This window comes from Myodes glareolus, chromosome 2, assembly GCF_982192425.1.
Source record: "Myodes glareolus chromosome 2, mMyoGla1.1, whole genome shotgun sequence".
In the NCBI taxonomy this organism is placed as follows: Eukaryota; Metazoa; Chordata; class Mammalia; order Rodentia; family Cricetidae; genus Myodes; species Myodes glareolus.
Genome location: NC_142027.1, coordinates 95,767,131 through 95,839,219, shown reverse-complemented (window position 1 = coordinate 95,839,219; position 72,089 = coordinate 95,767,131). Strand labels below are relative to the sequence as shown.

At 39.7% G+C, this 72,089-nt stretch overlaps 2 protein-coding genes and 2 pseudogenes across 2 annotated transcripts; 2 read left to right on the top strand and 2 right to left on the bottom strand.

The window, feature by feature from the left end:
* Positions 1-4,483: 4,483 nt before the first annotated feature.
* Positions 4,484-11,252, bottom strand: LOC125411937 (U3 small nucleolar RNA-associated protein 18 homolog pseudogene; annotated as a pseudogene).
* A 14,170-nt stretch (positions 11,253-25,422) lies between these two features.
* LOC125411960 (olfactory receptor 4P4-like) lies at positions 25,423-33,147 on the top strand (annotated as a pseudogene).
* A 12,074-nt stretch (positions 33,148-45,221) lies between these two features.
* LOC125411938 (olfactory receptor 7A40) lies at positions 45,222-46,264 on the top strand. The gene has a single exon (XM_048452426.3). It carries the CDS (start codon positions 45,335-45,337, stop codon positions 46,262-46,264), a length of 930 nt encoding a protein of 309 aa, XP_048308383.3. The 5' UTR covers positions 45,222-45,334.
* A 10,689-nt stretch (positions 46,265-56,953) lies between these two features.
* LOC148123069 (olfactory receptor 7A40-like) lies at positions 56,954-57,883 on the bottom strand. The gene has a single exon (XM_087897461.1). The coding sequence runs from the start codon at positions 57,881-57,883 to the stop codon at positions 56,954-56,956; it is 930 nt and encodes a 309-aa protein (XP_087753587.1).
* Between the last annotated feature and the right edge of the window lie 14,206 nt (positions 57,884-72,089).

Sequence of the window (72,089 nt, the reverse complement as noted above, 5' to 3'; positions counted from 1 at the left end):
TTACCACTTTGAAAGCAGCCTCTATCTTGTTCACATGGTTTTCATGTGCTTCGCAGGTCTACGAGTTACATTTTCTGTGCCTCAGGGGACTGAGCTCTGTCTTCTGGGGGACACTGGCCACAGGGATTTTGTGTCTGCCATGTTCTTTCATCTCACTTTTTGCAAGGCCTTGTCTAAGCTCTCTCCCTTCCCAGGGATTTGAAATGTCTGAGCATATTCTATGTACTGTCATTTCATGAATATTCTCCCTTTCTTAGGAGCCAGGCACTCTTCTACTTGCTGGAGATACAGCTATGAACATGGTAGAATGTAGGACAGGCTATAAACATGTATAAGAAAGGATGTTCTAGAGTAATAGACATTAGAGTAAAAATGAAATCAGCTACGGCAAGTATATCTCAGGGAAGAGAAGGACGGTGTTAGAGAGGTCAGGATAGGTCTTTCTGGAAAGTGGACATCTGAATGGTTAAGGCAGGGCAGTCATGCAAAGAACATTTTAATCATGGAAAAGAGCAGAACAAATGTGACATGTGAATGAGTTTGATGTGTTTGCAGAGCAGAAAGAGGCTCTGGGTTTTTATAGTAGAGTTTTTTAGAAAGGGACAATACAAGAGGTTGGAGGATAAGTAAGTCAGAACATGAGCGCCCCAGTAGGTCATGTTAAGGCATTGAGATGTGGAATAGAAACTACACTCTCTATATTTAGTGTATTTTGTTTATCAGAAAGACTGTCAGCTTGTGGGAGGTACTAGTGTCAGTGTTAAGCAGTTTTCTCTTCCAGGGCATTGTACCCTATGTTAGAGGTAAGACCTGGATTCTCATCCCAGCCATCCATACAGCTGTGTACCCCCCATCATGTCATTGTTCCTCATTTGGTTGTTGAGCTTGCACAGCTCCTTTTCATTGCCCAGCTTTATGTCTGAACATCTGCTAAAGAACACTGAGAGCATTGGAAGTGCAATTGTGCATTTACATATTCACAACTCACATAGTAGGGTTGTGGATAAACTAACACAGTGGAGTTCCAAATTATGTTCCACTTCACATGTCTTTGCATTGATGGCCTTTCAAACCTTTCAAACCCCTTTGTGTATTTCTTTCCTCTTCATGTTTTGTGCATCTCAAGTAGCCTCGGTACAATGCAACTACTTCGGTGGTTTTTTTTTTCAACTACTCCACATGTATTATCTAAAGAAACACTTTTTGACTTTCAGAAAAGCTGTCCTCTCAAATTACTCTTCTGGAGACTTGGAATAGAGCAGGGGAGGCCTACAGCGCAGCCGGCGAGGTGAGTGATCACTGGTAGAGTCACATTGGGACCTTGATTAGGAGGTGACAACTCCAACAGTTACTCATGCTGACAGAAACTGTGTCACCAATGGAGGGAAATAACATCTAAGAGATTCACAAAGATTAGACTTCTACATTTATTCATGTCCTAATGTTTGGAATTCTTTGTCCTAAACCAACACAAGTTTAGGAGTGCTTGGGTATTAGTTACTTTTCTGCTGCTGTAACAAAACACCTGACCAAGACAACTTAAAGAAGAAACAGTTTATTTGGGCTACAGTCTCAGAGGGTAAGAGTTCATCACGGGACATGGAAAGCAGGAAGCAGGCAGGACAGCAGGAACAGGAAAGAGCACAATCACATCCTTCATCATAAGCTTGAAGCAGTGAGAGTGAACTAGAAATGGCTCCAGTCTTCAAACTCTCAAGGCCCGCCTCCAGTGACATACTTCCTCCAGCAAGGCCACACCTCCTAAACCTCTCCAAATAGCGTCACCAACTGGGGACCTAGTATTGGAATACTTGAGCCTGTGGAGGGCAGTCTCACTCAAACCACCACAGCCTGTTTCTTGGTAGAGATTAAACAAAAATCTCCTGAATTTAGCAATATTTACTCAGAATTATATTTCAAAGGAGCCTTTACAAAATTGCAGCTTTTGTAACCTGCAATTTATTTATTCAACTTTTTTATGGGTGGGGGGAGATGAGACAGGGTTTACCCATGTAATGTTTATTCACCTTTTTAATTCTAATTTTTCTTTATCTTTGAATTCAAACATGTATATACATATATGATATATGACCATATCCACACCAGTTTCCCTCCTCTAGCTCTCCCCATATCTTCAACACATATCTTATCCCCCCATATCAAATTTCATGTCTTTTTATTTTTTTGATAACCCACTAAGTCAATTAGTATTACTGACACGTGCATGGGTGTAGGGCCACCCATCGCAGCACAGGAAACCTACCAGTGGGAACACCTTCAAAAAAGAATGATTCTCCCTCCCCACACAGCCATCAAGTGCCAGCAGCTCCTTATTAAGGGGTGGGGCCTGGAGAGCTCCCGTCCATCGATGCTGGAATTCTCCCAGGCTTGCTCCTGTGCAGGGTGGGAACACACTTCACTACACAGCACTCCTGCATCCTTCAGGTCTTACGCCCTTCCTGTCTCTCCTGTGACATCTCGGCAGGGATGGAGGGTGGTATGGTGAAGTTGGGGTGTATACAGTTAGCCTTGCTCTCAACCGGTAATCATAAATGGTCATTGTGAGCAGTGTAGCTTCTTAACAGAAGTGTTGTTATTATATGTTCATCTGTGTCTCCAGGTCCAGGGGATGGGTGCCGTATGTAGACCCAAAGAGGTATAGTTTTAGAAATGGGAAAATGCAGAATCTTCTAGTTGAGCCAGGGGCCGTCTGGCAGAGAAATATTAAAACTTGAGTCCAGAGAGCATCTGCTAGTAGAATAAGTTACTTCCTGCCAAGGCCTCAAGTGATGGAAAAGATTAGGAGGGATGGTCTGCCTTATTTAGAGTCTCCTGATGACTGGGGGTGGTTCAGTTGGTAAAGCACTTGCTGGGCCATGCCAGACCCTGAGTTTGAGCCCCAGAGCTCTAGAAGCCTGGACATGCTGACTCAGGCTTGTAATCTCGGCCCTGGAGAGACAGAGGTAGGTCCCTGAGGCTTGATGGCCAGCCAGCTAGCCTTCCTGGGGAGCGCCAAGCCTTCCTCAGAAAATGATATAGGTAACTTGTTTGGAACAATGCTTAACATTGACCTCTGGCTTCTACATGCAGGTGTACATATGTGGACCCACCATGTGCACACATGCATGCACATACATACATACACAAGTCTCCTGCTTTAAATGTTAATGTTGACTAAAATACCTTCATAGGAACACCTAAAATAACATTTGGCCAAAGATCTGGGTAACATGATCCAGCCAAGTTACCACACAAAATTAATCATCAAACTTACATTCAATACCTTTTCATGGAGCCATTGAGGCCTTGTTCACAAAGTTGTCAAAGAAGACTTAATTTAGAAAATTGCAATATTATTTAGTTAAAAATGATAAGACTTGTACAAAAAATGGATCTTATTTGTTCAAGAGACTACTTAAAATTGTTCCCTTAAAGGTCTGACAATGATTTCTAGTGGAAACAAGCTAATGTTGCTTTAAAAAATATATCAGCACAGATAAAAAAAAAAAAAGATGGGCTTCTAGTAAGAAAATTAAAAACAGCTGGGCAGTGGTAGCACGTGTCTTTAATCCCAGCACTTGGGAGGCAGAGGTAGGTGGATCTCTGTGAGTTTGAGGTCAGCCTGGTCTACAAGAGCTAGGTCCAGGACAGCTACGGCTGTTACACAGAGAAACCCTGTCTCAAAAAAAAAAAACAAACAAAAATCAAACAAAAAAGGAAAGAAAATAAAAACCAAAGAAGCAGAAAATAAGTAGCAAACAGTATTGAAGAAAAGGAATTTTAAAACATAGAAATTGCATAGAAGAGCCAACTGGTAATGTCCCTCGAAATCACAGAGATTAACTAGGAAAGAATCAGAGAAGAAGGAAGTCAGTGAAGAGGGAGAAAGAGGAATGGGAATGGCCAGAGAGAGCAAAGCTCCCGTTCTCTGTCCTCCTGGGGTGGATGACTTTATTCTTTAGTCAGAAAGTGGACTGAACTCCAGCTATTGTAGGGCGTGAGGGAAGGGAATTGAAGGATGATATGAAAGGAAGTTACGAAAGAGGAAATAAAAGTCCTTAGGGGATGGAACAAAAAGCAGTTGGTTACACTAAACCTTGCCAGGGATGATTTTACTGTAGACCCTCCTGTCTGTAGCAATGGAAACATGGGAATGTAACATGAAAAAGCTACAGAGTGGGTTCCCCTGTGTCCAGTACTGAGGCTAGTTTTGAGCTCTATGAATTATGACCTCAATCATGCAGAGAGCAAAAAAAAAAAATAGAAATTATCAAGAAAGTACTTAAGAAGAATGATGCGATTATAGACAGGTACTACCATGCCTGGCATCTGCATAGGTGCTGGGGATCTAAGCTCAGGTCCTCATGCTTCCTCAGCAAGAACTGTTTCCAGTGAGCCACCTCCACATCCCCCAAACCCCCACGTTTGTGTGCATCTGTATACGATGTGTGTGTGTGTGTGTGTGTGTGTGTGTGTGTGTGTGTGTGTGTGTATACGCGTATGCGTGCCTGTACCCTTGCCTGTGTGTGTGAAATCACTGTCAGGTTTCTTCCTCAGTTTCTCTCCATTGCATTTTTTAAGGTAGGGTTTCTTACTGAACCTAAACTAATTAATTACTTCATGAGATCCACGAGTTTTCTTCCCTAAGCAAACATCCATGGAGATGGCATGGACTGAGTAGCCTAGCCCAGTATCTGTAATGTCTGGTCTCATTGCCACACCAGCCCATCATGTCATGCCCAGGCACCAGAAGAGCTCCTTTGGGGCTTTTTGATCCTGGCAGCTCATCGACATCTGCTTGTTTGGTAGTCTACTTGTCAGTGTTAATGCCTGTTCTGTTTACTTGTACAACTTTCTTGTTTCGGTAAATTGATTAGGAAGAGAAATCTCTTAACTTACTCCTTGGTATAGGGTGGGGTGTTTAATTCATTGCCTGCTTTTTGAAAACCAGTTTTTAGAAGAAATAACTAGGCGTTTTAACCTAGAAGAAGAATGTTTATTTTAATGGGAAATATCTAGAGAATTGATTCCAAGCTTCCTTGGACCTTTTGACTAGAAAGAGACCTCAGAGTAGAGCTGACTAAATCCTACATGTTCTGTGTGGGAGATGCAGAGTTTTTTACAAATTTTAGTAGTTTTGTGGTATAAAAGAAGTTTGAACCAGAAGGTTGTAAGTTTTAGAAGTACTAGTTTGTAGTGGCGATTTTTAATGCTTTCTGAAATATTTGGTTACGGTCTTCCTTGGTGTTTCTTTAGTCTCTGGTTTAATAAGTCAGCACAGCTGACGTTACTCAGTTCAACAAGATCAATTATGCCGAAGAAAGTGGACCAGATGTCCCAGAGAACATATTTTCTCAGAAGCATAAAGAGCTATCAGTTTTATTAGTGGAAATGAAAGAAGCTCAGGAGGAAATTGCATTTCTCAAGTCACAGCTTCAGGGCAAAGGACCTGACGGGGTCTCTGAGGTCCTGGACCAGAGAGAAGTGAAGCTGATGGAGAGTGAAGGAGCCCTTTCGGTGACAGTGGGGGATGATCCCTTGGTGCTCAGTGAGGAGATCAGCGTCCCAGGGCCTGAAATAGAGGAGCAGGCAAACACTGAAGATCAGCCTCCAACACCTGAGGCAGGGTCTCCGAATGACGCTGCAGTAGAATTGAGCTCCACAAAGCTGGATGGTATGGACACGTCCCTCTCCATACCAGATCTTTGCCAGTGTCACCAGGATGAACTGGGAAATCTGAGAACTCAAATTTTGGAGTTTGAGACAAGACTTCATGAGGCAAAAGGGATGTATAGAAAAAAATGTAGATGAGGAAGCTAAGGAATTTAGCATCCTACATGAAGAATTTGAGAAGGATGCAGAGGATGCCCAGCGCTTGCCCACTACTTTGTCTGAGGAAAAGGACCAGCTTCTTTCTCGAGTGGAAGAGCTTGATGTCTTACCTGAACTGAGGGCTTGGGTCCGAGAACTGGAAAGCAGCCTTGCAGAAACAGAAAAGCAAAGAGGCCTGGACTACGAAAGCCAGAAGACTCAGCACAACCTGCTCACAGGACAGATCCACAGCCTCAGCATAGAAGGCAAATCTAAGGATGTGAACATTGAATCTTCACAGAAAGAACTGGATAACATGCAACTACCTCAACAGGGCACACAGATAAAACCCTGCAAAGCCAGCTGCAGAGCAAGGAAAGTGAGGTGTTAGAGGGGGCAGAACACGTGAAGGATATCGCAAGTAAGATGGAAGGCCTTTCACAGGCTCTTTCGCAGAAGGAACTGGGAATAACCAAAATGGACCAACTCTTGCAAGAGAAAAAGAAAGATGTGGAGACACTCCAGCAAACCATCCAGGAGAAGGATCAGCAAATGACTGAATGCATCTTCAGTATGACAGAGAAAATGGTTCAGCCTATTGAAATTGAAACTCTGACGGAGCAGCTCAATTCAGCTTCCAGAGCTGAAGAAGTAAAAAAGGAGCAGGCAGGAGAAACTCGTGGAGTCATTTCTAATCACAGTTAGGATGAGGCAAGCCCAGCGGGGCTGATGAGGAAAGCGGGGCTTCAGCAGGAACAGGAGCTTCTGAATAAAGACAGGGGGCAGAAGAGGAGGAAGACCCAGGCAGCACTTGTCCACTGGAAGGAGCTCCTACAAAAAGTCAATAAACTGGAGGAGGAGTTAGCCAAGGTGAGACAGGAGTCTAAGGAAGAGATGGCTCTCGGAGCGACTGGGAGGAGAAAGCTGGAGAAAAAGAGAGAGAACAAGGATGACCCAGAAAAATGGGGAACTTCTAACGGGCAATGGGCTCTAGTTCATTGATTGTTAGTCGTGCTTCCATGGGTAAGACACTAACCAGCTTCCCAGCCGGAAGCACCCAAACCAGCATCCTAAATAGGCAGTTCCTTTACTACTGTGTGGCCTGGCCTATGGGAGAAATCTTTGCTGCCAGTCCCCTAGGCCACCTTCCTAGGCTGACTGGGAAGATTCTCATGCAGGAGACCTGTGTTGTATCTTTGTCTCAACACAGGCTGGAGCAGAGTGAATGGGATTCAGCCCGGACTCCTACCATTGGTGCCTGTGGCTCTCAGGAGACATCAGCTGCTGAAGGGTAAGAGGGGAAGGACGTAGGGAGAGCTCAGCTGTGGGAATGAGCTGCAGGTACGGAGATTGGCAGCGTTATTGGTGTCCAGCCACTGAGGACACTTTCTCCCGGGATGCCCCTCCACTGTGAGGATGGGATCATTTGGCTGAGATGCAGAATTACTGGTGAAGAGAAAGAGCCTTCAGGTGGAGCTGGTTTCCTCATTTTGTTGCTGTTGTTGTTTTGTTTGTTTCCGATCTGAAGTGGTGCTGGATGGAAGCGCGTTCTGCGTTCACTCTGCCATTCCCGGACCCAAGTGCCAATGTTTGCAACCATCTCTTCCTGATGGTTCACGTTCTCCTCATCCTGTGTTTCACAGGTCATCTATAAACCCATCACTCAATGGTTCACGTCCTCCTCATCCTGTGTTTCTCAGGTCATCTATAAACCCGTCACTTGACCGCAGCTCTCAGAACGTGTAATTCCTTCATCTCTAATGTCAGAATTGTAGTTTTTAGGACAGCCTTCCCACTTCCAACCCATCCGCATCTCCTTGGAAAGTTCCCATAACAACAGAGGTGGCTATGAGGACAGGTTACAATGCAAGGCCTGGTGCATCCTGTTTTCTGGATGTCCCTCCAGAGGGGTCCTGAAGTCACTTGGGAGCCACAGCATCACAACTTCTAGCCTCAAGAACCCCTGAGTTAGGGCACGTGGGTGTGAGTTATTCTGTCTTCAACGCCATTGTCACCTACCTCTGTGAACAGGGCTCAGGCAATGGGAAGAGAAGACGAAACACCTGACCCAGACCTGAGAGCAGTAGTCACGAGTGACACCACTGTGCCTGTGCCCCCCTTGCTAACCTCCAGCTTTCTCATTACGGACATGATGTCTTCCCTTATGTGCTCATCACCTGAAGAAGAGAAGACGGATGGGCTCACTGATCAACTCTATGTTCTATGGTGATTACATTTTAGTCACAACATCCCAAGGACTTTCCTGAACTATTGTAAAATAATAAAGTGTTACTTAATGAATTTTGTGTGAGGCTGTCTGTTGACACAGCTGTTACATACCTGTGTTTGCACTCTGGAGAGTAGAGGGTAGAAGGATGGTTCCCGGAGTACTAAAGTCCTGAAAATCCTCCCTTCTCACCAACCAACCACAGAGAGCTGTGAGCATCCTTCTAGCCTCAGCTACTGGAGTCAAAGGAGACAAGGTGGGGGAAGAAATCCATCCAGAGACTGAGTTAAGGGAGCAAAGTTGCCGGGGTGAAGTCCCGAAGCCTTGTGTATAGTTCTGAGAGAATACTGGAAATTTTTAAGCACTTGCCTGTAACTCAGGCACTCAAAAGGCTGATAAAGGAGATCATAAGTTTGGGGGTCAGTCTTGTCCATATAATAAGTTCAAGATAGCCTGTGCTACATAGCGAGACTCTGTCTCAGGAGATAACAGCAAATCAGTCTCCTAGGACACGCAGTGCAGGAGTTTCGTAGCTCATGCGGGTCGGGTGGGTGTAATTAAGCTTTTGTATGAAGGTGCTGCTTGGGAAAAGCTGGCCGGCTATCTCAATGTACAAGTGGATTTCACACCCGATCTCTTTGGTTTCAAAGCAATTCCTACATGTTACACTCCGCTCCTCAAGGGACGAACGTGGGATATCTGTAAAGGGGAAATGAGTTTTCTCGGTCTCATCTCTAAAGTCCTACGGTTTCTCTAGAGAACTGCATTGCCATATGATATGTTAGAATGCCTGCTCTGATACTTCTAATTCTGACACTGGATTAGAATTCCAAGCTAGCTAGAAGATTTTCCCTTTCTACATTTTTCTCTACTTTAAAACAGCTTTAACAGAACAAATAAAATGTCCCAAGTCTAGTGTCCATTCGGACGTGACCTTAGAAGCTTTCTGTTCTCCTGCAGGAATGCTCTGTTCTACTGTTGAAATGCTCTCTTGGTCCAAGACTGGAGAAACCAGGCTGGAATCCTTTCTGGGTTCATTATCTCTAAGCCAATCAGGCCACAATTCCACAGCCCACCAAGATCAGAAGAGCCTGGGTCAGATTCAATAACAAATTCTTAGGATTATCTTGGGATTCTTTGCATTGTCTTTGTCACCGAAGACCCCAGTCTTCCAGAGGAGTCCCCCTGGGGGATTGATTATAAAGCAGCCAGTAAAGGCCTCCAAACTCTCAGTAGTCTTCACCTCAGAAAGGGTCTGTTTCATTGGTCCAAACAAGTCACCTGAGCATGTCTGACTTGAGGATAGAAAGGAAGGGCCACGGATTATTTTTTTTTCCTTTCAAACAAAGTTATCATACATTTATTAAGACATTGCTGCTCATTTTTAGCATGGATTCCACAAATCATCTTCCATATATCATCACACACTGGGAAATTTCTGGGAAGGTGGACTGAGAAGAGTTCAACTGGATTTCAGAAAAACATCTTTAGAAATCTGAGTAATGGTGCAACCTATGCAGCAGGGCCTTGCCTTGCTCATTCCCCAAGGCAAAGGATCCACCTCTGGGAGAAAAATCCATGGCTTGAACACGAGAAATAGCACTCTTTTTAAAAATCAGAAAGTTAGAAAATGCTGTATAGGAAGGAAGATGAACTAATCTGACAGATTCTTCATTTTTTTCTTGAAGCCACTGCCAAGATTTCTGTAGTGGGATTGAAGGTCAAGGAAGTGACATCAGTGACCGGGTACACTATGGCTTTAATTGGCTTTGGGCTGGTTTGTTGAAGGCAAGAATCTTGACTGTCTGTGTTTTCCACTCCACTCTTAGAGCCACAAGCCACATGCTGACCACTCTGATGCAGCAATGCTTACTCCATATAAACTGCCTTCGTCAAGGAATCTGTTAACGCACTTCCTCGAATTCACATCCCACACATAAACTCTCCATTCCCAGAAGCAGTACATACCCTCTTACTATCAGAAGAGAATGTGGATGCTGGCATTCTCCCATTGATCTTCATGCTACCAATCAATTCTTTCGTCTTCATTGACAGTAAATGAGAAAACCCAGCGGTGCCGCTTCTGAGCAGGAAGGATCCCTCCGGAGAGACTTCAGATCGCTTCACTATTCTCTCTTTCAAACCTCTCACTTGATGTACAAGAACTAACTTTCCAGCTAGCTTATCGGAGACATAAAGCACCTTGCTGTGCACACTTGTAGCTCATAGCTCTTCTCCATCAGCAGTGTAACAAGCCTTAAAGACTGGAAACTTTCCCAAATGGGTGCTCTGGATTTTCGGGTTTGTTTTGCCATCTCCCTGAAACAGCGAGATAGCCTTAGTTAGCCCAGAGAGCACCACCACCTGTGCGCCAGGGTGGACCTGCACTGGTGAGATCCGAGCGGTGGTAGGCCTTTCAGCACTGGCAGGACGGCAGTCCTTCATCTTCAGAATTCCTCTCGGAAGAGAAGTGGATGCGGATATGAAATTCCCAGTCCTTTGCAACAAATCACCTTCATCCTCTTCATTTCATCTGAAGATTTTCTTCGCTTGTGCCCAGGCTCTGCCCAATCAGGTCCTCCTCCCATGGCATGCCGGAATTCCTCTGTAAGTCGCTTTTGAAGCTTATCTTTTGAGAGTTTACTTTCGCTGGCATTTTTCATTATATCTTTCCAAAACCGATTGTTCATCATGTCAACTAATTCCTCATCTTCATCATCTTCATCCACCCAAACTGGCTTCTTCTGAGGAGGAAGATTATCTTTTGTTTCATCTTCCACTTCAGAACCGTCTGAGCTTCCTTGTCGTTGACACCGCGAGCTCGGCAGCCGCCACAACAGCGCGTCCTTGTCGTCCTCGTTGTCCTCGTCGTCCTCGTCGTCCTCGATGTCGCCAGCTGCTCCAGACATCGCTCAGCTGCCAGTTGTCCTCGAGCACCAGACGGTTGTGCTGCTGAAGCCGCTCTCCTCCTCCTCCTCCACCACCGCGGCCGCTGGCAGTGACCGCGCTAGGGGTCGCCCTCTGCCCTGCCTGCGATGCCCGTTGGGATGAACCGTTGGATGGCCTTTCGGGGCGTGCCACCGCTCCTGGGTCTGGCTTGCCTCCCCTGCATAGTGCCGGCTCTCCGCTCTGGTTTTGTCTGTCTCTGTTGCTCAGGCGGCATTCCCAGGTCTGAGGAGAAACGCAGACGTTCATGTGGAGCACCACTACGCATGTCAGGGCCACAGAGCTCTTAACAGCATGGAATGTGTCAGAGCTCACAGTTCCTCCTTCTTTGAGAAATTCATCTGGAGTCAGACTTCTGTCAGTGAGCTCAGACTCCATACAGTTTCCCAACAAGCTAGGGAACTTTCTCCCTCCTTTCTCAAGAGTTATCCTTTTGAAATCAGTTCTGTGTGAGCCTCATTGTGAGTGCTATAGGGAATGATGAGGTTTTTTAAGGCTTGCCCTTCAAGATTCCCATACAGATCAATCTCCCAGTAACCCTCTCTTGATTGCTCCAGCCCACATCAAGTGTTGTTTTTGTTTTCCTCTCTCAGACTAACTAACATTGTTGTAGCCCAGGCTACACCTGAGTTCTGGGATCACAGATGTTTGATACCACACACTGGCCTGCTCTGAATGCTTTTACTATCTTAGATGCAACTGTCCTACGTAGGACACACAGAGTGGTCCTACAGCATTCTTGAATGTGTCTTCCCGTTAGGGATGTGGCTCAGCGGTCATTGATCTGAAAAAACTTTTCAAAATACTAGACACAGAAATGCTTCACCCTTTTAAGTACATAAAGCCAAAGGAACTGACTCAAACTGCAGAAAGCAGCTGTGAGGATCGTGTGGCAGGAAATCACAGAAAACCTGAGAACAGAACTGAAGCCGCTGCTCAGTTTCTTGCCCTGAAGTGACAGCAGCAGGTGGGGGTGCCGGGTGTGGATTTGAAGAGCCGGAGCTGGGAGCTCGAACAAATAGTAGTGAAGGTGGGTACTCATTGCTCTGGGAGACTTGGGGAGCACAGAGAAGTGTGGAAGAGAAATCTACGTAGCACTTACTTTGCTAATTGGTGCTGAACTTGTGATGGCCACAAGGTCTGCGTGCAGTGATTGACAATGGGCATGGGAAGACAGGAACAGGGAAATGGCCTGCACTCAGGGACGTGATTGATCAGCCATCTGGGACCGCGGGTCCAGCCAAGTATGCTCTGTCTTCTATTGAGGATCTACACATCCCACTCGAAGGGCTGGCTGGCCCTGGGCACTAAGCTAAAAGAGTCCCACAGAAGGTGAAGACTTTTGTACGGTCTATCAGGGACACAAAATGCACATGGGAGATGTAAGGGAACGGGAATTAACCCAAGTGAACACTGGTACTGAGCCAAGTGCTTTTAGGGGCCAAATGCAGGCATGATTATTCAGCTGGGGTAACTCTCTGTGTTTGTGGACAAAGTGTTGGACACAGGCAGCTATGCTAAACTCTTCATTATTTAACATTGGGGAACAAAATCACAGTAATCAGGGAGTTGTCAAAGTATGTAAGTTAATATTTGTGAAGTGCTTAGTCTAGTATCTGGCTAAGAGGTACATTCTCTGTGTTGCGTGACTGGCTGTGGTCCCACAGGGGCTGTCATATTACTGAGGTGTCTATGAACTATTGCTGTCATAAGTCAACACTGGCCTCAGGCACTGGATGTGTCTGGCATTCACTGTCCTTCACCGGGTTATTCTCCAGCCTTCAAGTTGGCAACCTTATTGATTAGTCATCAATAGTACAAGCATATTAAGTTATGTTGATCTTAAAATGTTGTGTGTGAGATTGATGGGAGAGATGGCAGAGGCCTGGGAGCAGGAGATAGAAGGACAGAAGATGAGACCATCGGACCTCACTGCTTCCTTATTGCCCATGAACACAGTTGGCTTCTCCTTTCCAGTTTCACTCTGTTGCAGAACAGCGCAAGAGCCAGGTCATGTCAAAGAGAGGCCATAAGGATGTGGCTCACAGGTCATCCTTACCTGTGCTAACCCCTATCAGTAGCTATTGTCAAGTAAGGAAGGCATTGTTCTCAGCAGCTCACCATGACTCTTGGTCTGGTTAGCTCACCACTTCCCTAGCTGCCCCTTAGCACATCTTTAATGCCTCTCCTCAGATTTCCCCAGGGATGATCTTCTGGGGGTTGTTAGGAAGTAGAGGCAAGGATGGAGGTTTCCAGGTGCATCTCGGTGGAGACTTGGGGCCTAAATGGACAGAGTCCTGCGATAGGTATTGAGATATGTCCTCTGTAAAAGAGTGATGAACACCAGAACAGCTTCCCAGCGGTGGAAGTCCCTGAGAAAGAAGGGTGAGCAGGGACTTGCCAGCCAGTGGGTAAGAGCGGAGCCAGGAAATCCCAAAGGCTCCCAGAGCAGATGGGCACTGCCCCTTGTTACCTTGCCACACCTCTGTTCAGCCCACAGTGTGACTAGGCAGTTCCTCCTCACGCTCCCTCGGCAAGGCTCAGTAAAACACGGGTATCCAGTGGAGGAATGATTGATCCCCTGCCAAACTAGTTTTCTCCAAAGACCTCTGCAGTGTTTACTTGGTTGGTAAACTCCACATGTGCTCCAAAAAGGGGATCTGTTACATGCTGCATTTGAATATGTGTATCTTTAAATACAGTTGAGCACTGTTTTTAACTGAGTGATAAGATGTAAAGCCTCAGTGTTTTCTCCCTAAGGAAACTGAGATTCCTGTCAATGTTTCCCCATGCAGTATCTAGTGTGGGTCTTTCAGCCAACTTCCCGACAGCTCTTCTGTGTGTCTTAGAGTGAATGTAAGACCTTATCCCACAGACAGGTGAAAATAATTTCAATGTAGCTAAGCAGATTACAGACAGGAGGGATCCTGGACTCATTTATGTCCTGACAACTAAAAAGGAAACCATGGAGAACTCTGAGGGAAATGCCACCCCAATCCTGCAGAAGGTGTTGTCAAATACTACAAGCTGTGGACGCGGACGCTGTGAACGGTCCGAGCACGCTGACAGAGGTTGCTCAGTGTTGCCTACATCTACACTGACTTCCCTCCAGATGTGGGTGGACTCAACCACTCTGGTTTATCTTTAAAAACACCCACTCCTTTCTCTTCTAACTGAGAAGTCTCCCTAGAACTTCTATCTGCTTTGTTTCAGCTCTTGTTTTCTTCTAAGAACGCTGAGAAACATTCGATTGCTTGTGTAGTTGGCGTCAGCATTCTTATCGTCCTTCCTCTCGATTCCTCTCTCCGTCCTAATTATTCCCATCATCTGCTGCCCTCAGATGTGGAAGTCTGTAGTGGGGCATGACGCTCAACCACAACAGTACCAGGTGAGCACTTATCCTCCACAAATGTATACTACCCAAACATCTCAACCTGCTAATTACAGTGCCCCTGATTCTCAGCCTGGAATGGCTCCAAGCTAACCTGGTGCTTACTAACCCAGACCAGGTTTTACGCCATCTCCTGCAGGTACCATGACCCCTCATTCCAGTGGGCATAACCCTTATGCACTTAAACGTCCTCCTTTTGGTCAGGGCCATCCCCAACCTGGACCTGATTATTGATAAGGAGGTTCAGCTACACTATTGATGGCTAATTGCCTCCCCAAAGACTACAATACTATTTTGTTTCAATTTGTACCATATTGAAGCTGAAAAATTTAAAAAGCAGAGTAATTTTTATGATATTGTTGTTGCTGTTAATTGAAAATATAATTTGCTGGAGTACAAACACAAAAACACCAATATGAACATGTTTCCTCCCCTGCTTAAAATAGTAGCAGCTTCCTAGTTATTTTTGGAACACGATTACATGTAAAATGATTGGCTTTCTAGTTCCCAGAGGATATTAAAAAGCTAGGCTAAGGTTTAGCCATAACACTTAGTTATTTACTATTAACATGATGGACTAAAAATAGAGCCCTTTGAGAAGACGACTAGACACTATGTATAAATGTAACACTGATAGGCTAATAAAGGTGATTGAATCCAATAATGGTGTTTTATTTAATTATTTCAGATATAAGGAAATTAGACATCTTATTGGTATATGGTCTTCAAGTAAAATTTATTAAATTGACTTCCATTCAGGGAAAAATATATAACATATTTGATTGACTTAGAATGTAAACACAATAGGGGTTTGGTAGCTCTTAATTTTCTGATTTTCCTTATGCAGATAACGTCATATTTACATATTGGTGAACTATTCAGAACATTTTAAAAATCACTTTTTAAAAACCTACATCTTTTTATTGCAGAGTTTATACTAGTTTGAAAAGTACAAAATGTAGCATTGATAAAACTGAAACATATTGAAAGATACACATAGAGAAAAGTCTCTTCAGGACAAGCAATAATATTCTTGCTCCCTCCTCCCAAAAATGTACCCCCCCTTTCACAAAATAAGTCAGTTTTGTTACAGCTTGAGTAAACAGTATCACAAAGCAACCTCTGATACATTCATTCATGGCCTTAATGTATAAATATATAATATATCCTCTAAGACAATAGCATCTCACATGCATTGTCTTTTCATGCTGACTTTACACTCAGTCTCTACATACAGCTTGCATAGGACCACAGAGCCATTCAAAAGAATGTTAAAAGGAAAAGTTTGAGAAAGTATTTTTAGATGTAATATTATAGGTACAGAATAAAAAAAATATCAAAATTTACCATTTGACATGTCAGATTATCAGCTGTTTGGTTGAGATAAAATTATACAGATTATTCTTTTCAGTAATTTGCTGGTAGGTTATAGAAAAGTTAGCATGAATACATAACTATTTAAGCTCAAAAATCTATTCATCTGGGCTGGACTGATGGCTCAGAGGTTAAGAGCACTGGCTGCTCTTCCAGAGGTCCTGAGTTCAATTCCCAGCAACCACATGATGGCCCACAACCATCTGTAATGAGATCTGGTGCCCTCTTCTAGCGGGCAGGGATACATGCAGAAAGGACACTGTATATATCACTAATAAATAAATCTTTTAAAAAATCTGTTCATCTGATACTAACAAATTGAAGTTTACATAATTTTAAATATTAGAACCACTTTCCCTCACAGGTACATGCTGAAGATTATTTGATTCAATAAGTTAAACCAAGTAGAGATTTATGGAATTAACTCACCAACAACACATACACATTAATAAAGTAAATATTTTTATAAAACATATTAAAGATTTTTGACATTAATTTTGTTATAAAAGTATCTGAAAACATTACAACAGTGTGATAAATACTATAGAAATGTTCTCTTAAAATATCATGAGTCCACTTCCCTAAAAATGTTATTCTATTAATGTTTATATCTTGCTTTCTTAAAATGACTTTGTAAAACCTGATTAATAGTCTCAGGAAGCTTTTCTAACAATGAACATCTAGTGCTGCTCTCAGTTAGTCTGCAGACTTTTATACACAGCAAACAAAATAGCTTGGAGTGGGGGTGACAAACACCATAGGATTTTCAATGGATTCTTTTGTTTCTTTTTGTGATAATGAACTGGAAGTACTTTGGAAATAATTTTTGCTGAAGCTACCATTTTCCAGGAATTGTGGTCCCACATTCATACCACTGGACATAATTGATTTGGGTATGACTGCCTATCTCTCCAAACTGAACAGGTTCCTGACGAACGACTCTGAAGTAGCCTAAGGAGAAAAAGAGTTTATTTAGTTTACTAGACCTTCCATGTCTTTGCCCACACTATTCACAGATATAAGGCTGTTCATGGTAAAGATGACTCCAAGTGAAGCAAAGCAATTGAGAAAACTAATAATTATAGAGGATCTGATACTTATCTAGAAACACAATGACCCTAGGACTTAAAACTTGGCATTTGTCTTAGCAAGTCAGTATCATAAGAGTAGTTTCAGCAGCCTCTTAATGTCCAACGTGTCTTGTACAGGCATCTTTTAGGAGATTTGGTATTTTTGTGTTCATGGACAAAATGTGTTACTGAAAACCTCAAATAATTAGGTATTTCCTGAGTGATCTGGACAATGTACCCCATTCTGCTCTGCTGAGGCAAGAGTTAAGTTTTCAGTCCTCCCTACACAGCCTGCTCCCCAATTTCAGGCATAGCCTGACTACCTGACAAGTCAGGGTAGCTTTTTCTCCAGAGCTGTCCTTTCACAGCCTCAGGTACAGCCTGACTTCCCTATAAATCAGGATATCTTTCCCTCCGGTGTTTTAACACACACTACTTGGTGCCAAAACCCAGGATAGACTACCTTGGGAACTGTACTCTCCCCTGTGGTCTGACCCACACTGGAACCCTCTCCATTATTTCCAGTCCATCTGCAACAGACTCACAGACTCACTGTCCAACTCACTGATTGCTCAGCCTTCCAGTGACTACCAACAGTGGCAGTTAGGTGAGTTCTCCCTTTGGTCAGTAAAAACATTTCCCTGGGTCTGGGGAAATGACCGTTGAGTTTCTGGCACCCCTCTAATACTCTTAGAAACAGAGGTACCCCCAACTATGGTCTTTAAGGCAAAACTGCCCTTCTTCACCCTTTCTCCCTTCTCAGTGACAGGACATTCAGGTCAACTCTCATTGGTACCCACTTTCAGCCCACTGCCATAGAACCTCCCGTAGCTCCCTGATCTAAATCATCCCCAGCTTGTCCTTTGCAAGGGTTTCTGAGCTAATGGCTTAGTTGGGGTTAATGTCCCCTTCTCATTATCTGAACTATGCCAAGTAGAAAAAATATTAGGGTTCTATACTGCCAATTCTTCCACTTTTATTAAAGAATTCCAGTACATTACCCAATCCTATGATCTTATCTTTCATGATGTTTATGTGATGTTTGCCAACAACTCCTTCCACAAGATTGTGGCAAGTCTGGAATCAGAGGAGGGTCCACGCAAACTCCATGGTGTTATCTGTTTGATGAACTCCATCAAACAGATAGCACCTACCCAGTGGGAGCTAGGGCAGTCCTCGATCAGGACCCTGAATGAGATTATGACATCCCAGAGGACATCCTAGCCATGAATCAGTTTATAACTTGCCTCTTAGTTGGTCTCCACAGGGCTACCCTTAAGGCAGTAAATTAGGAAAATATCCAAGAGATCATCTAGAAAAGACATGAAAACCTGTCTCAATTCCTCAACTGCCTTACAAAAGTCCTCTTACAATATACCACCCTGAATCTCAAGACCTCCGATATAAAGCAACTTCTTTTGACCTACTTTTTCTCCAGAGATTCCTGGATATTAAGGCTAAACTTAAACATCTAGAGAGAAGATCCCTTACTCTAGCAGAAGCCTTAGCAGTAGCCTTTAAGGTGAACCATGGAAAAGATGAAAAAGCCCATAAACAAAATACCTGATGATTGATAAAGCTTCTCAGCTAGCCAAAGCAGAAGCCCAGACTTCTTGGCCTCCAAAACCCCAGGAACCTTCATGTCCTTGTTATAAAAGTGCTCAGGAGGGTCAGTGGGTCTGGGCCCATCCGAACGCTTGTAAACTACCCGGACCATGTCTGAGGTGCCATTGAGAAGAACATTGAAGTATTTACTGTCCCCATGCTGTAAGAAATATGGATATCAAGCCTGGACCACCCTTCAACCAAACTCTTTGGTCTGGAAATAGAAGATGGATGTGACCTGATCTCCCTTGGCCAGATCATTGGCATTTCTGACAGGAAGCCTCAAGTAGTCATCATAGTATCAGGGAGATCCATCTTCTTCCTCCTAGATGATGGGGCCACTTTTTCAGTCCTTACAAAATTGGGGATCCATATTACTCTCTCATTCCTCTATTGTCAGAGTAGAGAGACAACCTTACCAAGTTTACTAAACCCCACTCCTTACTGAATCTTTAGGGGTATTACCCTCACCCATTCTTTCCTAGTGGTACCAACCTGTCCTCTTCCCCTGCTGAAAAGGGACTTCCTAATCAAAATGGGAGCCTCTATTTCTTTTGCTCCTTCCATCTGCTTAATCTCAGTCTCACCAGCCGTTCCTCTCTTCTTCCAAACCACATATTCTTATATCAAGATCTGGTGAGGCACTAGGCTCAATTTGATTTAGGCACCAATCTTTCAGTGTTTGGCAAGAGAACATTCTGTCATTTTGTCCTATTGACATCATCCTTTGGTAATATCTTGTTTATACAAATAAAGTTTGATTGGATATCAGAAGGCAGAGCTAGCTACTAGCAAACCATAGAGGTCTGGATGTCTGTACATACAGAAAGGAAGTGATATGTCTGGGCAGAGAGAGGAAGTAATAAGACAAGAGGAGACAGGAGTTAAATCTCTTTTCAGCTAAGAAGTTGAGTAGGTAAGATGGCTGTGGTTTTGCTCTTTCATCTCTCTGATCTCCCAGCATTTTCCCCTATATCTGACTCTGGGCTTCTATTATTAAGACCTATTAGAACTCATGCTACATATTGGCATCATTGATATCTATTCAGGTTTTCAATGGGCAGCTGTTTTGAATTCAGAAATGACTGATTTGGTAACCACACATTTGTTAGAAGTTATGACTATCATGGGTATACCAGTACAAATAAAGACAGACAAATAAATACAAAAGTACCAATAAAGTGATTCAGAATATGTCTCTAAGAAAATAGAATAATCTTTTGCTTATTGTAATATAAATCATATTACAGGTATATCACACAATCCCACAGGGCAGGCAGTTATATAACAATCAAGTCAAATTCTAAAGGATATGTTAAATAAACATAAAAAATCCCCAGAAATAGATTGCATAATGCTTTATTAACTTTGAATTTTCTAAATGCTAATGAGAAAGGAATAAGAGATATGGAGAGACATGGGATAATAGAAAAAAACTACATAATTAAATCAGCAAATACACTTCAAGATGTGTTGACATTAGAATGGAAACCAGGACATGTGTTATGTTGGGGAAGGAGTTTTCCTTTTGTTTCTACAGGAGAAGAAAAGCTATGGATACCATCAAAATAGATAAATAATAGATTTTAACAAGAGGTACCCCTTGATTAGAAGAGGAAATATTTAATCAAAAAACAGAGCCATTTAATCTAAACTAACAAATTCTTTTCATTTGTTCATATATAACTTGCCATAAAGCAATTTCCCCAAAATTAGGGTTGAAGAAAGGTTTTGTTTTTGTCTTTTCAGGAGAGTGAAGACATACAGCTAAGGAATATGAAGACCACTGGACAAATGAGACATCTGAAGAAAAAGGACAAATCATGCAGAAAAATGTCCCAAGAAAAAGAGCAATTTGGCCTATTAGTATATCACATCTCCAACAGGGTAAAATTTCATAAATCTTCCCAAATGTTTATTTCTGCTTTTCTCTATAGACATATAAGGGAAATGGTCTTTTTGCAGTCCCAGGCCAAATAAAGAGTAAAGCTGACTTTGGAGTTGGAGTGTGATTCTCTCCTTCTCTAAACTCAAGCATGCTTGAGGTGGCTAGCTGAGATGATCCAGCCTTACAGACGACTCTAGCCAGAACTTGAGACAAGCCCTGAACTTTCCCATTATGTAGAGACTGGACAGGACAACAGATGATACAGTTATCTCTCCCAGGACTTGATAATTAACCCAAAATTTTTTTCCAGGATCCCCTGTCATCACCCCCAGACAGAAGGAAGTAAATTTAAGAATATGAAGCCCACATGCCCAAGAGGCGGGGTGGGTGATTTTTGGTTGTTCAGTGGGTTATAGATAGTTGTCATTGGTGAGGGGAGTTGGTTGCAAGTTGTTATTGGTTATGGTCAGGAAGAAGGTTGAAAGAAAGGAGATTAGATTTGGAGTTCTTGTTTTGAAAATGAGGGGAGATATAGATATGTTATGGTATAAGGATAGACTATGAATCTACTCTGAAAAGAAATAAGGGGGGAATATAGAAATAGAATTAAAAGGTAGATTTTTAAATCTACTCTTAAATCAAAAAAGTAACTACTACTTTTAAATATTTTACATTCACTTGGATTTTTATATATTGATACAAAGTTTAAATTATTTTTTGTTAGAACACATTGTACATACATTTCTAATCTTATTCAAGGTATGGTACCTATGAAACTCATTTAATAATGAAGTGCAAATTTCTAGCCCTTATAAGTTATAATTACCAACTATTTAGAATAATAAGGAAATGCAGTTTAGCAATTAGTTACCTATTACAATTGAACTTGTAGTCATATTAGGTATGTTTTCAAGGTCAAACAAAGATGTATTTTAGATAGACAGGTCATCTTCAAATACTTCAGAGATCTACAGAATATGACCTTTAAGATGTCTTATTAACATAGGCCCTTTTATTTTTTTATGACAATGAAGCATGCCTGCTCCTAGCAGTACCAATCTAGTTTAGAGAAGATGATGGGCATTGAAGAAACTCCACAGGGAGCTCGCATTATTTGTGGCAAAGTGTTGTAGAATATATAAAGTGTGTTAGAGTCTAGAAACAGGTACTGTCAGAGGTCCTGATTGTGCATAGTCAATGAGGGGTGACCATGTGATATCAATGGATTGAAATGCTGGGGTGCTGGAAGGGTATATAAGTTTTTCCCTGTTGTTAAATAAATGAGCCTGCTATATGCCTTCTATCTGACTCCTGCTGTCTGAATCATTGATGCCTTGCCATCTCACCACCCATCCCCCAGGAAGATGTTAGGGTCCAGCAACAGCAAAGATCAGAAAGGTTAGGCACTGGGCAAAAAAGTGCTCTTGCCTCAATTGCTGACAGTATGCTGTCCAAATTGGAGAAGCAGGACACAAGCTTTATTCTTAAGTCCATTTAATTGGAAAAGCATTTTTCAACCTTTTTCTCTGAGATAATATCTTTCTTTGATATTGAGGTATGTTTGTTGTATGCAATAGAAGGATGGAGCCTGTTTTTGTATCCATTCTGGTAGCTTGTGTCTTTTTTTATTGGTGAATTGAGTCCATTGATATTGAGAGTTATTAATGTCCAGTGATTGCTAGTTCTTGTTAATTTGTTGATGGTGGTGTTGGTAGTAGTATGTCTCTGTGTGTGTTTGTGTTTCCCTTCTTTGGGTTTTGCTGATGTGAGATTATTTATTGCTGATTTTTTCCATGGTTATAGTTAATTTCCTTGGGTAAATTTATAAAATGGAGTATTATTCAGCTGTTAAAAACAATAACATCATTCAAATGGATGGAACTAGAAAAAATAATCCTGAGTGAGGTAACCCAGACCCAGAAAGACAAACATAATTTGTAACTGTTAATTAAATGATAACCATGATACAATCCACAGACTCAGAGAGGCTAGGTAACAAAGAAGCCTCAAGGGAGATGTTCAGATCTCCCTAGAAAGAGGAAATAGAATATAGTTTGTAGGTGGTCTGGGGGTATGTGGGGATGGGATCATGAGGGATCAGGTCAAGGGAGTATGGAGGGAGGAAGTACTGAAAGATATGACTGGAAAGAGGTTAATGGGGGGCTAGGTAGAAACCTGGTACAAGGGAAATTCTCAGGAATCTACAAGGATTTCTGACCTGAGACTCCTAGCAATAGCAGTTATGTAGCCTGAAATGGCCACCTCCTCTGACCAGGCAAGACTTGCAGTGGAGGGATTGGTACAGCAACCCAGTCACATAACCTTCGACCTGTACTTTGTCCTGCTTATGGAGTATCCTGAGGTAAGGGTGGCACAGAGATAGTAAGCGTGGCCAACCAATGACTCATTCAGCCTCATGCCACAAAAGTGAACCCATCCTTGACAATGCCTCGACTTCCAGGATCCAGAGGCTGGATGACTCAGAGACCAAGGAAAGAACCAAATAAAACTGGAGGGAAAAAAAGTCAATGTAATGATGTCTAACGATATTTTGCTATACTCATAGATTAGTAGTGCCTACACTAATTGCCATCAGAGAGGCTTCATCCAGTCACCAATGGAAACAGAGGCAGAGGCCCACAGCAAACATTAGGGCAAACTGAGGGAATTCTGCTGAAGAGATGGAGGAAGAATGTAGGAACCAGGGGGATCAAAGACACACTAAAAACACCCACAGACCAATTAGCCTAGGCTCACAGGAGCTCAGAGTCTGAACTGACAACCAGGGAGCCAGCATGGCACTAACGTGGGCCCTCTGCATATATGTGGCATTTGTGTAGCCTGATCTTCTTGTGGGACTGATAACAGTGGGAGCTGACGCTATCGCTCGCTCACTCTTTTGCTGCCTTTTCAGAACCTATTCCTCATACTTGGCTGCCTTGACCAGCCTTAGTACAAGGTGGCGGTGGTGTTTAGTCTTGTTGTAGCTTTATATACTATGTTTTGTTGGTATCCATGGGAAGCCTGCCCTTTTCTCAACAGAAAAGAAAGTAGAGTAGATTGGTAGGGGCAGAAGGGCGGGAGGTGGCAGGAAAAGGAATAGGAAGAGAGAAAGGATGGAAAACTGTAGTCCAGATAGGAAATAAATAAATAAATTGAATTAAAAACAAATAATCATCTAAAGGAAAATAAAATAAAATAAAATAAAACAAAAGCTAATATATTGAACTATGACCAAGGAAACAAGCAGAAGAAAAAGTGTCCAAAGAAGGCACATGAATTAGATACAGATGCAGTGTCACACTCAGTCCCACACTCGGGTAACATTAAATGGAAGTCATGATATAAAAACAAAGGGGAAATAGATGTGTGTGTAATAAAAATAAAAGTAATAAATAGGATAATTTTTTAAAAGATAAAATTAAAATAAATAAAAATCATGACATTACATTATTTGTCAAGGGACCTCAAATGATGCCACTGCATTGGTTTGTTTGTTTGTTTGTTTGTTTGTTTTTGGCCATCTAATGCTGGACAAGCAGCCTAACATTAAGAGCAGTGTGTTTTCCTATGATATTTCCTTGGAGAAAACTGAACTTTTATTTTCAAGTGGTTTCCAGTTGGAGATTGCTTCTATCTACTTCTGCTTTAAGCTCTAGGACTCCATCTGATACAGAATGATGCAGGCCCTGTACATGTCACCTCAGTCTCTGGAAGTTTACACGAGCATTGATCCTGTTCATTCAGAGGACCTTGTTTTCTTGATGTTCTTCATACAGTCTGACTTTTACACTCTTTCCACTTTCTCTTCCACGTGTTTACCCAAGCTTTGTGGGGGGGTGATGCAGACATCAAATTTAGGGTGAAGTGTTACAAGGTCTCTCATTCTCTACATAATGGATGTTGAGGGTCTCTGTGTTTGTTCTCATCTGCTGATGGATGAACAAGACGCTGATCCAAAAGTACAGCTGAATATCATTAGAGGTTATCTTATTGTGATTTTTATTTTTAAAGGATAATAGCATTTAGCTGTCTCCTAGGTTCCTGGGCTGCCTGGTTTCAGGTTCTTGGTTATCCAAGCAGTGGTAGGTATGGTTTTCATCTCCTGGGGTAGGACTTCAGTCAAACCCGATGTTGGTTAGTTACTATTATACACTTTGTGCTATCACTGCATTAGCATATCTGGTAGTCAGTCTATCATTGTAAATCAAAGAGTGTGTGGCTGTGTTTGTGTTTATGTTTCTCCATTAGTAGCATGTGGAGTGCCTTCTTGTACTAAAGACACTGGAACATAGCGGTGAACAGTCAATGTAGACACCAACTCAAATTCTCCATATTCAACGGGTTGTATGAATTCTGCTTTCAGTAACGGGACCTTGTCATCAGTTTGTGGAGAGCAACCTACACCTTGTTTGAGGATTCCAATGAGAGTACTTGGCCAACAGCTCAATTAACTATAACCCACTTCCAATACAGAAAGTTTCACTTGGTTAAAGAGGTATTTAGTTGGGACTCTGCCTCTCCCATTATTTGGGAATATCATTTAGATCCCTTTCATACACACACACACACACACACACACACACACACACACACACAAAGCTTCGACTATCTTAGGTTTCATACTATTCCTTAAATGGCCCTTAATTTTAGGTTTCTCAACCTGTATTCTTTTCCTTAATCCCTCTTCCTTCACTCTCCACACTTGGCCCTCCCATTCCTGCCCCCTACCCAACTACCCATAACTATCTATTGTATTTCACTTTTTCAGGAAGATCTATCTACCTACCCTTCTACCCACCCCCACAGTCCCTTAATTTATATCTAATGTCTCTGATTACAAAGATTTTTACTTGATTATTGTTGATTTAACAGTTAATATCCTCATATAAGCACAGACATACCATGTTTGTGTTTCTGAGTCTGTGCTAACTCACTCAGGATGATTTTTCTCTAATTCTCTCTGTATATATACAAATTTCATGACCTTATTTTTGTAATGGCTGAGAAATAGTCCACTGTGTACATGTACCATACTTTCTTTATCCATTCTTCAGTTGAGGGGCATCTAGTTTGCTTCCAGTTTCTTGCTATTATGAATAGAGCGGTGATGAACAAGGCTGAACAAGTGTCTCTGTGGTTGGATGACACATTCTTTGGGCACATTCCCAAGAGAGGTATAGCTGGATCTTGGGGTAGATACCCATCTTTCTGAGGAATTGCCACACTGACTTACAGAGTGGCTGTACAAGTTTTGACCCCACCCACAATGAATGAGTGTTGCCCTTACTTCACATCACCAGCAAAATGAGTTGCCATTTATTTTATTGATCATAACCATTCTGATTGGTATAAATTAAAATATGAAAAGAGTTTTGATTTGAAATTCCCCAGTGACTGAGGATGTTGAACATTTCTTCAGTGCTGCTCAGCCATTTAAGTTCTTTCTTTTGAGAATATTATGTTCAAATCTATACCTTCATTTATAATTGTGTTGTTTTCTTGATGTCCAGATTTTTGTCTATAAGCCTCTACCCAATGTGGAGTTGGTAAGAAGGTTTTTTCATTCTGTGCACTGCCACATTGTCTTATGATAGTGTCTGTGATGACTATTCTCAATGTCAACTTGAATGAAACTGGAATGAACTATAATCCAGAAATGGAGGACACATTTGTGATCTGAATCTTGAGTAATCTTGATTTCTTGAATCAATAAAGTAACAGGCCTTTGATATGGATCTTGAGAATGGAAGACATACCTTTAATTGGGCCACACCTTCTACTGGAAGCCTGTATAAGGACAATGGAAAGAGGAAGAGTTTGGTCTTCATCTGTTTGCCTTTGCCTTGTTAGCACATCCATTCCTCCTTTGGGATCCCAGCAGACTAGCAGAGACACCCAGCCTGTGGAACAATACAACTACTAGATTCTTGGACTTTCCATTCATAACTAGCCATTGTTAGACTGCAGCTTGTAAGTAATTCCGATAAATTCCCTTATATAGAGATAGATAGAGACAGAGATTCACTTCCTAAGTTCTGTGACTCTAGAGAACCATAATACAGTGTCCTTTGTCGTATAAAAGCTTTTCAATTTCATGAGGTCCTATTTAATAATTGTTGTTCTTAGGGCCTGTGCTAACAGGGGTGTTTTCAAAAATTATTTTCCTGTACCAATGAGTTCAAGGTTATTTCTCCCTTTCTGCTCTGTCAGAGTCAGTGTATCTGTGTTATGTTGAATTCTTTTATCCATTTGAGGATGTGTTATTTATTTATTTATTTATTTATTCCCTTATTTATTTATTTAAAGAATTTCCACTTCCTCCCCTCCTCCCAATACCCTCCCGCTCCCCCCACTCCCTCTCCTCCTCCCTCCTCATTCCCAAGAGCAATCAGGGTTCCCTGCCCTGTGGGAAATCCAAGTTCCTCCCCACTCCCTCCATTGAGGATGCGTTTTTGAGAGTTATAAATATGGATCTAGTTACACTCTTCCGCATGCAGTCATCCAATTCAACCACCACCATTTATTGAAGATATTGTCTCTTTTTCAGTGTGTTTTTCTAGTTCTTTATAAAAATCAGGTATCCATAGGTGTGTGAATTTATGTCTGGTTCTTCACATCCATTCCATTTACCAATGTGTCTGTTTTTGTGCCAATACTAATCTCTTTTTTTATTACTATAACTCTGTAGCATGATTTGAGATCATAATGGTGATACCTCTCACCAATTCTTCTATTATTCAAAATTGTCTTAACGGTTTCCATTTCCATATGTATCTTAAATTTGTCCTTTCAAGATCTGTGAAGAATCACGTTGGAATTTTGATGGGGGTTGCACTAAATCTGTAGATTTGCATTGAATCAGTAGCTTTAGGTTTTCGTGGTTGGTAGACCTTTAATTGCATCTTCTATTATACTGTATTGTAGGCTTGTTTAAATTGTTTATCTGATCTTGATTTAACTTTTGTAATATACCAAGAAAAGTATCTGTTTCTTTTAGATTTTCAATTAGTGGAATACAGGGCTATTAAACTATGCCCTTATGATTCTATGGATTTTCTCAGAATCTGTTGTTTTGTCAACTTTTCATGTCTAGTTCAATTGATTTGAGTGTTCTCTCGCTGCCTTTTAGATGCTTTTAAAGACTAAGGGTTTCCTCAATCTTACAGATTTGTTTCAAAGAACCCACTCTTAGTTTCATTGATTTTTGATGTTGTTTACATTTTATTGATTTCATCCCTCTGTTTATTATTTCCTGCCACCTACTCCATTTGGGTATGATTTCTTCTCTTTGTTCTAGAGTTTCAAGATTGCTATTAAGTTACTCGTATAAGATCTCCCTGGTTTTCTAGTATAGTCTCTTAGTGCCATTACCTTGCCCCTTAGAACCGCCTTCACTGTGTTCTGTAAGACTGAGTGTGTTGCATTTTCCTTTTGTTCAACTCTAGAAAGCTTTAATATCTTTAATAATTTCTGTCTTGACCCGTTTTTCATTCAGTAGTGAGTTGTTCAGTTTCCATGAATTTATAAGTTTTCTGTAGTTGTTGACCTACAGCTTTAAACCATTTTGGTCAGGTAGGTTGCAGAGTGTTATTTCAAATTCCTTGTGTTTGCTGAGACTTGGTTGGTGTCTGAGTATGTGGACAACATTGGAGACATTTTCATGAGCTGCTGAGAAGAGGGTATATTCTTTTGTTTTTGAGTGAAATGGTCGGTAAATATCTGTCAGAACTACATGCTTTATAATGTCAGTTACCTCCAGAATTTCTCTGCTTAGTTTTTGTTTGGATGACCGATATATTGACAAGAGTAGGTGAGGTGGCTTGAATGTCATTGGCCCTCATAAGCTATAAGGAGTGATACTATTAGGAGGCATAGCATTGTTGGAGTAGGTGTGGACCTGTTAGAGGAAGAATTTCACTGTTGGAACAGACTTTAAGGTCTCATATATGTTCAAGCCATACCCAGTATGTCAGACCATTTCAAAGTGCCTGAAGGATGAAGATGTAGCTTCTTCTGCACTCTCAACTCCTTCTCCAGCACCATGTGTGCCTGTGTGCTACCGTGTCTTACCATGATGAAAATGGACTAAACCTCCAAAACTGTGAGCTACCCAATTGAAGATTTTTCTTTATAAGAGTTGTCATGTCCTTCTTTAGGTTAGGAAATTTTTCTTGTAAGATTTTGTGGAATATATTTTCTGGGATTCCTCTCCTTCTTCTACTCCTGTTAGTCTTAGGATTGGTCTTTTCATGGTGTCCCAGATTTTCTGCCTGTTTTGTTTCAGGAATCATTAAGATTTAACATTTTCTTTGACTATTGAGTCTATTTCTTTTCTTGTAACTTCAACACCTGAAATTCTCTTTTCCATCTCTTGTATTCTGTTAGTGATGCTTGCATCTACAGTTCCCGTTCACTTATTCGGGTTTTCCATTTCTAGAATTCCCATGATTTGTGTTTTCTTTCCTGCTTCAATTTCAATTTTCAGGTTTTAAACTGTTTTCTTCATCTGTTTGATTGTTCTTTTTCTTCTTGGCTTGGCATTTGTTAGTGGATTTATTAATTTCTTCCAATTTTTTGTCTATTTTTCCATTTCTTTAAAGGAGTTTTTTTTATTTCCCCTTTAAAGGTTGCTATCATCTTTATAAAATCACCTTTAAGGCCATTTCTTATGCTTCAGCTGTGTTGGGAAGTTAAGGTCTTGCTGCTATAGGAGAGCCGAGCTCTGGAAGTGCCATGTTGCCTTTCTGTTATTATGTTTTTATACTAGTGTTTAGGCATCTGGATTTGGGATGATTATAGGTCTAGGTGTTCATTCCTGTATTTGTCTTTGTTGCATGGGTGCTTTGTCCCTTGGTTTCTCTTTCGTCTTTGGTCCTCTAGTTTAAATGGTCACATGTTCTGGTGACTTGTGAGTCTACAGACTAGTAGGGTGTCCCTTCTGAGGTTTTGAGGGCTTGGGGTCCCTCAATCCTTCCTGACTTCCGGTAAACTGAAAGTCTTCTTCCAAAGTTGTAAGCCAGGATACAGAGCATTGGGTGGGGGGGGGGGGTAACGACTTGGGTCCCTAGGACCAGCATGGTCTCCAGTAGAGCTGCCAGGCCTAGTATCCCTAGGTCCAGCCTGGCCTCTGGGGTTCTTAGATCCTGCCTGACCTCTAGGAAAACCAAATAATTCATCCAAAGAAGTAGGCTAGGATATGGAAACCAGGGATGGGGATACAGTCTGGGGTTGTTGGGAAGGCTTAACAAGTTTAGTGGATGGTAGGTGTTTTCTTCCCTGGGGTACCTAGGTGCAGCCTGGATTCCCCTGGATGCCAGGGCTGTGGGCCCGGGCATGGAGCCCAGGGGTGAAGCATTCTGGCATTATTGGGCAGGTTTTAAGGGGTAGAACATCTTTTTTTTTTGATTTTTGAGACAGGGTTTCTCTGTAGTTTTTGGTGCCTGTCCAAGAACTAGCTCTTGTAGACCAGGCTGGCCTCGAACTCACAGAGATCCGCCTGCCTCTGCCTCCCGAGTGCTGGGATTAAAGGCGTGTGCCACCACCGCCCGGCGGGGTAGAACATCTTATCTTATCAGGAAATATTCAAGATATGAGTCAAACTCCATAAGATGGGGAGCAAGTCAAATTCAGAAACAAGCTAAAATACAGACAACTGGAATCTTGCAACAACTAGAAATAAACTTGTTCTGAATTTCCAACAATGGTTTCCATTCTTAATAGGGAGTCAGACTAGTCAATCAATCCCATTTACTTTACCTTGCTCTCTTACAAATTCCTGGCCTCATTTTTTCATCTGTTGTAGTTTCCAGACCACATACATATATATTCTTAATTAAATGTTACATATAATATAAATATATTATAATTAATTAATAATAAGCAAATCCATATGACAGTATCATGAGTGTGTATGTTTTCAGGACCGACCTTTTGATATTGGATGATCAATTGATTCCTCTTCTCTAGAGAAGACTATTGCTCCTGCTCTCGGCATTCCTTACTTGTGTATAGTTTGTTGTTTGGATAGAGGCCTCTTGGTTTCCTGCCATCGCTGCCACTTTGGATACATATTGTTGTCATTCTTGTTCAACTCATATTTAGACGTCCATGTCGGTGAGGCTTCATGACTGTCACTTCTGACATTACTAGGAGACAATCTCACGGTCAACTCCTTGATTCTCGGGCTCTTATCATATTTCTGCCCGCATGTTCCTAAACATTCCCTGAACCTCAGGAGCAAGAGTGTTTTATAGATGTATCCATTGAGCCTGGATGCCACAACTCTGCGTTTGATTGGCTGTGGGTTTCTGTAATGGCTTCCTGTAGAAGGCTGGAAGACATGAACTAGGGAAAGCTGAAATGTTAATCACACAGGATTGAGCCTTCAAAGGAAGGAATGCAAACCCTGTTTTCTGCCTGCCCAGAAGGCTGCAGCCTGGTGACCATTGCACAATTTGTATGGCCAAAGACTTTCTGGCACTGCAGTCTTCTACTGACCCATTCCCATGGCCTTGTTTTTCTCAAGCAAGCTACAAAACCTGTCTTTCTGGAAGGCGTCACATGTGCTTTGCAAAAAGTTTGATGTAACCACATCTGACCTGTATTTAGCTTACCTTGTTTCTAAAGGGTTTTAGATATGCTTTGGAATTGTGCACAAGAATTGTTTTACCAGATTGTTCTATGTTTAAATGTACCTAATACAAACAGTTTGGGGTCAGACTCACAGAGCTGGAACCAACAGCAGCTGCTGAGTCCTGTTGTGCTGAACTGCCTTGGAGTCTTGCAACAGCTTGCCTCTCTGCTGCCTGTCAAAGCCTCAGAGATCCTTGCAAAGAGAAGCTTCCCTGATGAAGGGTGAGAACTGCACTTATCTGTGGGTCTAAGGTTCTCTCACATTCACTCTACTTCCCTTTCATTGGGTTTCTTCAGCTGTGCAGATGCTATTTAGTTTTGTGGAGTTTCAGTTCTCCATTGTTGCCTTTATTCTTGAACAAATGGAGACCATTCAGAGTTCTTCCATACACTGATAGCATGGAGGGTTCTGCCTTGTCTTGTAGCAGTTTCGGTGTTTCAGCTATAAATCTTTGATCCATTTGGATTTAGTTTTGAAGTGGGTGTAATAGATAAGGGGTCTAATTTATTCTTCCACATGTGGACATCCAGGTTCTCAGCACCATTTGTCAAAGATTATTTCTCCAGTTTATGCTTTTAACATCATTGTTAAGTGTTAATTGGCTTAATTTACCTGTGCTGAGATTAACAGCACATGCAATCAACAGGAAATAGCCTAGAAAAATGCACCCACCATAATCCAAAAAAAATGGATTATGAATGTTTGTCTTTGTTTAGAATGTTGGTTACAAGTTGTTATGGACAATGGTCATGAAAAAACTAAGCAAAGGAGATTAGCTTCAGAGTTCTTGTTTTGAAAAAAGGAGGGGAAGTGCTGTGGGATATCTTGTACCCTGTAAATATTTGTCACTTCTATTGGTTTACTAAAACACTGACTTTCCAGTAGCTAAGCAGGAAGTATAGGCTGGGAGACCAGATTAGGAGAATTCTGTGAAGAGAAAAGGTTCAGTCTGCAATCACCAACCAGAATCAGAGAAAGAAGAATGAGAATGCCTCACTGATAAAAGGTACCAAGCCACATGGTTAAACATAGACAAGAACTATGAGTTAATTTGAGTTGTAAGAGTTAGTTAGTAATAATCCTGAGCTAATAGGTCAAACAGTTTATAATTAATATAATCCTCTGTATGTTTCTTTGGAATTGAATGGCTGCGGGATTGGGCAAGACAGAAACCTCCATCTACATCTTACTTTCTTTGGAGTATAGAAAATACCAATAATGTCACTGAATTTACACTGCTAGGATTTTCTCAGAATCAGAAAATCAAAATTCTATGTTTTTTGCTGTTCTTGTGGTACTAGTTATTTTGGGGGAAGCATGTTCATGATGATTTTTATCACACTCAGCTGGCTAAATGAACAATCAATGTATTTCCTCCTTAATTGCCTTGCTTTATCAGACCTATGCTATACCTCCACAGTGACTCCCAAGCTTCTCACTGACTTTCTCAAAGAAAGGAACATGATTTCTTATACCACCTGCATAACTCAGCTTTTTACAATGCACTCCTTTGAGGGAATTGAGATCATCGTCTTCACAGTCATGTCATATGATATCTATGTGGCCATCTGCAAGCCCCCACCAAACTACACTATCATCATGAGCAGGGGGAAGTGCCATGTCATGGTTGCTACTAGCTGTGCTGGTGCTTTTTATACATTCTTTCTCCAGAGCTTCCTTGTTATCAGCCTTCCCCTCTGTGGTCCCAATGAAATGGATCTCTATTTCTGTGATGTTTTATCCTTTGACAACTTGGCTACATCAATACACACAGAGGTGGACTTCTAGTGGTTGCCAACTGAAGCATGATGGGACAGGTGACTCTTGTGGCCATGATGTGATCATACTCTTTTCATATTATATATCATCAGGGCTTACCTTGCAGAGAGCCATGGCAAAGCTCTTTCTACATGCAATTCCCATGTCACTGTTGTTATTTTGTTTTCTGTGCCTGCACTTTTCATATATATTAGATCAGCTGCCTCTTATCCAGAAGATACAGTGTTTGCTCTTTTATACACAAATATAGCTTTCATGTTCAACCCTCTGATCTACACTTTGAGAAATACAGAGGTGAAGAATGCTCTGGGGAAAGTTTGGCATCAGAAACTATTTTCTATTAGAAAGAGAATAATGATATTCAAGGCTAAATCAGAGCATGAGAAGCTAACACATGACATTCGTCTTTCTAAATCGTAAAGGATTTGAATGTAAGAGATTCCATGTATAATCAATAATAGCAAATGATGGTAACCTTCATGTGTGAATTGTAAACATCATTTCTTGCAAAATAATGATTAAATATTATTATTGAATTTGTAAAACTAATATTCTGGTTGACTTTAGCAACTGTTGCAGTACTTCCAAATTAATTTCTGATTTTATTAATTTGGGTCCTCACTTGCTTTCTTTTGGCTAGTTGGGCCAAGGCTCTTGTTTGTCTTCTCAACAAACCAAAATCCTTATATCTACTGATTTTTTAAATATTGTTTTAGTTATTTTTGTATCATTTGTTTCTACTGATTTTGATTATTTTCAGCCATCATCTGACTTTGGATTTGGTTTGTTCTTGTTTTCCTGAATAAAAACGTTTGCTCTTGTTCATTTTGTTCTTGTTTGTTTGTTTGTTTCTCTACAGCTTTGGAGCCTGTCCTGGAACTAGGCTTTTGTAGACCAGGCTGGCCTCGAACTCACAGAGATCTACCTGCTTCTTCCTCTGGAGCACTGGGAACCACCACACCTGGCTTATTGATCTGTTTTTAACATCGGCTCTTAGAGCTATAAATATCCCTCTCAGGGTGACTGCCAAGGACTCCTAGAGGTTTGGAGTTGTTCTTTCCATTTTCAATTAGTTTCAGGAGGTTTTATTTATTTAATTTTGTTTCTTTCTTGGTACTTTGACAATATGGGGGTTTCTTCATTACTCAGCTTATTTCTTGTTAGCTGTACAGAATATTTTATTTTTAAGAGGTCCCACTTGTCAGTTGTTGAATTTCATTTCTAGGCAAATACAGCTCAGAAAAAAGAAAGTCCTTTCCTACCCCAATATCTTGTAAGGTACTGCTTGTGATTTCTGGAAACTTTAGTATTTCAGGATTCAGATTGAAGTCTCTACTGAACTTGGATGTAATTATTATGCAGGGGGCACATAGGGGTCTTATATTATTCTTCCAAATATAGACATCCATTTTTCCCAGAACCATTGTGGAAGATGCTGTCTTTTCTCCAGTGTGTGGCTATTTTGTTTGTTTGTTTTGATTCTTTTTCCTTTTTGTTACATAGAAGATGGCTGTTCTTATAAGTACTCATGATTGAGTCTTATATGTTATTCCTGTGATTTGTGCAGGTTTTGGGGCCAGTACTACATTTGCTTTTACTACACTAGCTTTATAGAATATCTTGAAGTATGGAATGGTGACTCCTCCAATATTATTATTTTTTTATTAGACTTGTTTTGGTTATCTGAGGTAGTTTTGGTTTTATGTGAATGTTAGGATGTTTTGTCTATTTCTGTGAGAATGTTGTGGGTATTTTGATTTATATTGCATCAAACCTCTAATTGGTTTTGGTGGAATGGTCATTTTCACAATATTAATTTTAAATCTATAAACACTGATATCTTTCCATTTTTCAGTGTCTTTCTCAATCTCTTTGTTTATAGATTTGAAGTTTTCCTTGTGGAAGTCTTTCTCACCCATTGTTATTCCTATTCCAAGGCATTTTACTGTCTTTGATGCTATTGTAAATGAGAGTGTACCTTTGATCTCTTTCTCAGTACTTGTTGGTGATATTTAGAAAGTCTATTGATTTTTGCAAGTTGACATTTTGTTGAAATTGATGATTTTCTCTAATTTTTTTCTGATGAGATTTTGCTGTCTCTTAGATATAATACCATTTGCAAATTGGGATGATTTGACTACTTTTTTGACTCCTATTTATATGCTTTTTTTTGCCTTGTCGCTCTGGCTAGTGTTTCTTACACTATATTTAAAATAAGAAGATCTAGTGTGTATCACTGTGCCTGATAGTCAACTGATAGTACTACCCAGCTCTGAATCCTATGAATGACAGCAATTAACAACATGGCTAACTATTCATGAAATGCAATTAGTGACACTCACAAACTGTTTGATTAAATGTAAGAAACACTCAGCAGGAGACAAATCATGTCTAGTATTAGACACCTAGCCATGTTTTCAGAGCTAGTGAGGTCATGAATCTTAGAAGAGAATCTACTACTGACACTTTGAGGAATGAGCACAATTCTAAACCTTATCCTAATACCCCTAAATAAGTGTATTTATCACTCCTCACCAAAGAAGCTTCTGTTTACAGCAATGGAGACCATCATAGAGAACCATAACTGGGCATAATGTAGAGATCGATGATTAGTGGAGATTCCAATCCCAATGGATACAGTTCCATCATAGCGCCACCATCTCTGGCTCAGGGAACATTAGGGAAGTGAGTGTGGAAAGGTTCCAATAACCAGAACACCAGAAAGTCTGCTATGAAATAGAAAGGCCATATAAACAAGACCAGAACTGGTGTGGGAGAATTATCTGTATTCTGTCAATCATGTATTTTAATAAAACGCTGATTAGTCTGGCAGGAAGTATAGGCAGGTCAACCAGACAGGAAGTAGAGGTAGGGTGATGAGAACTGGAGAATGCTGGAAAGGAGGAAGCCCATTCCTCTCATTTATGCGCAGACCACTGAAGAAGCAGGATGTAATCTGCCCGGTTGAGAAAGGTACCGAGCCATGTGGCTAACATAGATAAGAATAATGGGCTAATATAAGCTACAAGAGCTAATAAGTAGCCTGAGCTAATAGGCCAATCAATTTTATACTTATGGAGATCTCTCTGTGATTTTCTCTGGGACTTGCTGGCTGTGGGGTACTGGGCAGGACAAAAACCCCAACAAGCAGGCCCTTCATGTTACATTACATAATGACAATGTTAATATATATGCTTATGTGGAATGGGAGGAAATATCATTAGGTTTCACTAGTAGACAAAGACAACAAATAACAGCTAAGAGAGGACAAATTAACCTCTCCCATGGAAGAGACCCATATTGATGATCTAATACATAACAGTAAGCTCTAAGAACACACACACATAAATAACAATAATAAATTCAGAAGTTGCATTTTTATATTTGTGCACATATTAAAAATCTATGTGATGGTAATTAATGAAATATAGACTATCAAACTGAGAATGAGGCATATGGAATGTGTTGAAGGGAGGGCCAGGGAGGAGGTGGTGGAGGAAAGGGAAAAGGGAAAGTAATGTAATTATATTTTAGGTAAAATGTGATTATAAATGTTAACAAATTCAGAAAAATTGAAACAATTGTGTGTATCTTTTCTGACCATAATGCAATAAACTTATATCAATAACAAAGAATCCCTAGTAATTAAACAAACCCATAGATATTGAATAACATGATGAATAATGATGATAATGAGTCATAATAATCAATAATATGATGAATATATTATGATAAATAATAATCATCAATAATAATGATGAATGAGTCATAGAAGAAATCCAAAGAGAAATATAAAGATTCCTGGAAATAAGAAAAAAATGAAAACAGCATAGGAAAACCTATGGGGCACAAAAACAGCCATGAGAGGGAAGCATAACTGGATGTTCAATTATTAAAAAATATTGACACAAATAATTAACTTAATGATGCAACTCAAGAATTTGGAAAAAGTAGAACAAAGCCAATCCAAATACAGTAGACAGGAAGAAAAAGCAAAACTAATAGCGAAAAGTCAAGAAACACAAGTGAAGATAATATAAAGAATCAACAAATCTAAAATCTGGCTCTCTGAAATGGTAAGTTGAATCAGTAGAAATTTTACATACTTTTATTTCATTTAGTTCTGTGAATTTGATGTTAGTTTTCATAGTTCTGTAAGATTTCTTTAAATATTTTCAGCAGCGGTGAATTAAGGGTGATGAATTTCTTGTGTTTCTGAATATTGCCAATGTCTTGATTGATTTGAAGGATAATGGTTTTCATCCTATTAATTCCCTTGCCACACTTCTCACTGGTTTTAGCCTTGTGACTATAATGAAGAGGGCTGAGTGTTTTCTCTTCCAGACTATTATAATATTGTAATTGTTTTGTAATGGGAACAATGAAGCCATGGACTGTTGTGGTTGTAATTTGGTCAAAAAAATCACAAATCGCTGTGCCAGAAGATCCATTGGAGAGGTGCGTGTGTTCACAACTGGCCAGCGAACATCCCAGAAAGGGAGCACAGACACCCTGCAACCCCCAAATCTTTCTGGTCATTCAGTGGGGGCTTCTCTCCCTGGCTACTGGCTTTTTCTTCCTATTCCATTCCAGCTTGCTCCCAGGCACCCCTTCCCTTCTGCAGGATCATAGGATCCCTCAACTCAGCCTGCTTTGGAGTTGAGGGTCTGGAGACAAAGTAGTGAGTGCAACTGGGCAGGAGTTCCTTTGTTTCACTGAGCCTGCATACAGCAAGCCCGCCCTTTTGTCTTCAAGGTCCCTGGCCAGCAAGTGGCCCTGATGCTGTACCAGAAGATCCATCAGAGAGCATCTGAAGGAAGAGATGGGCAGGTGCCAATGCAAGAATTACTCCAACAATCTGAAAAACAACATAACACCAGAATCCAGCGAACATACAACAGAAACACTTGAACACACTAATCCAGAAGAAGTAGAAAAAAATAGACTTTATGAGAGTGATAGAGTCCCTTAAACAGGATGTAAAAAAAACTCCCTTAAAGAAATGGATGAGAAGAATAAAAAAAAGGTAGAAGAAATGAATAAATCCCTAAAAGATACCCAAAGAAACCAAGAAAAAACAATCAAACAGATAATGGAAACAGTTCAAGACTTGAAAACTAAAATGGAGGCAATGAAGAAAACACAAACCGAGGGACTGCTGAATATGGAAAATCTGGGTAAGTGAACATGGACTACAGAGACAAGCATAACCAACAGAATACAAGAGAAAGAAGAAAGAATCTCAGATGCTGAAGACACTATAGAGAAAATAAACACACTGATCAAAGAAAACAGCAAATCCAAAAAATTCTCATCACAAAACATCCAGGAAATTTGGGACACCATAAAAAGATCAAATCTAAGAATAATAGGGGTAGAAAAAGGAGAAGAATTACAGCTCAAAGGCCCAGAAAATATATTCAACAAAATTATAGAAGAAAACTTTCCCAACCTAAAGAACGATATTCCGATGAAGGTACAAGAAGCATACAGAACACCGAATAGACTGGATCAAAAAAAATCCCCTCACCATATAATAATCAATACACAAAACATACAGAATAAGGAAAGAATATTAAGAGCTGCAAAGGAAAAAGGTCAAGTAACTTATAAAGGTAAATCTATCAGACTTACACCGGACTTCTCTATGGAAACCATGAAAGCCAGAAGGTCTTGGATAGATGTGCTGCAGACACTAAGAAACCATGGATGCAAGCTCAGACTACTATACTCAGCCAAGCTTTCATTAACTATCAATGGAGAAAACAAAATATTCCAGGATAAAAACAAATTAAAACAATACGCAGCCACAAATCCAGTCTTACAGAAAGTAATAGGAAAATCACAACTCAAGAAACCCAACAATGCCCACAATAACCCAGACATCCAACAACCCTTCACTAGCACAACTCAAAGAAGGGAAACACACAAACTCTACCACCAAAAATAAATAAATAAATAAATAAATAAATAAATAAATAGCTGGATATCACTTAATAACAATGGACTCAATTCACCTATAAAAAGGCACAGGTTAAGAGATTGAATAAGAAAACAGGATCCAACATTTTGCTGTTTACAAGAAACACACCTCAACCACAAAGACAGACATCTACTCAGAGTAAAGGGTTGGGAAAAGGTTTTCCAAGCAAATGAACCTAAGAAACAAGTGGGTGTAGCTATACTAATATCTAACACAATCGACTTCAAATTAAAATCAATCAGAAGAGATGGAGATGGACACTTTATACTCATAACAGGAACAATTCATCAGAAGGAAGTCTCAATCCTGAATACCAATGCCCCTAATATAAAAGCATCCACTTATGTAAAAGAAACATTACTAGACCTCAAGGCAGTCATCAAACCACACACACTAATAGTAGGAGACTTCAACACTCCTCTCTCACCAATGGACAGGTCAATCAGACAGAAACCTAACAGAGAAATAAGAGAATTATTGGAGGTATTGAATCAAATGGACTTAACAGACATCTATAGAACATTCCACACAAATAGGAAAGAATATACCTTCTTCTCGGCATCTCATGGAACCTTCTCAAAAATTGATCACATACTTGGTAACAAAGCAAACTTCCACAGATACAAAAAAAAATTAGTAACCACCTGTGCCTTATCAGATCACCATGGAATAAAGTTAGAATGTAACAATAATTTTACCCACAGAAAACCTACAAACTCATGGAAACTGAACAGTCAACTACTGAAACATCCCTGGGTCAAAAAAGAAATAAAGAAAGAAATTAAAGTCTTCCTTGAGTTCAACGAAAATAAAGACACAACATACCCAAACCTATGGGACACTATGAAAGCAGTGCTAAGCTAAGTTCATAGCTCTAAGTGCCCACATTAAAAAAAAGAGAGAGAGAGAAAGTTCATATTAGAGACTTAACAGAACAGCTGAAAGCTCTCGAAAAAAAAGGAGCAGACTCATCCAGGAGGAGTAGAAGACTGGAAATAATCAAACTGAGGACTGAAATCAACAAAATAGAAACACAGAATACAATCCAAAGAATCAATGAAACAAAGAGCTGGCTCTTTGTAAAAGTCAACAAGATTGACAAACCTTTATCCAAATTAATCAAAAGGCAGAGAGAGAACATGCAAATTAACAAGATCAGAAATGAAAAGGGGAACATAACAACAAACACTGAGGAAATTCAGAGAATCATTAGGTCTTACTACAAAAGCTTATATGCCACAAACTGGAAAATAAAAAGAAATGGAATTGTTTTTAGATAAATACAATTTACCAAAATTAAAACAAGACCAGGTGAACCATTTAAATAGACTTATAAGTCGTGAGGAAATAGAAGCTGTCATAAAAAAAAATAACAAAAAACCCAGGACCAGATGGTTTTAATGCAAAATTTTATCAGAACTTCCAAGAAGAGCTAATACCTATACTCCTTAATGTGTTTCACATAATAGAAACAGAAGAGTCATTGCCAAACTCTTTTTATGAGACTGAAGTAACCCTGATTCCAAAACCACAAAAAGACCCAACCAAGAAAGAGAATTGCGGACCAATCTCACTCATGAACATCGACGCAAAATTTTTCAATAAAATTCTGGCAAACTGAAGCCAAGAACACATCAAAAAATTATCCATCATGATCAAGTAGGCTTCATCCCAGAGATGCAGGGCTAGTTCAACATACACAAATCTATCAATGTAATCCATCATATAAATAAACTGAAAGAAAAAAAACCATATGATCATTTCATTAGATGCGGAAAAAGCATTTGACAAAATTCAACACCCCTTTATGATAAAGGTCTTGAAGAGGTTAGGGATACAAGGATCATACCTAAATATAATAAAATCAATATACAGCAAGACAACAGCTAATATCAAATTAAATGGAGAGAAACTCAAAGCCATTCCACTAAAATCATGAACAAGACAAGGCTGTCCACTATCACCATATCTCTTCAACATAGTGCTTGAAGTTCTAGCAATAGCAATAAGACAACATAGATAAATATATGGGATTTAAATCGAAAAGGAAGAAGTCAAACTTTCGTTATTTGCAGGTGATATGATAGTGTACATTAGTGACCCCAAAAACTCTACCAAAGAACTCCTACAGCTGATAAATACCTTCAGTGATTTTCAACTCAAGAAAATCAGTAGCCCTCCTATACACAAAGGATAGAGGAGCAGAGAGGGAAATCAGAGAAACTTCACCTTTCACGATAGCCACAAATAGCATAAAGTATCTTAGGGTAACTCTAACCAAGGAAGTGAAAAACCTATTTGACAAGAACTTTAAGGCATTGAAGAAAGAAATTGAAGAGGACACCAGAAAGTGGAAGGATCTCTCATGCTTTTGGATTGATAGGATCAACGTAGTAAAAATGGCAATTCTATCAAAGACAATCTATAATTGCAACGCAATCCCCATCAAAATACCAACAAAAGTCTTCATAGACCTTGAGAGAACAACAATAATCAACATTATATGGAAAAAAAAACCAGGATAGCCTAAACAACCCTATGCAATAAAGGAACTTCTGGAGGCATTACCATCCTTGACTCCAAACTTTATTTCAGAGCTACAGTAATGAAAACAGCTTGGTATTGGCATAAAAACAGAGAAGTCAACCAATGGAATCGAATAGAAGATCCGGATTTAACCCACAAACCTATGAACACCTGATTTTTTACAAAGGAGCTAAAAGTATACAATGGAAGAAAGAAAGCATCTTCAAAAAATGGTGCTGGCATAACTGGATGTCAACTTGTAGAAAAATGAAAATAAATCCATATCTATCACCATGCACAAACCTCAAGTCCAAATGGATTGAAGACCTCAATATTAATCCGACCACACTGAACCTGATAGAAGAGAAAGTGGGAAGTAAACTGCAACACATGAGCAAAGGAGACCACCTCCTATGTATAACCCCAATAGCACAGACAACAAGAGCAACAATGAATAAATGGGACCTCCTGAGCTGAGAAGCTTCTATAATGCAAAGGACGCTGTCAGTAAGACAAAAAGGCAACCTACTAAATGGGAGGAGATCTTCACCAACCCCACATCAGAAAAAGGTCTGATCTCCAAAATATATAAAGAACTCAAGAAACTAAACATTAAAACTCTATAACCCAATTAAAAAATGGGGTACTGAGCTAAACAGAGAATTCACAACAGATGAACTTCGAATGGCCAAAAGACACTTAAGGTCATGCTCAACCTCCTTAGCGATCAGAGAAATGTAAATCAAAACAACTTTGAGATACCATCTTACACCTGTCAGAATAGCTAAACTCAAAAACACCAATGATAGCCTATGCTGGAGAGGATGTAGAGTAATGGGAACACAACCATCTGTAATGAGATCTGGTGCCCTTTCTGGCCTGCAGGGATATAAGAAGGCAGAACACTGTATCCATAATAATAAATCTTAAGAAAAAAAGAAAGGAAGGAAGGAAGGAAGAAGAGAAGAGAAGAGAAGAGAAGAGAAGAGAAGAGAAGAGAAGAGAAGAGAAGAGAAGAGAAGAGACGAGACGAGACGAGACGAGACGAGACGAGACGAGACGAGACGAGAAGAGAAGAAAGGTTTGGCCAAAATTATGGCATGGTCTTAGTGGGTTATATTTTGGAAGGTAGACAAGCACATAGAGATGAATAAATCAAGTCTGATTCATATGACATTTAATCAGGTGTCTTGGGAACAGAGACTCCACAAGAAAAAAAAAACTCATTTCTAAGAAGAGCAAAGTCCCCTAGGAAAATGATGTAATCAGGATTGGAGATGGCAAGAGGGAATAGTGTATATAATGTGCAGGTATAGAGAGTTTTCAATGTCTCCCCAGCCTTTGCCTCCACATTGCGACCTTGCTGTGGACAGAGCATTTCTGTTTTCTCTAGCAAATTCACCTAATTTGGAAATTGATACATGACCTCTGCCTGCATTGTAAAACTATCTCCTGTTCTTATTTTCAGCCATCAGGGAGAAAATTAGATTTCTAATCACTGTCTTTCCATCCAGAAGCCCTATCCAGGTGAGTCTGAGGTCTCAGCAGCTGTGACAGAAATGAGACAGAGATCAAAAGCAAGGACACGTAAAGTGACTTATCCAGGAGGCTGCAGTTGTCAGCAGCCACTTAAAACTTGTCTGACTAATCCACTGATACAGTCACCCGAAGAAAAGGGAGTTTTCTCCATGTGGAACCTCTACATAAGAGCCTTTATAGTCAATTTGCTAGTATAGAGAAGCATCCTATGAACAGTGGAGGAACACAGTGAAATAAGGATGCTCCTTATTTCTGAGAAGAAATACCAGTTTGATTAGCTTATACTAAACTTAGGCCATGAGTCTTCCCAAGTACTTTTTACTTTAGGCTTTTCCCTCTTTTGTTAGATGGTTCTCTCTTCTTACTACTGAGTTTTTGCAACAATGTAGATAATTTTGTTCAGGAAATCTATGATTTCATGGATCTTTTTAGTGTTCTTTCAAAATGTATTGCTTGTTTACACAGTTTTTTTATTTTGACATTATATAATTGTTACCTAGAGGACTGGTATCATCTTCCTCTAGATAGATAGGCATATTTTCAAGCTTTTATTTAAATCTTTAAACTTCCTTAACAAGAATTTCCTACTGAAATCATATATACCTGGGCAACACTAAACAGCCTCAGCAGATTGTACTTATCTATTTATGAATAAATGAATCTCTATCTACATATATATTTGTAATAAGAAAGAAAGAAGGCATGAATCTTGGAGAGAATGATAAGGGAAGGACATGGGAAGGGTTAGAAGGATTAAAAAGAAGAGAGAAATGGATATACTTATAGTTTTTTACATTGAAAATATAGAATATATAGCTAAATTTATGTGTTACATTTCTAAATGCACTGAGACTCGATTCCCAATTAATTCAATAGTTACTGAGAGCGTATTATGCACCACAATTTTTAAGAAACATTATGGTATTCATTTATTAATAGGTTATTTATAATTTAGTTATGAATTCCCCTTGAAAACATTAGTTGATTATCTACTTAATTTGCTTAATCCAAATGGTTTAGCATGAAGTAGTTAAGTCTAACCTTATTCTTCTGCCACTATTTTTGTTAGAAATACTAAGGGTTTCTTTTAAAACCCTTATTCCAAATGATGCAAATGTGTTTGGTCAACTGTGAATATTGAAATGAGAATAAAACAGAATACTTATCATTTGGATCTTTGAATACAACTTCAACACAAAGGATACTGTAATAAATGTGCATAGGGTGAAATGCCCTCAGGGGTCAGGCACATCCAGCACTTGGTTTAATGTAAAAGGTAGAGTAGTGCTGGTGGGTCCAGGACTTAATATAATGTAGTAATTATAACATAGCACTTGTTTGTAGAATTTGAAGACAGCAGCGATAATTCCTGTGCTATTTATTCAAACAGATAAATTTTGAAAACCCAGAGTTAGACAGAAAATATCCTCTATGTGAAAATGAGGGTCTAATCTGCTATTGTTCACTTGCTAAATTGTTGGTATTTGTCTTTCTATAGTGCACACCACAGAACTAGAAACACTGATGTTTCCCTGTAAATCCTAGGACACTTTTAACACAAAAATTGAGCAGATCAGAATTTTCAGAGGCCAATAAATAAGAGCTGAGGGAGAGGGAAATGTGAGTAGTAAGACAGGAAGTCACATCAAGACATGAAGGAGATTGTGCCCTACTTTGTGCACCGCAATGAATGTAGCTACTGTGCCACAAACTTCACAGTATGGAAAGGAGAATATTTGGAATGCTTGAACCTCAGGAATTCGTGGTGGTAGGTATATAGATTATCTAGACTCAGTTAATATGCCATGTATAGATGTATATACACTATAAATATATTGTATAATTCAACAGATTCAATTCCTATGTGTAAGTTAAAATTTAAATTGACCTTGAATGTAGCAGGAAAAATTCTTAGACTTCACATGTGCTGTTCTCTTCCCTTTGCATTTTGTCACCAAATGGAAGCTCAGTCTGTGAGGATGTGTGAACCAAAGTGATGAAACAGCTTTACTTCTGAGTGCTTGGCTTTGATGACTTATTATTCTCATGATGCCTCGAGGGATGTGACTGGGTTGGAAGTGCAGTCAGAATTAAGAAAGTTTTTCTTCCCTTCCGTCTCACAGGAACCACTGGAGATAATTAGACAATATTACCCCTGGAGACGTTTTTAAAAATAAAATGTGTCTCTGTCTTTGCTCATGAAGCTAATGCATTATATTTAATTAATCACTGGGTAGAAATGATCATAGTAAAATATACTCTCAAGGGTATATGTGGAGCATGACCCATATTAAAGTGTATTTCCCAACTGAAATAAAGAATTCATTGGAAATATTTGTATTACAAGTCTTCTTGGGTAAACACTTAGAGTAAGAGAGAAGTTCGAAGTGAATTATACCAGAGACTGTCCTAAAAAGCTCTACCCTCAGACACAAAACAGGAGCTACTGTATGCGTACTATAGTATAAACTATAGTTTTTCTGTTCAATGTTGCATAATGTTATAGATAATAATGCAATTTCATAAGGTGACTTTTTCCTCTTTTGTTATGCTAGCTATATGGAGTTGAAAAATGACACACAAACTTTGAAATTTCTTCTCCTGGGAATTTCAGAAGATCCTCTATGGCAACCATTCCTTTTTGGACTGTTTTTGTTCATGTACCTGGTCACTCTGCTTGGGAACCTGCTCATTATCATTGCCACAGTTACAGATTCCAGGCTACACACGCCCATGTACTTTTTCCTCTCTAACCTGTCCTTTGCTGACATTTGTTTTACCTCTGTTAGCATCCCAAAGATGCTAGTGAATATTCAGACACAGAACAAGGAGATTACATATGAAGGCTGTATTTCCCAGGTGTACTTTTTCATACTGTTTGGAGTTTTGGACAACTTTCTTCTAGCCGTGATGGCCTATGACCGATATGTGGCAATCTGTCACCCTCTGCATTATACAGTCATCATGAACCGCCACCTCTGTGGGTTGCTGGTTCTTGGGTCCTGGGTCACAACAGCCTTGAATTCCTTGCTACAGAGTTCAATGGCATTGCGACTGTCTTTCTGTACTGACTTGAAAATCCCCCACTTTGTTTGTGAGCTTAATCAACTGGTTCTACTTGCCTGTAATGACACTTTCCCTAATGATATGGTGATGTACTTTGCAGCTGTACTGCTGGGTGGTGGTCCTCTGGCTGGCATCCTTTACTCTTATTCTAAGATAGTTTCCTCCATTCGTGCAATCTCATCATCACAGGGGAAGTACAAAGCATTCTCCACCTGTGCATCTCACCTCTCAGTTGTTTCATTGTTCTATTCTACACTCTTGGGTGTGTATCTCAGTTCTTCTGTTACCCAAAACTCACAGTCAACTGCACGAGCATCTGTGATGTACAGTGTGGTCACCCCCATGCTGAACCCTTTCATCTACAGTCTGAGGAATAAGGACCTGATGGGAGCTCTCAGAAGACTCTTCAGAAGGAAGCCATGAAGGAGACATGCGTCATGAAGTGCATAATGTCTGGGCAGCAAATACAGGCATCACAACGCCAATCAAATAACTCCAGAGACTTTTCTCTTTCCACTTTTCCCCTAGGGTTTTGATTTTTTTGATGGCTTTCCTGGTCTCGTTGTTAGCAAGCTTTCTCTTCTCTGTTGAATGTTATTTTCCAGTAGTCTGCCTAGTGCCATGTTACAGGCAATCTGTAGATTCTCATGGATTTTACGTCGCCGTGACTTGTGCTGGTACCTTTGGAATAAACCGAACTTGATGAGGTCGTTGATACGATTTTACTATAGAAGAAATTCTGTGACTGGCTTTTAATGCTTTTCTGTTCATCTTTCTAAATTGCTGCCTTAACTCTTTTTACAGTGTAGATTCAATGTTATTGCTTTTATATTTGTATAAGTGCCTAATACTGTTCAGGATGCTGTCTCTATGTTCAATTTTGTGTTCATAAAGCCCATTCTGTTCCTTGGTATACAATAATAGCGAAATAGTCATATAAAATATATATTGGTGTGTACTGGCACCATTTTCCTGCCATAACACCTGTTCTATGACATGCTGATGTACTTTTCAGCTGTCTTGAGTAGTGCTCATCCCTTTGTTAGCATCCCTCACTCTTTTTCTAAGGTAGCTTCACTGTTCCTGAAACCTTTGCACAGGATTATAAATTTGCAACACTAATTGTCTTATGGTGGTTTCCAAGTCAGATAAGACCTTCTATATGTAAATATTTAATCATACATTAAAATCACAGTAATATACTTTTTGATGAGGGATATCCTTCTGTATATGTGTTATTTTTATTGGTTAATGAAGAAACCTGCTTTGACCGATGGCCGGCAGAATATAGCCAGATTGGAAGGGATAGAGAGAGAAAGTAGGCAGAGTCTGGGAGACACTATGTAGCTGTCTAAGAAGCAAGAGTTAACAAACTGCAAGCATTGTGGTAAAATATAAAATAATAGAAATTGGTTAATTTAAGATATAAGAGTTATCTAGACACACACTGGAGCTGTGGCCAAACGGTGTGGTAATTAATATAATTTCTGTGTGATTATTCAGGTCTGAGCATCCAGGAAACAAACATGCAGTTTCCATTTGCAGCTTTTCAGTTTATGATGTATGACTGTTTGTTTCAATGTTAAACCTCAGTGTCCAAACCTAAAGCATTTATTAAATGGCCTGAAATATCAGATACATGTGACATGGCCTCATTTGTTTTTCTTCTGAAAAATTTCAAATGCTGGAATGAAGGGATGCTTCAGGGATTAAGAGCATTCTTCCAGGGGGTCTAGTTCAATTTCCAGTCAACAAATGGTAGATAACAACCATCTGCAACTCAAGTTTCAGAGGGTTCTGACATCCTGGTATGGCCTACATGGGCAATGTGCTCGCCTGATATATATACATACAGGCAGGAATACACTCCTACATGTAATGGAAAAAGTAAAATGCTGTGGATCTCCAAGGGGCTTAGCAGCAGAAACGCTGCAGGTCCCCAAGCAGCATCAGTGAGCAGCTGGTCCAATAGCAGCCAGGCCCAGGGACTTCAGAAGAGAGACAAGACCCACCTTCTCCCTCCCCTGTCTGCTGAGGCAGGCAGATCTTCCTTCCTGCTTCAGGAATGTACCAGCAGGATACCTGCTATAGACTGAAACTATGTGCCAAGCAGATGTCAGATGGCCTGACCTAGACCACCGCCAGCCAGCCTAGAACCAGCAAGCTCTCAAATTCAAATGATTGCAACTAAGATTAACAGAGGAAGTTCAGACTCAGACCTGACTACAGTCAAGACAAAGATGAGGAAGATTCAAGGACTCCCAGTATGCATATCTACATAAGAAAAGAGAAGCCCATTATTTTCAACTATTTATTTGGAGATGACTGATGACTACAATTAACAAATGCAAACAGCAATGAAAATGTTCAGAACAACCCATTGTTCCTTACATTTGACATCTGCTCTGATATTTAAAGGTAGTAGTAACAATTATCAAATTGTTCACATTTATTTCACATAACTATTTTTGGTTTCCTTTGCTTAGTTGTTTTTGTTTTTTGCGACAGGGTTTCACTGTATAGACCTGGCTGTCCAGGAACTCACTCTGTAGATCAGGCAGACCTCAAACTCAGAGATCCACCTGCCTCTGCCTCCTGAGTGCTGGGATTAAAGGTGTGAACAACCACAACTGACATTAGGGTAATTATTTTTAATTGGCCATTGTTTGCTTTCTCTTCTAGCTAGTCTGCAGTTGAAAGGACAGATTGTTTATGAAGTAATATCTTCTGTCCAACCTCTTTCTTAGAAGTGAGTGTACTTAAGACTACAGTTCTTACACAAGGCATTCTTTCCTGTGTGCATTGAAGAGATTTCAGAACTTAAGAGAGAAAATGAAAACAATACTTACATATGCTTTCACTCACAGAACATTAATGTTCATGAGCAGATATTTAAAGGGTAATGTTCTTGGTACAGGGTAATACAAGAAATTTGCAAGAAGGTCTGGAATGGTTTTAAAGATTTGCATGTTACCCTTCCTTTATTCCTCCCTTCCTTCTCGGGGCCATAAAATCCCCCAGCTCAGCTGGCTTGCGCGCTGGGACTGGGCTGTAAGTGCAACCCAGCAGGAGGGAGTTTCTGTGCTCCAATAGCCTGCCTGCAGAAAGGAAGGCCCTTTGTCAGCTCAGCGAGATTCCTAGCCAGCAAGGGGCACTGATCCTCTAGCAGAAGATCCATCAGAGGGGTGAGTTTGCTCCTGACCCACGGCAGAAGCCCGACAAGGAGGAGCTCAGATATTCCCCGAACTCCTTGACTCCCTGGTCACTCTGCAGGGGCTGTTCTATCCTGCTAAGCCCTCTCACCTCCTATCCCATCCAAGCTTTCACTTAGGAACCCCTTCCCTTATTCCTCCCTTCCTCCTCGGGGCCATAAAATTCCCCAACTCTGCCTGCTTGGGCTCTGGAACTGGGTGGTAAATGCAACCCCGGTAGAAGGGAATTCCTGTGTTTCAATAGCCTGCCTGCAGAAAGGTAGGCCTTCTGTCAGTGAGATCCCTACACAACAAGGGAACCTGACCCAGTACCAGAAGATCCAATAGAGAACATTTGAAGGAAGAGATGGGCAGACGCCAAGGCAAGAATTCCTCCAACAATCTGAAAAACAACATGAAAACACAAGATCCCAGTGACTCTACAACAGAAGGACTTGAACACCCTATATCCAGAAGAAGTGGAAAAAAGTGCCATTATGAAAGCAATAGAGTCCCTGAAACAGGATATGATTAACTCCCTAAAAGAAATGGATGAGAAGTATAACAAAAAGTTTGAAGAAATGAGTAAATCCATAAATGATACCCTAGGAAACCAAGAAAAAACCATCAAACAGGTAATGGAAACAGTTCAAGAATTGAAAACTGAAAGGGAGGCAATGAAGAAAACACAAACCAAGGGATGGCTGGATATGGAAAATCTGGGTAAAAGAACAGAGACTACAGAATCAAGCATAACCAATAGAATACAAGAGATAGAAGAACGAATCTCAGATTCTGAAGACACCATAGAGAAAATAAATGTTCTGATCAAAGAAAAGAGCAAATCCAACAAATTCTCATCACAAAACATTCAGGAAATCTGGGACATAATAAAAAGACCAAAGCTAAGAATAATAGGGGTAGAAGAAGGAGAAGAATTGCGGATCAAAGGCCCAGAAAATATATTCAACAAAATTATAGAAGAAAACTTTCCCAACCTAAAGAACAATATTCCTATGAAGGTTCAAGAAGCATACAGAACACCAAATAGACTGGATCAAAAAAAATCCCCTCGCCATATAATAATCAAAACACAAAACATCCAGATTAAAGAAAGAATATTAAGAGCTGCAAAGGAAAAAGGTCAAGTAACTTATAAAAGTAAATCTATCAGACTTACACCGGACTTCTCTATGGAAACCATGAAAGCCAGAAGATCTTGGATAGATGTGCTGCAGACACTAAGAGACCATGGATGCAAGCCCAGACTACTATACCCAGCCAAGTTATCACTGACTATCAATGGAGAAAACAAAATCTTCCAGGATAAAAACAAATTTAAACAATACGTAGCCACAAATCCAGCCATACAGAAAGTAATAGAAGGAAAATCGCAGCCCAAGGAATCTAACATTGCCAACACTGCATACAATAATTCAGACATCTAGCGAACCTTCACAAGGACAACTCAAAGAAGGGAAAAATACAAAATCTACTACACAAAATAAAAAATAAAAAAATATAATAACCAGAGTCAACAACCACTGGTCACTAATATCACTTAATATTAATGTACTCAATTCACCTATAAAAAGGCACAGACTAAGAGATTGGATATGAAAACAGGACCCAACATTCTGCTCTTTACAAGAAACACACCTCAAACACAAAGACAGACATGTACTCAGAGTAAAGGGTTGGGAAAATGTTTTTCAAGCAAACAGACCAAGAAACAAGTGAGTGTGGCCATTCTAATTTCCAACAAAATTGACTTCAAACTAAAATCAATCAGAAGAGATGGAGACTGACATTTTATACTCATAACAGGAACAATTCATCAAGAGGAAGATATTCAATCCTGAATATCTATGCCCCTAATATAAAAGCACCCACTTATGTAAAAGAAAAACTTCTAGAACTCAAGGCAGTCATCAAACCACACACACTAATAGTAGGAGACTTCAACACACCTCTCTCACCAATGGACAGATCAATCACACAGAAACCTAACAGAGAAATAGGAGAATTAATAGAGATAATGAATCAGATGGACTTAACAGACATCTATAGAACACTCCACCCAAATAAAGAATATACCTTCTTCTCTGCAGCTCATGGAACCTTCTCAAAAATTGACCACATACTCGGTAACAAAGCAAACATCCACAGTTACAAAAAATATTAGTAAACACCTGTGTCTTGTCAGACCACCATGGAATAAAGTTAGAATTCAACAACAATTCTAACCCCAGAAAGCCAACAAATTCATGGAAGTTGAACAGTCAACTACTGAATCACCCCTGGGTCAAGGAAGAAATAAAGAAAGAAATTAAAGTCTTCCTTGGATTTAATGAAAATAAAGACACAACATACCCAAACCTATGGGACACAATGAAAGCAGTGCTAAGAGAAAAGTTCATAGCACTAACTGCCCAATTAAAGAAAACGGAGAAAGCACACATTGGAGACTTAACAGCACACCTGAAAGCTCTGGAAAAAAAAGAAACAGACTCACCCAGGAGGAGTAGAAGACTGGAAATAATCAAACTGAGGGCTGAAATCAACAAAATAGAAACACAGAAAACAATCCAAAAAATCAATGAAACAAAAAGGTTGTTTTGTTTGTCTTGGTTCTTGGAGAAAATCAACAAGATTGACAAACCCCTAGCCAAACAAATCAAATGGCAGAAAGAGAACACGCAAATTAATAAAATCAGAAATGAAAAGGGGAACATAACAACAGACACAGAGGAAATTCAGAGAATCATTAGATCTTACTACAAAAGCTTATATGCCACAAAGTTGGAAAATGTATAAGAAATGGACTTGTTTTTAGATAAGTACCATTTACCAAAGTTAAATGAAGACCTGTTAGTAGCAAAGAAATAGAAGCTGTTATCAAAAACCTCCCTACCAAAAAAAAGCCCAGGATCAGATGGTTTCAATGCAGAATTTTACTAGAACTTCCAAGAAGACCTAATACCTATACTCCTTAATGTATTTCACAATATAGAAACAGAAGAGTCATTGCCAAATTCCTTTTATGAAGCTACAGTTACCCTGATACCAAAACCACACAAAGACACAACCAAAAAAGAGAATTACAGGCCAATCTCACTCATGAACATTGACACAAAAATTCTCAACAAAATCCTGGAAAACCGAATCCAAGAACACATTAGAAAAATTATCCATTATGATCAAGTAGGCTTCATCCCAGAGATTCAGGGTTGGTCCAACATATACAAATCTATCAATGTAATCCATCATATAAATAAACTGAAAGAAAAAACCATATGATCATTTCATTGGATGATGAAAAAGCATTTGACAAAATTCAACACCCCTTTATGATAAAGGTGTTGGAGCGATTGGGGATACAAGGATCATACCTAAATATAATAAAAGCTATTTACACCAAGCCGACAGCTAACATCAAATTGAATGGAGAGAAACTCAAAGCCATTACACTAAAATCAGGAAGAAGACAAGGCTGTCCACTCTCTCTATACCTCTTCAATATAGTGCTTGAAGTTCTAGCAATAGCAATAAGACAACATAAGGAGATCAAGGGGATTCAAATTGGAAAGGAAGAAGTTAAACTTTCGTTATTTGCAGACGATATGATAGTGTACATAAGCGACCCCAAAAACTCTACCAAAGAACTCCTACAGCTGATAAACACCTTTAGTAATGTGGCAGGATACAAGATCAACTCCAAAAAATCAGTAGCCCTCCTATACACAAAGGATAAAGAAGCAGGGAAGGAAATCAGAGAAACTTCACCTTTCACAATAGCCACAAATAGCATAAAATATCTTGGGGTTACTCTAACCAAGGAAGTGAAAGACCTATTTGACAAGAACTTTAAGTCTTTGAAGAAAGAAATTGAGGAGGATACCAGAAAATGGAAAGATCTCCCTTGATCTTGGATTGGGAGGATCAACATTGTAAAAATGGCAATTCTATCAATGACAATCTATAGATTCAATGCAATTCCCATCAAAATCCCATCAAAATTCTTCACAGACCTTGAGAGAACAATAATCAACTTTATATGGAAAAACTAAAAACCCAGGAAAGCCCAAAAAATCTTATACAATAAAGGAACTTCTAGAGGCATTACCATTCCTGACTTCAAACTCTATTACAGAGCTACAGTATTGAAAACAGCTTGGTATTGGCATAAGAACAGAGAAGTCGACCTATGGAATTGAATAGAAGACCCGGATATTAACCCACAAACCTATGAACACCTGATTTTCGACAAGGGAGCTAAAGGTATACAATGGAAGAAGGAAAGCATCTTTAACAAATGGTGCTGACATAACTGGATGTCAACCTGTAGAAGAATGAAAGTAGATCCATATCTATCACCATGCACAAAACTCAAGTACAAATGGATTAAATATCTCAACATTAATCTGTCCTCTTTGAACCTGATAGAAGAGAAAGTGGGAAGTAGTCTACAAGACATACGCACAAGAGACCACTTCCTAGGTAGAACCCCAGTAGCACAGACAATAAGAGAATCAATGAATAAATGGGACCTACTGAAACTGAGAAGCTTCTGTAAAGCAAAGGACACTGTCAGTAAGACAAAAAGGCTACCTTCTGACTGGGAAAAGATCTTCACCAACCCCTCATCAGACAAAGGTCTGATCTCCAAAATATACAAAGAACTCAAGAAACTAGACACTAAAACTCTAATTAATCCAATTAAAAAATGGGGTACTGAACTGAACAGAGAATTCACAACAGATGAACTTTGAATGGCCAAAAGACACTTAAGGTCATGCTCAACCTCCTTAGCGATCAGGGAAATGGAAATCAAAACAAGTTTGATATACCATCTTACGCCTTTCAGAATAGCTAAACTCAAAAACACCCATGATAGCCTATGCTGGAGAGGATGTGGAGTGAGGGGAACACTCATCCATTGTTGGTGGGAATGCAAATTTGTGCAGCCACTGTGGAAATCAGTGTGGCGGTTTCTCAGGAAACTGGGAGTCAACCTCCCTCAGGACCCAGCAATTCCACTCTTGGAAATATACCCAAGAGATGCCCTATCATACTACAAAAGCATTTGTTCAACTATGTTCATAGTAGCACTATTTGTAATAGCCAGAACCTGGAAACAACCTAGGTGCCCCTCAATAGAAGAATGGTTAAAGAAGGTGTGGAAGATATACACATTAGAGTTTTACTCAGCGGTAAAAAACAATGACATCTTGAATTTTGCATGCAAATGGATGAAAATAGAAAACGCTTTACTGAATGAGGTAACCCAGACCCAAAAAGAGGAAAATGGAATGTACTCACTCATAAGTGGTTTCTAGCCATAATTAAAGGTCTTTGAGTCTATAATTTGTGATCCTAGAGAAGCTAAATAAGAAGGTGAACATAAAGAAAATCATATAGTTGTCCTTCTGGATATTGGAAGTAGACAAGATTGCCAGGCAACCTTGGGTGCAAGGGGGTGGGGAGTAGAAGGAAGAGGAGATGGTTAGAGAGAAGGGAGTAGGGGAGCATTGGGGATAGCTTGGGGGAATGAAATGGGGGGAAGGGAGGAAGTATGGATATGGGAGCAGGGAAGTATATATCTCAACTAAGGGAGCCATTTTAGGGTTTGCAAGAGACTCTATTCTAGAGGGGTTTCCAGGTCCAATGAGAGGTCCCCAGATTGTTCCCTGGACAGCAGAGGAGAGGGTGCCTGAACTGGCCTTGGCCCATAACCATACTGATGAATATTTTGCATATCACCATAGAACCTTCAACTGGCGATGGATGGAGATAGAGACAGAGACCCACATTGGAACACTGGACTTAACTCCCTAGGTCCAAATGAGAAGCAGAAGGAGGGAGAACGTGAGCAAGGAAGTCAGGATCAGAGGGAACCTTCATCCGACGATGGATGGAAATAGAGACAGAGACCCACATTGGAGCTCTGGACTGAGCCCCCAAGGTCCAAATGAGGAGCAGAAGGAGGGAGAACATGAACAAGGAAGTCAGGACCGTGAGGGGTGCGTTCACCCACTGATACAAGGGGACTGATCGAATGAGAGCTCACCAAGGCCAGCTGGACTGGGACTGAAGAAGCATGTGATCAAACCGGATTCTCTGAATGTGGCTGACATGGGGGCTGACTGAGAAGCCATTGATAATGGCACTGGGAATTGTTTTCGTCTGCATGTACTGGCTTTTGGGGATCCTAGTCTGTTTGGATGCTCACCTTCCTAGACCTGGAGGGAGGGGGGAGGAACATGAACTTCCCACAGGGCAGGAAACCCTGACTGGTCTTAAGACTGGAGAGGGAGGAGGAGAGAAAGTTGGGGGAAGTAGGAGGGTATTGGGAGGAGGGGAGGAAGTTGAAATTTTAATAAATAAATAGATTTGCATGTTTTATTTTGTTGCAGAATTGCATTCCTGTTTGTATGTATATACACCATGTGAGCACATTGCCCACGAAGGCCATACCAGAGAGTCAGAGCCCTCTGAAACTTGAGTTACAGATGGTTGTTATCTATTTTTTTTAACTGGAAATTGAACTAGACCCTCTGGAAGGATGGTCAGTGATCTTAATCCCTGAAGCATCCCTTCAGTCCAGCACTTGAAAATTTTAAGAAGAAAAGCAAATGAGGCCATTTCACACATATATATTTAAGGCCATTTAATAAATGCTTTAGGTTTGGACACTGAGGTTTGACATTGAAACAAACAGACATACATCATAAACTGAATATTTCTTAAAAAGTTGCAAATGGAAACTGCATGTTTGTTTCCCGGCCACCCAGACTGAATAATCAGACAGATTAATTACAGCACTGTTTGGCCAACAGCTCAGGCACATTTCTAAATAGTTATTATATCCAAATTAACCCATTTCTATTATTTTGTATTTTACCACAAGGCTTGTGGTTTGTTACCTTGTGCTTCTTAGGCAGCTACGTGGTGTCTCCCGGACTGTGCTTTCTCTCTCTCTCTCTTTCTCTCTCTCTCTCTCTCTCTCTCTCTCTCTCTCTCTCTCTCTCTTTTCCAGTCTGGCTATAGTCTGCCCTGCCATCAGTCAAAGCAGCTTTCTTCATTAACCAATAAAGCAACACATATACAGAAGGATATGCCACATCAAAAAGTATATACTGTGATTTTAATGTATGATTAAATATTTACATATGAAAGGTTTTATCTGACTTGGAAACCACCTTAAGACAAATGATGTTGCAAATTTATAATCCTGTGCAAAAGGTTTTAGAAACAGTGAAGCTACCTTAGAAAAAGAGTGAGGGATGCTAAAAAAGGGATGAGCACTAACCAAGACAGCTGGAAAGTACATCAATATGTCATTAGAACAGGTGGTATGGCAGGCAAATGGTGTCAGTACACACCAATGTATATTTTATATGACTATTTCGCTATTATTGTTTACCAAGGAACAGAATGGGCTTTATGAACACAAAATTGAACATAGAGACAGCATCCTGATCACTATTAGACACTTATACAAATATAAAAGCAATAACATTGAATCTACACTGTAAGAAGAGTTAAGGCAGCAATTTAGAAAGGTTAACAGAACAGTGGTAAAAACCAGTCACAGAATTTCTTCTATAGTAAAATCGTATCAACGACCTCATCAAGTTCAGTTTATTCTAAAGTACCAGCACAAGTCATGGCTATGTAAAATAAATGAGAATCTACAGATTGCCTCTAACATGACACTAGGCAGACTACTGGAAAATAACATACAACAGAGAAGAAAAAGCTTGCTAACGATGCTACAGAAGACCAGAAAAGCCATCAAAAAAAAATCAAAACCCTAGGGGAAAAGTGGAAAGAGAAAAATCTCTGGAGTTATTTGATTGGCGTTGTGATGCCTGTATTTGCTGCCCAGACATTATGCACTTCATGACGCATGTCTCCTTCATGGCTTCCTTCTGAAGAGTCTTCTGAGAGCTCTCATCAGGTCCTTATTCCTCAGACTGTAGATGAAAGGGTTCAGCATGGGGGTGACCACACTGTACATCACAGATGCTCGTGCAGTTGACTGTGAGTTTTGGGTAACAGAAGAACTAAAGTACACACCCAAGAGTGTAGAATAGAACAATGAAACAACTGTGAGATGAGATGCACAGGTGACAAATGCTTTGTACTTCCCCTGTGATGATGAGATTGCACGAATGGAGGAAACTATCTTAGAATAAGAGTAAAGGATGCCAGCCAGAGGACCACCTCCCACCAGTACAGCTCCAAAGAACATCACCATATCATTAGGGAAAGTGTCATTACAGGCAAGTAGAACCAGTTGATAAAGCTCACAAACAAAGTGGGGGATTTTCAAGTCAGTACAGAAAGACAGCCGCAATGCCATTGAACTCTGTAGCAAGGAATTCAAGACTGTTGTGACCCAGGACCCAAGAACCAGCAACCCACAGAGGTGGCGGTTCATGATGACTGTATAATGCAGAGGGTGACAGATTGCCACATATCGGTCATAGGCCATCACGGCTAGAAGAAAGTTATCCAAAATTCCAAACAGTATGAAAAAGTACACCTGGGAAATACAGCCTTCATATGTAATCTCCTTGTTCTGTGTCTGAATATTCACTAGCATCTTTGGGATGCTAACAGAGGTAAAACAAATGTCAGCAAAGGACAGGTTAGAGAGGAAAAAGTACATGGGCGTGTGTAGCCTGGAATCTGTAACTGTGGCAATGATAATGAGCAGGTTCCCAAGCAGAGTGGCCAGGTACATGAACAAAAACAGTCCAAAAAGGAATGGTTGCCATAGAGGATCTTCTGAAATTCCCAGGAGAATAAATTTCAAAGTTTGTGTGTCATTTTTCAACTCCATATAGCTAAATAGCAAAAAAGGGAAAAGTAACCTTATGGAATTACATTATTATCTATAACATTATGCAATATTGAACAGAAAAACTATAGTTTATACTATAGTACATACAGTATACTATATACATATATGTTTATACATATAGTACACATAGCATACAGTAGTTCCTGTTTTGTGTCCAAGTGTAGAGCTTTTTACAGCAGTCTCTGGTATAATTCATTTCCAACTTCTCTCTTACTCTAAGCGTTTACCCAAGAAGACTTGTAATACAAATGTTTCCAATGAATTCTTTATTTCAGTTGGGAAATACACTTTAATATGGGTCATGTTCCACATATACCCTTGAGAGTATATTTTACTATGACCATTTCTACCCAGTGATTAATTAAATATAATGCATTAGCTTCATGAGCAAAGACAGAGACACATTTTATTTTTAAAACCGTCTCCAGGGGTAATATTGTCTAATTATCTCTGGTGGTTCCTGAGAGACAGAAGGGGAGAAAAACTTTCTTAATTCTGACTGCACTTCCAACCCAGTCACATTCCTCGAGGCGTCACAAGAACAATAAGCCATCAAAGCCAAGCGCTCAGAAGTAAAGCTGTTTCATCACTTTGGTTCACACATCCTCACAGACTGAGCTTCCATTTGGTGACAAAATGCAAAGGGAAGAGAACCGCATATGTGAAGTCTAAGAAATTTTTCCTGCTACATTCAAGGTCAATTTAAATTTTAACTTACACATAGGAATTGAATCTGTTGAATTATACAATATATCTATAGTTCTATATACCTTTATACATAACATAATAACCAAGTCTAGATAATCTATATGTCTACCCCCAAGAATTCCTGTGGTTCAAGCTTTCAAAATATTCTACATACTGTGAAGTTTATGGCACAGTAGCTACAGTCATTGTGGTGCATAAAGCAGGGCACAATCTCCTTCATGTCTCGATGTGACTTCCTGTCTTACTATTCACATTTCCCTCTCCCTCAGCTCTTATTTATTGGCCTCTGAAAATTCTGATCTGCTCAGTTTTGTGATAAAAATGTCCTAGGATTCACAGGGAAACATCAGTGTGTTTAGTTCTCTGGCACACACCAGATATAGAAAGACAAATACCAATAATTTAGCAAGTGAACAATAGCAGATTAGACATCTGTTATTGCATAGAGTATATTTTCTGTCTTAATCTGAACTTTCAAAATTTATCTCTTTGAATAAATAGCACAGGAGCACTGTAATTATGGCTACTGTCTTCAAATTCTACAAACAAATGCTGTGTTATAATTACTACATTATATTAAGTCCTGGACCCACCAGCACTGCTCTACCTTTTACACTAAACCAAGTGCTGGATGTGCCTGACCCCTGAGGGCATTGCACCCTATGCACATCTATTACAGTGTCGTTTGTGTTGAAGTTGTATTTAAAGATCCAAATGAGAAGTATCCTGTTTTATTCTCATTTCAGTATTCACAGTTGACCAAACATATTTGCATTATTTGGAATAAGGGTTTTAAAGAAGATATTATGTAACAAAAAATAGTGGCAGAAAAATACGGTCAGATTTAACTAATTCATGTTAAAACATTTGGATTAAACAAACTAAATGGAACATCAACAAATGTTTCCAAGAGAAATTCATAACTTAATTGGAAGTGACCTAATAATAAATAAATGCTATATTGTTTCTTCAACATTGTGGTACATAGTACATACTCAGTAGCTGTTTTAATTAATTGGAAATCGAGTCTCAGTGTAGTTAGAAATGTAACACATGTTGATGTGTTATTTAAACTCAGCTATATAGCCTATCTTTTCCATTTTTAAAAATTATATCACTTTGTCTCTTCTTTTAACTTTTTCTAATCCTTCCCATGTCTTCTTCTTCTCACTCCCTCCCAGAATCATGACCTTTTTCTTTGTCATTATTACATACGCCATTATATGGGGGGGGGCAGAGTAATAGATATCCATATATACATTGATGTAGAAATACAACCTGCTGAGGCTGTTTAGTGTTGCCTCTAGTCATGTGACTTCAATAGGGGATGTTTGCAATAGAAACTTAAATATTTAAATAAAACTTTAAAATATGGCTTTCAGTCTAGAGTAAGACGATACCAGTCCTCTAGCTAACATACTACAAAAGGTCAAAATAAAAACTGTGTGAAAACAAACCATACATTTTGAAAGAACCCTACATATAGATTTGGGGGACAAGCTTATCTACAATGCTGCAAAAACTCAGTAGTAAGAAGAGAGAACCATTTAACAAAACAGAAAAAGCCAAAAGTAAAAACTACTTGGGAAGACTCATGGCCTAAGTTTAGTATAAGCTAATCAAACTGTTTTTTCATCTCAGAAATAAGGAGCATCCTCATTTTCACTGTGTTCCTCCACAGTTCATAGGATGCCTCTCTATCTAGCAAATTGACTATAGAGACTCTTAGATGGAGGTTTCACTTGAAGAAAACTTGCTTCTTCAGATGGCTGTATCAAATGATTAGTCAGGCAAGTTTTAAGCGGCTGCTGACAACTGCAGCCTCCTGGATAAGTCACTTTACGTGTCCTTGCTTTTGATCTCTGTCTCATTTCTGTCACAGCTGCTGAGACCTCAGACTCACCTGGATAGGGCTTCTGGGTGAAAAGACACTGATTAGAAATCTAATTTTCTCCCTGATGGCTGCAAATGAGGACTGAAGATAGTTTTAAGACAGCTGGGAGGAGTCATGTATCAATTTCCAAATTAGGTGAATTTGCTAGAGAAAACAGAAATGCTCTGTCCACAGTGAGGTCGCAGTGTGGAGGCAAAGGCTGGGGAGATATTGAAAACTCTCTATACCTGCACATTATATACACTATTCCCTCTTGCCATCTCCAATCCTGATTACATCATTTTCCTAGGGGACTATGCTCTTCACAGAAATGAGTTTTTCTTGTGAAGTCTCTGTTCCCAAGACACCTGATTAAATGTCATATGAATCAGACTTGATTTATTCATCTCTATGTGCTTTTCTACCTTCCAAAACATAACTACTAAGACCATGACATAACTCTGGCCGAATGTTTGCTTCATATTTCTTTTGTCTCTCTTCTGGTGCTTATATCTTGTAATGAATAGGTCTCATGTGTCCTTCAAAGCCTTGACGTGGTTTGGGTATACAACTGTTTATATATCCATGAATTTTATTGTTCTTTTCTAAAACAAAGGCAAGACTCATGATGTTTTGACCAAATTATGATCACAAAAGTCCTTGACTTCATTGTCCCCATTACAAAACAATTACAATATTTAATAGTCTGGAAAAGAAAACACTATGAAGACTATGAAGACTAACATTAGATTCATGGAACTAAATGAAATCACAGTATGTTGAACTTCTACTGATTCAATTTACCATTTCAGAGAGCCAGATTTTTAGATTTGTTTATTCTTTGTATTATCTTCACTTGTATTTTCTTACTTTTCCCTATTATTTTTGCTTTCTCTTCCTATCTACTGTATTTGGACTGGATTTGTTCTTCTTTTTCCAAATTCTTGAGTTGCATCATCAAGTTATTTATTTTTGCCCTTATTGTTTTTAATAATGGAACATTCTGTTTTGCTTCCCTCTCATGGCTGTTTTTGTGCCCCAGAGGTTTTCTTGTGCTGGTTTTATTTTATTTCAGTTCCAGTAATCTTTATATTTCTCTCTGTATTTCTTCTATGACTCATTCATCATCATGTTGTTCAATATTTAAGAGTTTGTTTGATTACTAGAGATTCCTTTGCTATAGATGTAAGTTTATTGCATTGTGGTCAGAAAACAGAATTATTTCAATTTTTCTGAATTTGTTAACATTCAGAGTCAGATTTTAACTAAACTAGAGTTACATCCATTTCCTTTTCCTTTTCTTCCACCAGCTCCATTCAGAGACCCTCCCTTCAACACATGCCATACACCTCATTCTCAATTTTATAGTCTATATTTCATTGATTATCATTATCATTACATATATTTTTATGTGCACAGATATATAAATACAACTGCTGAATTTATTGCTATTTGTGTGTATGTGTTTTTAGAGCTTACTGTTGTATATCAGATCAACAATACGGGTCTCTTCTATGGGAGAGGTTAATTTGTCCTCTCTCAGCTGGTATTTGTTATCTGAAGTTCTTTGGTTATGGGTGTAGCACAGCCATATCTGGTGAGAATACAAAAGTCATAAAGCCAGCACAGCTGCCCTCTCTTTCTCCCCTCCCCCTGGGGCCACAAGATCTCCCCAGAGCTGCTCCCTGGCACTCTGAGCCTGGGCTGTGGGCTCAGCCGGGCAGGGGCAGTTCCTGTGCTCTGAGAGCCTGTCTGACAGGCAGGCCCTGAATCACCTCAGCCACATTCCTGGCCAGCAAGAGACAGTGATCTTCTATCAGACATCCATTGGAGGAGGGGTGAGTTGCTCCTGGCCCAAGGACTTCGGCTAGGAGGAATTCAGACTTTTCCCACCACCCTCGACTTTCTGGTTGCCCTGCAGTGGTGGCTATACCCTGCTGAGCTCTCCCGAATCCCATCCCAGCCCTCATCCAGGTACACCTCCCTCTCTTTCTCCCCTCCCCCTGGGGCCACAAGATCTCCCCACAGCTGCTCCCTTGCGTGCTGGGACGGGGCTGTGAGTGCAACCCGGCACGAGGGAGTGCCTGTGCTTCAATAGACTGCCTAAAGAAAGGTAGACATTCTGTCAGTGAAGTCCCTGCTCAACAAGGGAACCTGACCTGGTACCAGAAGATCCAATATAGAGCAGTTGAGGGAAAAGATGGGCAGACACCAAGGCAAGAACTCCTCCAACAATCTAAAAAACAACATGAAATCACCAGATCCCAACGACCCTACAACAGAAGGACTTGAACCTCTTAATTCAGAAGAATTGGAAAAAAATGCCATGATGAAAGCAATAGAGTCCCTTAAACAGGATATGAATAATTCCCTTAAAGAACTGGATGAGAAGTACAACAAAAGGATTGAAGAAATGAGTAAAGAAATGGATGAGAAATATAACAAAAAGTTTGAAGAAATGAGTAAATCCGTGAGTGATACCCTGAGAAACCAAGAAAAAACAATCAAACAGGTAATGGAAACAGTTCAAGAATTGAAAACTGAAATGGAGGCAATGAAGAAAACATAAAACGAGGGCCGGCTGGATATTGAAAATCTAGGTAAACGAACAGAGACTACAAAATCAAGTATAACCAATAGGATACAAGAGATGGAAGAACGAATCTCAGAGTCTGAAGATACCATAGAGAAAAAAATGCTCAGATCAAAGAAATCAGCAAATCCAACAAATTCTCATCACAAAACATTCAAGAAATCTGGGACACAATAAAAAAACCAAATCTAAAAATAATAGGGATTGAAGAAGGAGAAGAACTGCAGATCAAAGGCCCAGAAAATATATTCAACAAAATTATAGAAGAAAACTTTCTCAACTTAAAGAATGATATTCCTATGAAGGTTCAAGAAGCATACAGAACACGAAATAGACTTGATCAAAAAAAAACATCCCCTCGCCATATAATAATCAAAACACAAAACATCCAGATTAAAGAAAGAATATTAAGAGCTGCAAAGGAAAAAGGTCAAGTAACTTATAAAGGTAAACCGATCAGACTTACACCAGACTTCTCTATGGAAACCATGAAAGCCAGAAGTTCCTGGGTAGAGGTACTGCAGAAATTAGAGACCATGGATGCAAACCCAGACTACTATATCCAGCCAAGCTATCATTCACTGTCAATGGAGAAAACAAAATATTCCAGGATAAGAACAAATTTAAACAATTTGTAGCCACAAACCCAGCCTTACAGAAAGTAATAGAAGGAAAATCACAACCCAAGGAATCCAACATCGCCAACACTGCCTACAATAACTCAGACATCTAGCGACCCTTCACGAGTTTAACTAAAAGAAGGGACACATACAAACTCTATTAAACAAACAAACAAAAAATCATAATAACCGGAGTCAACAACCACTGGTCATTAATATCACTTAATATTAATAAACTCAATTCACCTATAAAAAGGCACAGACTAAGAGATTGGATACGAAAACAGGATCCAACATTCTGCTGTTTACAAGAAACACACCTCAACCACAAAGACAGACATCTACTCAGAGTAAAGGGTTGGGAAAAGGTTTTTCAAGCAAAGGGACCTAAGAAACAAGCAGGTGTAGCCATTCTAATTTCCAACAAAATTGACTTCAAACTAAAATCAATCAGAAGAGATGGAGACGGACATTTTATACTCATAACAGGAACAATTAACCAGGAGGAAGTCTCAATCCTGAATATCTATGCCCCTAATATAAAACCTCCTACTTATGTAAAAGAAACACTTCTAGAACTCAAGGCAGTCATCAATCCACAGACACTAATAGTAGGAGACTTCAACACTCCTCTCTCACCAATGAACAGGTCAATCAGACAGAAATCCAGCAGAGAATTAAGAGAATTATTAGAGGTATTGAATCAAATGGACTTAACAGACATCTATAGAACATTCCACCCAAATAGGAAAGAATATACCTTCTTCTCTGCTGCTCATGGAACCTTCTCGAAAATTGACCACATACTCGGTAACAAAGCAAACTTCCACAGATACAAAAAAATATTAGTAACCACCTGTGTCTTATCAGACCACCATAGATTAAAGTTAGAATTCAACAAAAATGCTACCCCCAGGATGCCAACAAATGCATGGAAGTTGAACAGTCAACTACTGAATCATCCTTTGGTCAAGGAAGAAATAAAGAAAGAAATTAAAGTCTTCCTTGAATTTAATGAAAATAAAGACACAACATACTCAAACCTATGGGACACTATGAAAGCAGTGCTAGGAGGAAAGTTCATAGCACTAAGTGCCCAATTAAAGAAAACGGAGAAAGCACACATTGGAGACTTAACGAAAGCTCTAGAAAAAAAAGAAGCTGATTTGCCCAGGAGGTCTAGAAGACTGGAAATAATCAAACTGAGGGCTGAAATCAACAAAATAGAAACAGAGAAAACAATCCAAAGAATCAATGAATCAAAAAGCTGGTTCTTGGAGAAAATCAACAAGATTGACAAACCCTTATCCAAACTAATCAAACGGCAGAGAGAGAACTTGCAAATTAATAAGGTCAGAAATGAAAAGGGGGACATAACCACAGACATAGAGGAAATTCAGAGAATCACTAGATCTTACTACGAAAATTTATTTGCCACAAAGTTGGAAAATGTAAAAGAAATGGACATTTTTTTAGATAAGTACCATATACCAAAGTTGAACCAAAACCAGCTGAACAATCTAAATAGACCTGTCAGTCGTGAAGAATTAGAAGCTGTTATCAAAATTCTCCCTACCAAAAAAAGTCCTGGACCAGATGGTTTCAATGCAGAATTCTACCAGAACTTCCAGGAAGAGCTAATACCTATACTCCTTAATGTATTTCACAATATAGAAACAGAAGAGTCATTGCCAAACTCTTTTTATGAAGCTACAGTTACCCTGATACCAAAACCACACAAAGACACAACCAAGAAAGAGAATTACAGACCAATCTCACTCATGAACATTGACGCAAAAATACTCAATAAAATACTGGCAAACTGAATCCAAGAATACATTAGAAAAATCATCCATTATGATCAAGTGGGCTTCATCCCAGAGATTCAGGGTTGGTTCAACATACGCAAATCTATCAATGTAATCCATCATATAAATAAACTGAAAGAAAAAAAACATATGATCATTTCATTGGATGCTGAGAAAGCATTTGACAAAATTCAACACCCCTTTATGATAAGGGTGTTGGAGAGATTGGGTTTACGAGGATCATACCTGAATATAATAAAAGCAATATATAGCAAACCGACAGCTACCATCAAATTGAATGGAGAGAAACTCAAAGCCATTCCACTAAAATCAGGAAGAAGACAAGGCTGTCCACTCTCTCTATACCTCTTCAATATAGTGCTTGAAGTTCTAGCAATAGCAATAAGACAACATAAAGGAATCAAGGGGATTCGAATTGGAAAGGATGAAGTGAAACTTTTGTTATTTGCAGACGATATGATAGTGTACATAAGCGACCCCAAAAACTCTACCAAAGAACTCCTACAGTTGATAAACACCTTTAGTAATGTGGCAGGATACAAGATCAACTCCAAAAAATCGGTTGCCCTCCTATACACAAAGGACAAAGAAGCAGAGAGGGAAATCAGAGAAACATCACCTTTCATGATAGCCACAAATAGCATAAAATATCTTGGGGTAACTCTAACCAAGGAAGTGAAAGACCTATTTGACAAGAACTTTAAGTCCTTGAAGAAAGAAATTGAGGAGGATACCAGAAAATGGAAAGACCTCCCCTGCTCTTGGATTGGGAGAATCAACATAGTAAAAATGGCAATTCTACCAAAAGCAATCTATAGATTCAATGCAATTCCCATCAAAATCCCACCAAACTTCTTCACAGACCTTGAGAGAACAATAATCAAGTTTATATGGCAAAACAAAAAACCCAGGATAGCCAAAACAATCTTATACAATAAAGGAACTTCTGGAGGCATTACCATCCCTGACTTCAAACTCTATTACAGAGCAACAGTGTTGAAAACAGCTTGGTATTGGCATAACAACAGAGAAGTAGACCTACGGAATCGAATAGAAGACCCGGATATTAACCCACAAACTTATGAACACCTGATTTTTGACAAGGGAGCTAAAGGTATACAATGGAAGAAGGATAGCATCTTTAACAAATGGTGCTGGCATAACTGGATGCCAACCTGTAGAAAAATGAAAATAGATCCATATCTATCACCATGCTCAAAACTCAGGTCCAAATGGATTAAAGACATCAACATTAATACGACCACTTTGAACCTGATAGAAGAGAAAGTGGGAAGTAGTCTACAAGATATAGGCACAGGAGACCACTTCCTAAGCAGAACCCTAGGAGTGCAGACAATAAGAGAAACAATGAATAAATGGGACCTACTGAAACTGAGAAGCTTCTGTAAAGCAAAGGACACTGTCAGTAAGACAAAAAGGCTACCTTCCGACTGGGAGAAGATCTTCACAAACCCCTCATCAGACAAAGGTCTGATCTCCAAAATATACAAAGAACTCAAGAAACTAGACACTAAAACCCTAATTAACCCAATTAAAAAATGGGGTACTGATCTGAACAGAGAATTCACAACAGATGAATTTCGAATGGCCAAAAGGCACTTAAGGTCATGCTCAACTTCCTTAGCGATCAGGGAAATGCAAATCAAAACAACTTTGAGATATCATCTTACACCTGTCAGAATAGCCAAACTCAAAAACACCACTGATAGCCTATGCTGGAGAGGATGTGGAATGAGGGGAACACTCATCCATTGTTGGTGGGAATGCAAACTCGTGCAGCCACTGTGGAAATCAGTGTGGCGGTTTCTCAGGAAACTGGGAGTCAACCTCCCTCAGGACCCAGCAATTCCACTCTTGGGAATATACCCTAGAGATTCCCTAACATACTGCAAAAGCAATTGTTCGACTATGTTCATAGCAGCACTATTTGTAATAGCCAGAACCTGGAAGCAGCCTAGGTGCCCCTCAATAGAAGAATGGTTAAAAAAGGTGTGGAACATATACACATTAGAGTTTTACTCAGCGGTAAAAAACAATGACATCTTGAATTTTTCATGCAAATGGGTGGACATAGAAAACGCTTTACTGAGTGAGGTAAGCCAAACCCAAAAAGAGGAACACGGTATGTATTCACTCATAAGTGGATTCTAACCATAATTAAAGGTCTTTGAGCCTATTATTCGTGATCCTAGAGAAGCTAAATAAGAAGATGAACCTGATGAAGATTATTTAGCTATCTGCCAGGAGGTAGGAAATAGACAAGAGTCCCAGGTAACCTCGGGTGCATGGTGGGAGTGGGAGGGTTGTTGGAAGGGGAGACGGTTAGAAAGAAGGGAGTAGGGGAGGAATGGGCAAAGCTCGGTGGACCGGGATGTGGGGGAGGGAGGAAGGATGAATATGGGATCAGGGAAGAATATAGTTCAACTAAGGGAGTCATTTTTGGGATTACAGGAGACTTGATTATATATGGGATCCCAGGTCCAAGGAGAGATCCCCAGATTGTTCTCTGGACAGAGGAGAGGGTGCCTGAACCGGCCTTGGCCCATAACCATACTGATGAATATTTTGCTTATCACCATAGATCCTTCATCTGGAGATGGATGACGATACAGACGGAGACCCACATTGGAGCACCGGACTGAGCCCCCCAAGGTCCAAATGAGGAGCAGAAGGACGAAGAAAATGAAAAAAGAAATAAGGACTGCGAGGGATGCTATCACCCACTGATACAAGGGGACGGATCTAATGAGAGCTTACCAACGCCAGTTGGACTGGGACTGAACGAGCATGTGATCCAACCAGATTCTCTGAATGTGACCGGATTCTCTGAATGTGACTAGCCCGGAGTCTTTCTGAAAAGCCATTGACAATGACACTGGGACTTGTTTCCTCTGCATATACTGGATTTTGCGGATCCAGTCTGTTTGGATTCTCACCTTCCTGGACCTGGAGGGAGGGGGAGGAGCTTGAACTTCCCACAGGGCAGGAAACCCTGTCTGCCCTTAGGGATGAAGAGGGAGGAGGAGAGGGAGTGGGAGGAGTGGGAGGGTGTTGGGAGGTGGGGCGGAAATGGAAACTTTTATAATTTAATAAAATTACTTTAAAAAAAAAAGCCAGCACAGCTGTTTCACAAAGATCCAGCAAAGCTTGGCCACATGAAAACCTCCATGCCCTCTTTGGTTTTCATTTCTACCTGTTGCAAACTTGAGAGACTTTTAATATCTACAAAATTTGGAAATATTGGATTGATGAAAATTTTATTATTAATCATTTATACCTTCTCCCAGAAATGCTATTTCTAAGCTACCTCAGGACAGTCCTGAGCAAACTATCCCCCCTCCCATTTTAGGGTGATATCCTTATCTTGAAGGTCTTCCTTATGCCTTGGATGTTGTGGCACACATAAAGAAGCCAGAGGTCTCTTTATAGAGCTATGAGACATTTTTTGAAACATCTGTCTCTGTGCTTACTCAGGAACAAAATAATCAAAACAAAGCAAACGTAAACAGGTCAACAAGATTCAGTGGGCTAGAGGAGTTGGCTGCAGTTTAGAGTACAAGCCCCTTCCCAGTATACACTCAGGCAACTACATGGGATCTACAATAACAAAGTTAGATTAGCTGAAGTTACCTCTGTCCTACACGCAGACTTATACTGAAGGGCAAAGAATGATGTAGAAAGATGACAAAATGTTCTGTAAAGATATAAAATGTAAACATTATATTAAGCCAGAATTTGAATACTAACTGCAGCAGATGTGACCTGAGGACATTTATTGGGCATTCTGACCATTAAGAGTTAATAATACACTACTTGGGACATGGCACCATGCCCACAATGGCTTAAAACTGTTGGACAAATGTACTTGTAGCCAAAGAAGCATCCAGCCTGAGAACAACTTGTCATAAGCTCTAGATTCTTAAAAATTGGGTTATGAGGTTAATAAGCAAAAATGATAACTGTTTGTCAATGATGTCAAAACTTAAGGGAAAATATTTAGAAATGATAACTCTGTTTTGTCACAGTTTATTAATGATGACTAAAAAATGAGCAAAAGGAAGTGAAACACATGCCCAAAAACAAAAATGACATGATCTATGTTCTGGAACAACATGAATGTATCACTACTTACTAAATTCTGTATAAATAAAGAAGCACTCTGGCTGCTAGTCAGCCAGACTGCAAGATTCTCCCAACCATCACGGCCTGACTCCCTCCCTCCCTTGGTAACTCTTTATGTCCTTTGCTGGGACCAGTCCACTACTGGGGATGGCTCCAGGCATGGGTGAGAACTTATGATATTTCCCCCCCATTCCACATAAGCATGTATATTGATATTGTCATTGTTCTGGTCTTGTTTATAGAGTCATTTCTCTTTCACAGAAGACTTCCTGGTACTTAGGCTATTAAACTTTTTAACACCTTTTTCCATGATGTTCCCTGCTACGGGACAATGGTCTTGTACTCTGAAGATTTGTCACTTGTACTGGTTTAATAAAATGTTCATTGACCAGGAGCCAGGAAGGAAGTATAGACGGGGCAACAAGAACAGGAGAATTCTAGGAAGAGGAAGGGTTTAGTCTGCAGTCATCACCCAGACACAGAGAAGCAAGTTGAGAATACTTCACTGATAAAAGGTGACAAGCCACAAGGCTAACACAGACAAGAATTATGGGTTAATTTAAGATGTAAGAATTAATTAATAAAAATATTGAGCAAATAGGCCAACCAGTTTATAACTACTGTAGGCCTCTGTATGTTTCTTTGGGACTGAACAACTGTGGGACTGGGCAGGACAGAAACCTCTGTCAACAGTTCTCTGAGTCAGAGATGTAAGAACTACGATGTAAATACATTTATTTGAACTGGAATTTCCACTCTGCATTGTCTCCAGGTGTGGTCCTCTGTGATGATCTCCATTGTTATAAACAGAAGCTTCTTTGGATAAGGGTGGTAGATACACTTATTTAAGGTATAAGAACAAAATCTAGAATTGTGCTGGTCTAGTAGATTTGTTTCTAAGATCCATGACCTCACTAGCTCTGGATATAGGGCTAGGTGTCTAGTACCAGACATGATTTGCATCCTGTTGAGAAATTCTTGCATTTAATTAGGCAGTTGGTTGCCACCAACATATGATTATCATTGATTGCACTATATGAATATTTAGCCATATTGTTCATTGTTTCATTCATAGGTTCCTAAGCTGGTTAGGAGGATCACTTGACTTCCTGGCACAGCCATGCACATTAGCTCCACTTATTCTAAATATAGTATTGGAAACCCTAGCCAGAGCAATAAGGAAAAAAATAAGAAATTAGAAGCGTACAAATAGGAGTCTAATAAGAATGTCAGGCGGTGGTGGCACACACCTTTAAAGCTAGCACTTAGCAGACAGGGGCAGAGGCAGGTGGATATCAGTGAGTCTGAAGCCAGGCTGGTCTACAAAGTGAATTACAATACAGCCAGGACTGTTACACAGAGATGTTCTGTCTCAAGGGATAAAAAAAAAGAAATTAATTTTTCCCAATTTGCAGATGATAAGATATTATACATAAGAGACAACAAAAATCCCACCAAAAAAATTAGATAAATTCACCAAAATGGCAGGGTAAAATACCAACTTGAAAAAAATCAATAGATTTTCTATATACCACCAACAAGCACTGAGAAAGAGATCAGAGGCACACACTCATTTACAATAGCATCAAAGACAGTAAAATGCCTTGGAATAGACCTAACAATGAATGTGAAAGACTTTCACAAGGAAAACTTTAAATTTATAAATAAATAGATTGGAAAAGACACTGAAAAGGGGAAAGACATCCAGTGTTTATGGATTTAAAATTAATATTGTGAAAATGACTCTTCTAACAAAACCAACCAAATAGAGATTGAATGCAATATAAATTAAAATACCTACAACATTCTGACAGAAATAGACAAAACATTCTAAAATTCACATGGAACCAGAAAATACCTCAGATAACCAAAACAAGTCTAATTAAAAAAATAATAATATTGGAGGAGTCACCATTCCATACTTCAAGATATTCTATAGAGCTAGTGCAGTAAAATCAAATGTAGTATTGGCCCCAAAACCTGCACAAATCACAGGAATAAAACACAAGGCTAAAACATGAGTACTTACAAGCACAGCCATCTTCTATGTAACAAAAAGGCAAAAGAATCAAAACAAACAAACAAAATAACCACACACTGGAGAAAAGACAGCATCTTCCACAATGGTTCTGGGGAAACTGGATGTCTATAGTTGGAAGATTTATATCAGATCCCTATCAACCACCCTACACAAAACTTATTTCCAAGTGTAGCCAAGACCTAATTTGAATCCTGAAACATTAAAACTTCTAGAAAAAGCAAAGGTCATACCCTACAAAATAGTGCTGCAGGAAAGGACTTTCTTTGCTGGATCCCATTTGCCCAGAAATTAAAACCAACAATTAACAGCTAACAAAAATCATCTGAGTGAAAAAGAGGCCCTCAAATTGGGATAGTATTAAGAAACAAATATAATAAA

Coding starts and splice junctions, on each gene's coding strand:
- LOC125411938 (XM_048452426.3), top strand. CDS start 45,335: ATGGAGTTGAAAAATGACACACAAACTTTGAAATTTCTTCTCCTGGGA.
- LOC148123069 (XM_087897461.1), bottom strand. CDS start 57,883: ATGGAGTTGAAAAATGACACACAAACTTTGAAATTTATTCTCCTGGGA.